At 41.1% G+C, this 69,755-nt stretch overlaps 5 protein-coding genes, 1 long non-coding RNA gene and 11 other non-coding genes across 17 annotated transcripts; 15 read left to right on the top strand and 2 right to left on the bottom strand.

Annotated features, from left to right (window-relative positions):
- Positions 1–32,399: 32,399 nt before the first annotated feature.
- snapc5 (small nuclear RNA activating complex, polypeptide 5) lies at positions 32,400–34,707 on the top strand. The gene is made up of 4 exons (XM_029433920.1): positions 32,400–32,566; positions 33,089–33,216; positions 33,311–33,391; positions 34,101–34,707. The coding sequence occupies exons 2-4, from the start codon at positions 33,127–33,129 to the stop codon at positions 34,287–34,289; spliced, it is 360 nt and encodes a 119-aa protein (XP_029289780.1). The 5' UTR covers positions 32,400–32,566; positions 33,089–33,126; the 3' UTR covers positions 34,290–34,707.
- A 1,380-nt stretch (positions 34,708–36,087) lies between these two features.
- On the top strand, positions 36,088–40,619 carry lctlb (lactase-like b). Its single transcript, XM_029433360.1, has 14 exons — positions 36,088–36,214; positions 36,319–36,479; positions 36,578–36,665; positions 36,765–36,874; positions 36,966–37,094; positions 37,244–37,339; positions 37,451–37,505; positions 37,604–37,765; positions 38,370–38,647; positions 38,787–38,913; positions 39,015–39,214; positions 39,350–39,413; positions 40,292–40,336; positions 40,504–40,619. Exons 1-14 carry the CDS (start codon positions 36,088–36,090, stop codon positions 40,617–40,619), a joined length of 1,758 nt encoding a protein of 585 aa, XP_029289220.1.
- Positions 40,620–40,682: 63 nt separating this feature from the next.
- On the bottom strand, positions 40,683–45,372 carry zwilch (zwilch kinetochore protein). Its single transcript, XM_029433919.1, has 18 exons — positions 45,205–45,372; positions 44,972–45,014; positions 44,801–44,893; positions 44,228–44,402; positions 43,915–44,105; positions 43,696–43,775; positions 43,464–43,619; positions 43,263–43,334; positions 43,080–43,173; positions 42,935–42,987; positions 42,745–42,841; positions 42,566–42,645; positions 42,321–42,477; positions 42,180–42,208; positions 41,969–42,105; positions 41,777–41,872; positions 41,310–41,425; positions 40,683–41,199 (listed from the first exon to the last, which is right to left on the bottom strand). Exons 4-18 carry the CDS (start codon positions 44,236–44,238, stop codon positions 41,111–41,113), a joined length of 1,458 nt encoding a protein of 485 aa, XP_029289779.1. The 5' UTR covers positions 44,239–44,402; positions 44,801–44,893; positions 44,972–45,014; positions 45,205–45,372; the 3' UTR covers positions 40,683–41,110.
- A 352-nt stretch (positions 45,373–45,724) lies between these two features.
- Positions 45,725–49,379, top strand: rpl4 (ribosomal protein L4). Its single transcript, XM_029434093.1, has 10 exons — positions 45,725–45,880; positions 46,608–46,779; positions 46,902–47,008; positions 47,238–47,376; positions 47,646–47,770; positions 48,056–48,185; positions 48,446–48,602; positions 48,770–48,853; positions 49,036–49,156; positions 49,249–49,379. The coding sequence occupies exons 1-10, from the start codon at positions 45,878–45,880 to the stop codon at positions 49,324–49,326; spliced, it is 1,116 nt and encodes a 371-aa protein (XP_029289953.1). The 5' UTR covers positions 45,725–45,877; the 3' UTR covers positions 49,327–49,379.
- On the top strand, positions 47,077–47,175 carry LOC115010340 (small nucleolar RNA SNORD16). Its single transcript, XR_003832454.1, has one exon. It is a non-coding gene; the product is annotated as a small nucleolar RNA SNORD16 (small nucleolar RNA).
- LOC115010342 (small nucleolar RNA SNORD16) lies at positions 47,445–47,545 on the top strand. The gene has a single exon (XR_003832456.1). It is a non-coding gene; the product is annotated as a small nucleolar RNA SNORD16 (small nucleolar RNA).
- Positions 48,896–48,963, top strand: LOC115010336 (small nucleolar RNA SNORD18). Its single transcript, XR_003832450.1, has one exon. It is a non-coding gene; the product is annotated as a small nucleolar RNA SNORD18 (small nucleolar RNA).
- A 931-nt stretch (positions 49,380–50,310) lies between the features above and the next one.
- LOC115010332 (small nucleolar RNA SNORD18) lies at positions 50,311–50,380 on the top strand. The gene has a single exon (XR_003832446.1). It is a non-coding gene; the product is annotated as a small nucleolar RNA SNORD18 (small nucleolar RNA).
- A 195-nt stretch (positions 50,381–50,575) lies between these two features.
- LOC115009832 (uncharacterized) lies at positions 50,576–53,004 on the top strand. Its single transcript, XR_003832393.1, has 7 exons — positions 50,576–50,856; positions 51,044–51,178; positions 51,626–51,759; positions 51,946–52,081; positions 52,264–52,385; positions 52,570–52,684; positions 52,891–53,004. It is a non-coding gene; the product is annotated as an uncharacterized LOC115009832 (long non-coding RNA).
- LOC115010339 (small nucleolar RNA SNORD18) lies at positions 50,586–50,653 on the top strand. The gene has a single exon (XR_003832453.1). It is a non-coding gene; the product is annotated as a small nucleolar RNA SNORD18 (small nucleolar RNA).
- Positions 50,904–50,971, top strand: LOC115010338 (small nucleolar RNA SNORD18). Its single transcript, XR_003832452.1, has one exon. It is a non-coding gene; the product is annotated as a small nucleolar RNA SNORD18 (small nucleolar RNA).
- On the top strand, positions 51,259–51,357 carry LOC115010341 (small nucleolar RNA SNORD16). Its single transcript, XR_003832455.1, has one exon. It is a non-coding gene; the product is annotated as a small nucleolar RNA SNORD16 (small nucleolar RNA).
- Positions 51,807–51,874, top strand: LOC115010337 (small nucleolar RNA SNORD18). The gene has a single exon (XR_003832451.1). It is a non-coding gene; the product is annotated as a small nucleolar RNA SNORD18 (small nucleolar RNA).
- LOC115010333 (small nucleolar RNA SNORD18) lies at positions 52,127–52,194 on the top strand. The gene has a single exon (XR_003832447.1). It is a non-coding gene; the product is annotated as a small nucleolar RNA SNORD18 (small nucleolar RNA).
- Positions 52,430–52,497, top strand: LOC115010335 (small nucleolar RNA SNORD18). Its single transcript, XR_003832449.1, has one exon. It is a non-coding gene; the product is annotated as a small nucleolar RNA SNORD18 (small nucleolar RNA).
- LOC115010334 (small nucleolar RNA SNORD18) lies at positions 52,730–52,797 on the top strand. Its single transcript, XR_003832448.1, has one exon. It is a non-coding gene; the product is annotated as a small nucleolar RNA SNORD18 (small nucleolar RNA).
- A 177-nt stretch (positions 53,005–53,181) lies between the features above and the next one.
- Positions 53,182–61,950, bottom strand: map2k1 (mitogen-activated protein kinase kinase 1). The gene is made up of 11 exons (XM_029434092.1): positions 61,690–61,950; positions 56,257–56,467; positions 55,688–55,834; positions 55,379–55,456; positions 55,183–55,234; positions 54,742–54,866; positions 54,151–54,358; positions 53,920–53,981; positions 53,724–53,782; positions 53,573–53,618; positions 53,182–53,489 (listed from the first exon to the last, which is right to left on the bottom strand). The coding sequence occupies exons 1-11, from the start codon at positions 61,770–61,772 to the stop codon at positions 53,376–53,378; spliced, it is 1,185 nt and encodes a 394-aa protein (XP_029289952.1). The 5' UTR covers positions 61,773–61,950; the 3' UTR covers positions 53,182–53,375.
- Positions 61,951–69,755: the final 7,805 nt, after the last annotated feature.

The following is a 69,755-nucleotide window of genomic DNA, read 5'->3' as shown; positions in this document are numbered from 1 at the left end:
CACTTGCAATCTAAATATGAACAGCTTTGCTGAAAGTTGAATGTTAAAATGATTAACCAAACTATCCATTGTAACTACCAATTACATGTTGCAGAGCTACCTCCTTTTTGAACTTTGATCTGCTGTATATACTGTGGTTGTGCGTGTACACAGTTTTACAATGTAATGAAAAGTTAACAAATGTTTCAGGTTCATTCATCTTGATTTTCACTTCTAAAGATAACAAAGTCAAACTAGACTTTAATAAAAACCAGTCTGATGTGTGATGGAAAAAAAGAGATCCGGGTTGTCAAAAAATGATACTTCCATTTCAAATGAATGGGGTATTATATGCATAGTTTGTCTTACTAAATAGTAATAAGCACTTCAAATATTCATGTCATGATTTAGGCTCTATGCAAAGTACTGTGTTTATGCTCTTTTTCCACAGTTGAGTAGATAACAGAGTGGATAACACATGCTTTTCATGGGAATAATTGTAGTTAATAATTTGTTTAAAAGCCTTAAACAGGCTAATTCTGTGTTGCTTATCAAATTTACGTAAATTCAAACCGACAATGATTCTGTCTCCTGTGTCGCCACAGTAACTCTATCTAATCTCTATTCAAAAGAACAAGACCACCAAAAACAACAGGACTGGCTGGGGCTGAGGCAAGAGTGAAGAGAAAATCAGCAGTAAAGATTTGAAACAGGAAGAGTGTGGCGTCAGTACAGGCGGGAGATAAGAGCACTGCGCTCCATACACAAACACAGGGTTTCTGTGGCTGAGTGACTCCCAGCTCTCCGGGCGCCCTCACAGTAGCTGTCCTCTCCCCCTGGCTGGCTCCAGACCACAGCCTGTCACCCAGCCCTGCACACAGCAGATCCAGGGGCCTGATACACCCTCAGTGACTCCAGGGGTTTTAAGGGGATTTGTGTGAGTGACTGACGGGCCCCTCAAACAGGCAACCCTGGGAAAAAACGAGGGGACTTTTATCCCATGCAGCATTTCAACCAGCCCCCTTAGTTAAATGTCATGGCAGCTCAACTCTTAGGTAACAAATAAAGAACAAAGCCTTCCTATTTATTTTGTTATGTTTCCTACTGTGTCCAGCTGAGAGAGAGATTTTACTAAATGAATACTACAAGTCAAAGAAGCAAAGCCCTGTTTCTCTGATAAAACCTGTGACTTGTGACAGAATGCAGCTGACCACTGCTCCTCCCAAATCCATACAAGTTGGTAAAAGAAGAATCAGAATCCTCTGGTTTTCACAAACGGCTTCTGTATTTACATACAGAAGCAGGATCTCATACTCCTTTCCTTCACCACAAAACCACTATCTGTTGCAAGCATGCTTCAAATCCTATTATCGGAAACTCCTGAGTCAAATATCCTCCCCAGTGAACCTCACAGCAGCCATCATTCAGCAGGCCTGTGTGTGTATTATGACAGAGAGGTAAAGAGAGAAAAGACAAACAGCAGAGCAGTCAGATGAGCTTCTGCATGAGACAGAAAGAGCCAAAAGTGTAATAGCACTAAACCCTATCTCGTGCAACAGTCCCATTATCAGTGACTTTGCTTGTGAAAAGAGCTCTACTAATTTTCTCACAGCCGGAGGAGACAGAGGACAGTCTCCAACACCATCAGAGTCACAACCACACTGCTATATGTTTCTAGGCTCAACATGACAAAGTTTTTACCAGACAGACAGTGTGTGTGTGTGTGGATGAGAAACGAGGAAGCCTTTTGGCACAGGGTTGAAGGCTGGGAATCCTAGCCGGGTTAATAAAAGTAGCCCGTGGGGCACTGTTTTTCCAGGCGCTCTCTGTGATGTTTGAATGTGAACTCAAACAAGCCTTCATTATGTGGCCACAGCCCTGGAGCCCCTGGTGCTGGGAGAGAGGCCCTGCCACTGACAGCCATGGCCTGGTGGCGGGCGCAGACGCCTTCCCCTCTGCTATGTCTCTTTCTCTCTTTTCACTCCCCCCGCCTCTGATCCCTTTCTCCACACTGCTCTTAGCCTCTAATCCTGCATTCCCCCTCTTTCCTCTCTGGGGCAATCCTTCCACCTCAATCCCTCTACCTCTCTCTCCCCTCCTCTCATTCCTCCTTCGTCTCTGCCTCTCTGATTTCTCTCTTTCCACGCATTTTTCCAATCATCCTCCATGAAGGACAGCTTTTAAACTGGCCCTAGGACCTGGAAGCCTCTAATCCACCATCTTTGTCTGTGGGTTTAGTTTGGTATGAATGTAACTTTTTACCATACAATGACAGCTGCCAGACATATGGGGGTATATGCCCCTGGAGCTACTTCATCATGTTTGGTGGTCCACACAATGCTGACCCTGCATAACAGAAAATAACAGCAACAGATATACACTCGTCCCTCATAGTTAGGAGCTGAACATCATCATTTCAAATTGACTTGTGAAAGCAGCCATTATCACTTAAACACAACATTATCATTGGCCTGGTGTGCTGCTGCAGATGTTTTTTTTCATTAGCGTGGAGCTGAATACTGCACAGAACCCTCTATCCTCTTTACTTCTTTCTGTGAGGTGATGCTTTGTGTCTTAACTAAAAATAAGCGACACAACAGTTCAAAGAAAAGCTTCAGCTTTCTGAGAGGGAGAGGAAGCTAAATGGACAGAATGGGAGGAGCAGAAAGAGAGAGACACACAGAGAGAAAGAGAGGGGAGAGATCTGTAATTAGAACCATCTTTTCTCCCAGTGTAGCAGACAGTGTTTCCCAAACCAGTGGTAAAAAAGAAAAAGCCCTCCTCCTCTCTCTAGCCTGTTCCAGAGACACCCGCTGTGTCACTCCACCAGACAGAAATGATTAAGAGCACTGGAGATATTAAACTTCTGGGAAGTCAAACAGGCTCAAGATACGAAAGGTCAAGTTTTGGAGAACACAGCAAAGCGCAGAGAAATATCACAAAATCTATCTATCTATCTATCTATTTATATTTCCCTGGTTGTATATGTTGAATGTATATCTTACAACATTTGATGATATTGTTTTGGGCTTGAACCATTGAATACAAACCGTAGTCCTTCAAATGAGGAAATAGTAGTGCTTAGCCTAATCATTTGATCATCTGAATGCTTTTAAATGGCTTTGGTGTGAAAAATATTAATTTGGCTCTGGGAGATCATTTGTTCTGGTGCAATGCTAACACTTTAGCATACAGCGTGTTGAGTTATCACTCCTGGTTTAAAGTAAGAGGCCCAACCTTTATTGATCAAAGTATTTCAGGTTTTATGACAGAATAATCCGTGGAAACATTGTGGCAGTGGGGTGTGATTTCTGGGTCTGGGATGGGAGATAGCTGTGGTTTGCATGGTGCTGTCGCTACATGCAACCAGGTAATCAGCATTAATGTGACTGATGATGACTATGCACACACTATAATCCATGTAGGATCATTACTGCAACATTTTGAAACTTGGTCTGGAAGCAGGTAAAGTAGTCCTGCATAAAGTCATTTACTAATACTACGCTTGTGTGCAAACACTATCAGCATGTTGCACTATATGATCTACCAAAGACAAGATGATAGCTTCACATTAACCAAAGCACCATTTTTCCAATTATGTCAGTCAGGCAACCTAATAGAGGGCATCTTGTCCGGCTGTCAGACAGCTCAGCCATCCTGTCACCAACATGAAACCATGGCCCATGGCGTCCTGTCCTCTACACAGGAGTCTGATTGAAGCTTGTGTGTGAAGGGCCTCTGTAGCATCTAGCCAGAGGCAGGGAACAGGCCCAGGCCTCATACTCTGCATAGCTCCACAAAGACAAAATGATTCATTACCATAGAAACCACTAATGTGAGTCATCTTTTGAATAATCATCAATTATTCATGGAGCAAGGCTCTCAGACTGTTTTGTCCGCTTTGTAAACACTAACTAACTTCCCCCTCATGGTTCCCAAAAGTGGATGGTTCTTATCCTGCCATATGTTTACTGACAGTTTGACTAAGTGCTTAACGAAAATATACTATCATGTGCTTTTTTATACATATTTACTTTACAGACCCTAAGCCATACTATTACTAAGTCTTTTTTATGGCATGCATATACATGACCGCAAAACTACTGGACATGATGTGTCCTTCCTCCATCCTGGTCACAAGGATAAACTACAGTGTTTAATTTGTAGCTATGCTGGAGCTGTGAGAGCTGTGAGAGCTGCGACACCTCCTGCAGTGATGAGGCTGACTGACATCGAAACACCAAACACTTTCCAGGAATCCAAAACATGTGTTTCATCAAGTGGTGTTGATAAATCAGCATATTCTGCCACTGAGGATCCTGAGGGTATCAGTGTCGAAGAACTCCAACAGTGTTGGGTCTCGCATCGGGCTACTAAGAGAAATCTTGCTGATCTCTCCTGTGGTGAGCACTTGGTACAGGTCAGCGAAAAACCGAGGGTGAGAACCGCGGCCAGACTCTGGCCAATGTTAAGTCAACACCACTAAACAGTTTGTCCTGTTGAGAGGTCAGCCATCCTCACTTCCCTATGACCTCTGACTCCTGACTTCTTGCCTCCAGCACTGTGCTGTCAGTCTGCCCGTCTCACTCTTTGAAACAGGACCACAACCTCAACACTGTCTCTGACGGAGAGGCAGATCCTTGCTAGGAACAAGAATACAAAAAAGGCTAAACCAGCTCATCTAGTGAAAAGTCTGAATGATATGCAACTGCTTGTGTCATGGCCTGGGTCAGAAGCCACAACAAAGACATTACCCTTGTGACGGCCTCAGAGGTGGCTGTCCTGTCCTTCCCAGGCTGTGTGCTTAACATGTGTTTCAGGAGGTTGATTGGGGGAGCTGAGACCTCGTCATCTACTCGTCAGTGATGCAGTACACCTGAGCAGGCTGGGCTCAGGCTATAAAGCAGACCTGCAAGATCTTCTCGGGTCTCTTCCCTCTGGCCTGCTGCCTGCTATTATTATGTTGCTTGTGCTTTGTGTATCATGTACTTAATTAAACCATAGCCCAAAGTTATTTGATTGTGTGGTCTCCCTCCTTGTCACCTCCTCTCGAGCCAGGTTGTGACACCCTTAGCATGCTCAGAGGAAGAAGAGGGATTTGTTCTCATACTTAGAGCCAAAAGTGTTTTCATGTTGTTTACTTTCAACAAGGGCTTGTGTGTGACTAGTCTCAAACTGAATTAGCCTTTCAAAATGTGTTTTTTCTCTTTTTTTCCCTCGATCAGGGCCAGGATGTCTGAAGCAGATTTCATTTCTTCATGAGGAGTGGGTGATTTCCTTGTGTATATAGAGACACGGCCCAGTTAGATAGCACTGTCTGCACAGGCTGGAGTCAGGGCTCCTCGTCCCACAGATAAGAATGGTCCATGTGTGTTTGTGTGAGTGAGAGAGTGCTTACAGATCCAGCATATCTGAGCAGCACACTGGGCAGGCCCCTAGACTCTGAGTTCTGTGAGACTAATGGTTACTGAAAATAAGGAATAGATCTTCAGCATGTCTGCCGAGTCCACCTGTTTATCTGTTGACTATACTGAGTGCTGGGCCGGGACAGCACCTCTGCTACTGGTACAGACGTTTCCATCAACACTTCTATGTCACAGTATAGCAAATAATGCTTAAGCCAGACATACTAATTGTTTAATTGAATTTCTTTCAAATCTAGGTTATTAATTCTACAACAAATCTTCAAATTAAGGGGTAGCCAGTGCAGAAAATCTGCCCCAGAAATGATACACATTCAATATGGGTCTAGGTAACAGGTGAAGAATGAAAAAAGAAAGTCATCACCTTAGGCCATGTTACACTATTTCCAAAGAAAACTACCTTGCTGGATAATTGTACACTACTCACATGACAGTTGACTTAAATTACTTTTGACTAAAGGTTGCAACATAATCTTCTCAGCTCTAGATCAACGGTAAGATGGCCATGTCTATTTAGCATTTTGCTGAATGAGTCAGTAGCAATGAATCAGCCACATTAATTTTAATTGAGGGTAAACCCAGCTCATTCTTAAGCAATACACTACCAGATAAATGTGCTTCTACATTTCTAACTAAGAGACACATACATGTACCATGCTGAACGTGGATGAGAGGGAGTTTGGGGCAGGCTGGGGCGGAGAGGTGGGGCTGTTGGGTCTGCAGTGTCGGACAGAGCTAGGACACTGTCGCCTATTGATCTGCACCCCTGGCACCTCTATGCAGACTGTTGTTGAGAGCAGGTCTGCCGGCCTTTTCTTTGCAGAGCCGGGCAGATTTGAGTGGTGCCGCAGCCCAGCAGCTGGGATGTGCAGTGAATACAGTCTGCACAGATAAACAGTGCCTTGTTTAGCCGTTTCTTTGCCGCTGCTGAGCCAGCTGATAACCGCGGCGGGAGGGCAGGCGGCCCTTGGCGGCAGTGGACAAGGCCTGGGGAGGCAGACACTCTGGCAGCAGCAAGCTCCCTTCCCACATCCCTCACTCCCCCCAGCCTGGCTAATCTCACCGCTTTCTTTTTTTTCCTGTTTTTTTTTCACAGAGGAGGGCTGTGCCAGTTAATTGCCAAGTGAGAGTGAAAACTATCAGTCAGCATGGTAAGCAAAAAGAACAGAGAGGGTTGATATCTAGGAGACAAGCAGTGCTGGAGCAGTTAATACATACTGACACATTCCCATGCACATGCACAACATCACACAAAGCACATACATGCACAATATTTCTCTCTGTCGCTCAACAAAAAACTGGATTTTATTGGGTTATGATGTTTTGAGTCCAACTGATGTGAATACCAGATGGAATTACATTCATTTTGGACACAGCAGGCCGCCATGTAGAGGTCTGAGAAACATAGTTAGTGTGTGGACAGGACTACTGCGGGTCCACGGTACATAGAGGAGAGATGGGAGTTGAACTGCTCTCCCCCTCAACACCACAAGCTGTCATCTCATTGTCTTGGCCCGGCACCAGGCGCTAGAGTAATTGCAGCAGTGTGGCATTGTGGGGAATACTTTGCATTCCTACTTTCACAAGGAAGTTTTTCTTCTTTCTCTGCCTCACATTGCAACCTGCCGCAGATAAAACATGTCTCAAACAGTGTTGTTTCCAGACAATGCAGGGCGAGTGTGTCGGGGGCAGAAGAGTAACAAAGTATCCTCCTACAATAATGAATACCATTCTAGTCTACAGTGTAGTGAAAGGTGAAGTGCGTGTGTGGCTGTCAGGAGTCACTAGCAATTTGTAGAGAAAAGACATAAAATGGTGGGGGGGGGGGGGGGGTGTTTGGATAGCCTGTTAATAGCATTGGCCTACAATTTCAATTCAGCTAGTTTAATATTAAATATCACAAAAAAGTAGGAAGTGAAAAACTAGCAGGATTAACTCTTAACTTCCCATATCTTGTTCTCTCTTTTACCCATCTAACCCCCCTACCCTTTCAATGTATCATCTTAGCCCTTGGAGCCCTGCTGATAGTCCAAACATACCAGAGGATCACTAATCAATAATGTGGGAATGTTTTGCCCAGAACTCACGCCCCCTTCCCCCTTTTCAAGACCACCCCCCCCATATTCTCGACTTAGGAGGCCACATCTGTTTTTAATATCTTTGCCTCCGTGCTGCAGAGTTACACAATCATGATCAAGTGTGCTTTCTGAGAGGCAGAAACGCTCACACATACAGACAAGGACTCATGCCAATACCAACACAAACATACACCCTTTTACGGCACACCAAAGGAATGAAGAACAAGATGTTACTGTGATCACTGGGCTTTGCGGACATGTTTAATAACATAATAACATGTAGCTGGGATGCATGCACATGCCTGGAGGACATTGTGAAATCAGTAATCAAGTTGAGATGAAATGTTTTTTTATTAGAAATGTACAGACATGTTTAAAATGTTACGGCACTACTGGATTACACACACCACTGTTTTTACGCTGGATATCCAGGACTTTTCTCTCTTTTGTCTTGTATGGTTGTAAAGAACAACAATGGACACTATTCTCTGACATAGATAAGTTAGTATTACAAACTACATCATGCAAAAAAACTAGTGGCTTGAATCTTATTTTATTCTGACTTACATTAAAGTGGGCGACAGTGAGCCGAGTGTCACCAAAATCAATTCTGACCAAAGTTAATTCTGTGTACGACATGCATAACATATCTAGTACTAGTACAACTTGGATGATTCAGTAGACGATGACTAAGGAAGGAGTTGCAGCCATTGAAACAGGGACATCCTGCCGACCTTTGCTCCATGTATTATTGTCGCCACTTTATCTTTGTTGTTTGCCACAGTGACCATATATTGAGAGAGCTACATAGGAATGAATCTCCTACTGAGAATTCCCCGATATGTTACAAAACTGGAAGGATGCCATTTGCTGGTTGGTCCCAGCTTTAAGCTCCTCATGCAGAGTATGACAGCCGTTATGAGTCCAGATCACCTTACACTGCACTTCCCAAGCGGCTCCGGGATTCCTGCAGTTACACTTAGATGTCAAGTTATGAGCTCCGCGGAGTGACAGTGGAATTTCTCAAGAACTTGTATACCTCACTGGGGGGTGATGGTATGCTTTGATTACCACCGTTGTAAAATTGTGAATGAACCTAGTTAAAGTTTATTATGAAAGCAACAATATAAAGCAAGTATAATGCAACATCCTTGAGTTTCAAATGAAAATTGGTAAGTTAACTAAAAAGGTAGACACCAAAACAAGTAGCCATACACTGAAAAAAATATTTTTAATCACCTTTTGGCCACCTCTTCTGACAAAGATAACCACAATTTATTTTCCTTTCTTCCATTGAGATCCCATGCTGGCATTCCTTTGGCTCTTTTTATGACTCCGCCAGCTCAGACTGGCTCGGCTCTGCCAAGTACTAACATGGCACTGTTGTTTATGGCATTTACCGATTCTGTACAGCAAGCCCTCCATTATAATTATCAGTGCAATTAGCTGATTCACAGCATTTTAACAGTGTGCCTGAACATAGTCAGACATCTCATCAGTCACGGTTAAAAGCCCTGTGTCTCAGTGAGAAGCTAGTCAGATGCTTGGGAAGACGCTCTCTTGTACGAGGCGGGTGCCAGTGAGACGGCATCATAATATAGAGCCTCTAATTCATATATTACACTGACTGATGGAATGCATCACACCTTTCCATATTTCTCATGGGTGTGTTTGCTGTGACATGCACATGCAGTGGCTTGTTTTGGTTCGCGACTAATAGAGGACGAGAATAGCACGTATAACATAGTCAAGTATGTTAGGCAATTTTGGGATTGGGGTACTTCAGAGAAAGCCAGCTGTACAAGAGCATGACACTGCACCTCCCTCATCACCTTGCCCCAACCCTATCATACAACATCCAACTATAATTACATGCTGACTGCACAGATGCTATATATCATTTTTTTTAAAGTTTCTTTTATGAGAAATTACTCACAATTATATATGAATGACTAATCTAAGAAGCACTCAAACTGGTTCTTGGCACTGACAGATGCTTAATGAATTACATGGTATGTGGACAGCTTCTGAAAAAAAATTATTAAAATAAAATTATTGCACCTCATAAATATTCTTTTCACACTGTATACCTTTGCCTGCAGGCTAGAGCTGATAGAAGCCATAAGCTTCATACTCCACCCAAACCTGCTTGTCCACTTCAAACAAGTAGGGGCGCTGGCCATGATTCAGCCCAGACAAAGAAAACAATAACCTGACCTTGATGATGGAGATATAGTTATAGCATGTCACCGGAGGCTGTGTGATAACATTTGTGACCTATGCCTCTGGCCAGCTTTGTGCCTGGCTGGCGCTCTGCTGGTGCCATTCTGTCTTCTGCACACCAGCTGATAGAATGTTTCTTGTCTGTTTCTTGCAGCAGATTGCAAACTGTCTAGCCATCCTTGAATACCCCGCACCCTTAACTCCACCCATATCGCCACACTCCACTGCACACTGCGAAGGAGTGAGCGCCCCCAGTGTTATCTGCTTCATCAGACCCTGATGATAGTGTGGAGACTGGCGTCTAAGCCGGACGATGGCCGGCAGCCTGTACAGAAATAGAGATGTGCAAGAATGGAAAAACATCAAGAACTCAGCTATTCTTCCCTCTCCATCTTTAATGCGGTTGATGATGCAACAACATCTTTTATGCTGTTGTTGTATCATCAGAGCTTGTGTTAGAACACACACTTTCATCAAGGTTTGACTCACAGATAATCTTTTTTGTTTTTTTTATAACATAAAAGTGGTACAATATATATTTCTAGCCTGCTGGACTTTATCCTACTTTAATGCTGAGTTCTATTTGAAAAAATTAAGTGTGCACAGGAGAACGTGCCTCACTACATGTCTCCTTCTTCCTGACTTTTCTCTTTAGTTGAAAGGTCGGGTGAATGTAGTTCAGAGGTTGAGTACTGGTCTGCTGTGCACGTGTGCTGCTGCTTCCCGCCGACTGTAAGTCTACTGGTAGTCTGGCAATGGGGTCACCACACAGGACTTTGTATTCAAAAAGGAGAACAAACAACGGAGACCTTGACCCTCCCCCACTCCCCAATCTCCTTCCAAATATCTGTGTCTAAAGACTCTAAGTGACAAAGCTCATGTTCACATCAGCGCCGTGTGTGGGCAGTGACTGGGGAGAGATTCTATGCTTAAAGATCAAAGTTTTATAGAATAACTCCATATTTCATTGTTTTCCCCATCAGTTCATGAATACAGAACCCAACATAATAGGAGTTTGTTTTTGAAATAAATCCACAGCAACACAGGGAATCCTTAGCTTTTCCAGCTGACTTGCTGCTCTGATTGTAGCCATGCACAGCGGGGTCAGTGGAGACTTGCAGTAAATGGCCATGTCGCCAGTTCTCTCTGCTGCTGAGTCGACTGACGAAATAATGAACCGCACAGGCCTGTTTGATTTCCTCTGGAGACAGCTGAGCGGGAGTCTGATCCACATACATCCCTGGCTCCCACTAACCCAATCTGCTTCACCTTGCTCTTTCACTCTGTCTCTGACTGAGAGACGGCGTCTACGCAGGACTTTTTAGGGTACATCTATTCACTGTGATTTATAGTAAATTAAAATGCTGGGAGCTCAGTTGCACAGCTAAAATGCCCTCTCTGACTGCCTCGCCGTGCTCCACGCTGTCTGAGCTGGAGGTCATTTCCTCTCATGTCCATTTTGTTGCTATTGTAGCAGACCAATAGTTCACATGGAATTGTGTGTTTCCAAGGAAAGATTCAGCCACGATTCATACTGATCGTGGCTGAAAATAGAGAGCTGGCATGTATAAATATTTTATGTACCACAATATTATGTAGCTGTACTACTACTGTAAAACAGTCAAAATAGTGATTATGGATCGACTGCACGGCACTATAACAGTAACATAATTATGGGTCCATACAGTTCAAAAGTCAGAAAGACTGGTAAAGGCACAGTCATGAAGGAGCACGCCGAATCCAGTATTTTTCTGGGAAATAAGGAGGTTGGCTAGCATGCAGACAGCCAGCGGTGATGTGTCTTGGCAGGCACAGATAGGGGCAGTGTAGTCATGGACCCAGTCATCATCATCTGCAGCACATTCCTACCCTATCTGTGCAGTAAACTGGATCTCCTTCTCCCTCTTATCAGCTGTCAGGAATTTTCTATCAGAGTCCCTCTCCCTCTCTCTCTCTCGCTCTCTCTCGCTCTCTCTCGCCCTCTCTCCCTCTCTCTCTCTCTCTCCTCTCTCCCTCGCCCTCTCTCTATCTCACCCTCTCTCTCTCTCTCTCTCTCTCTCTCTCTCTCTCTCTCTCTCTCTCTCTCCCTCTCTCTCTCTCTCTCGCCCCCTCTCTATCTCACCCTCTCTCTCTCTCTCCCTCCCTCTCCCTCTCCCTTGACACTGCAGAGCTGACACAGAGCAGAAACGGTTAATGGTCATTAAGATAAGGAAGTAAGGAGACGTCAGGCGGCTCCTAGGACAGGCTGGAACCCAAACAGCTCCGGTGCCCACTGCGTCACCACAGCAGGAGGCCCTCTTTCCCCGGGAAGCACCACTCACATAAACACATGAAAGAAAACCGACAAATATAACTGATAACTGACTGATAAATATAACAAACAAAACAAGCTGTTTTGGCCCATTTCTCTAGATTTGACAATTCTTACTTACTTTTATGGGCTGCAACTAACAATTATTTTCTATATTGATCAAATAATCATTTGGTCTCTAAAATATCCGAAAATAGTGAAAAATGTCCGTCCCAGTTTCTCAAAGTCAAAGGTGATGTCTGGTTTTGTCCAAAACCCAAAGATATTCAGTTTAATATGATATAAAACAAAGAAAAGCAGGACATCTCAATTTATGTCAAAATACTTTACTTTAAAAAAGATTTGAAATCTTTGATAGACATTGGTATTCATTCTAAACACTCCTAGTTCCACCTCAAAAGGTATAAGACTATATTGAACAGCTAAAGAAATTAGTAAATTACAATTAGTTTTATTGAAGCTCATGTTTATTTAATTATAGGTATTCTATTTGTGAATTAGCATTTTTCGATTTACACTTATATTTCATAATGTCAACATTTATGACAGTGGGTTGTTAGGCTGGGATCATTAAAAACAACAAACTTGAAATCCTACTATATAATAATTAAGTTATAGAGAATTATTCAATAATATTTCATAATGACATCAGTGATAATAGTCTAACAACAATAACTACTGAAGATATTCAAAGGTTTGAACAAGTAATTTCTACAATATTAACACAGTTTTGAAGTTATAATATGTACACTATATACACTACAGGTGTGGCATGGTGCCGTCTGTGCTACTAGTATAGACCATTATTAGTTTTTACAGTGGACACATAGTTTTCAGAGTTCAAGTATTTCTGAGTTTGATGACCCTAGTTCCATTTTTGCTTGAGGTCTTAACATGCACAGAGAAACCATGTTACCAAATATCTGCTTTGAAATACAGTATGTCCCTGTAGGAGGTTTATGGCATAGTTTGGGCTCACTGCGGAGATAAGAATTATGACGAGTACCACTTCACTCCAGTCCTGTCCTGCATGTCATCTTAACATCTGGTCTCCACATACTGCAAGCTAAAATATGGCTACAATACATGCCACTGCCCATAATCCTGTAGTATCAAAGCACAGGCAGAGGGGTCTCTCTTTCCTCTCGCTCCCTCGCGTTCACCCCCGTGTGATGACAGACCCCTGAGAGGAGCCCTTTGTTGGTAATTGAGCTTACCTCATTTTCAAAATACCAGGAGCCCTGCTGAATAATAAAAATGTGCCTATACCGGGGTACATATTTCTGGCAGAAGTCAAACAGAGCTATGCACAGAACACAGAGCTGTACTTGTTGAATTAGAGCAGACAGAAGGAAAAGGTTTGGTTTTTTCATTCCCTGAATTTTCTTTGGTCAAGATTTTTTTCCCCCCGCTTCCTTAACTACAGTAGGAGAGTGGCCTTTGCGTGGAGTCTGGATCGCTGGGACCTTAGTAATATCCACCAGGGAGCCTGTAATTACTCAGACAGCACTGCTGCCATCAGGCCACGCCTCCAGCAGGCTTGGCGGCCTGTAAACGTGTCAGTGGCAGGATGTCTCTCCTCTCTCTTATGCACTTTCTTACACACAAGAGGGAAGTCGAATAGACTCTCTAAATGTCTTTCTTAGTTTATCTTCGTATGACTTCTCTCCATGTAGTGTAATAATGCTGGGTTTGGAAGCTATAAGACAAAGCGACAACAGCTCCTGGGTCGTGTAAATCTAGCCAGTCTCGAACAATGCAAAATTTAATTTATTTGACTTCTATTGTACCAAAAGAGATAAAGCAGGAATGTTCAAGATGTACTTAGATAATGTGTGTACAATATCTTCTATACTATTGGTGGAGCAAGCTAGCGACTAGTTGCACGTGATCATAAATAGGCACACAGGAATGCTTTTCTCCTCCTAAGTTGCACACAATCCTGAGCCCTAACTATTGGCTATCTTACCATCAGTGTGGAGACTGGCAGACACGAGTCTTTGAAATGTGATGCTTGTCCCGGCCAGGTCCTGCCTCCCTCACCCCAATTGGATGATTATATCCAGAACAACATTATTTTAACTAAGAGTGAGACGGCGGAGTCCTTTAATGCTAAGTAAATTCCTTTTGACTTGCCATTTGTACCCGTGGCAAAAGAGTTACCCATTTCACGCCGTCAGGACTGGGAACAAAGCAGGGATTGGCCTCGTCAGCGCTTTAGCTATTTCAGTGGTCATCCGCGTATCAAAAAAAATCCTAAAAACAGACAAAGCCTCTTGAATATTTGCTTAAACTTTCAATGCCCCATAATCATTCCAGTAATGATAGTGTGTTTGCTTTGTCCAAACACCAGGGGCTCTGTTCTAAACACATAGAAACACACACATGGGCATACACACACAGCGAGCACTGGGACGATGATGGACGTGAAGCAATTACAGGCCAAAGGTACCGAGTCTCCTTCTAGTCATTTAAATACACAAAGTATATAAACATAGGAGGACTACACTGAAATCATATTCAATTTATATCGAAACAAATTATTAATTCAATTATAATGTTCAAAACATGGACAGCCAGTTGGCAGAAATTATACTCATTTTGAATCACTCAAAGTCAACCAGACTCTAAGACTAAAGCAGAACAACACAATAATGTCATCCTTGTTAGTGCTGGATATTACATTGGTTATGTTTTCCTACAAGTCATCAAATTACTTTATGCTAGCGTTTCATATTCTTAGTAATGAGAAACACTGTATGTTCTAGTCCAGGGATGAAAATGTATTTGAGTCATTGGCAATGTATTCCTTAGTGATTTTGTTGGGAGACATTAAAAGCTTGAATAAAAATAAGTTAAAATATCAAAGGCTTTGGTTATAAAAAAACAACATCTACCCGGAGGGGAAAATTGTACAATTACCTACAATGTGCCAGGCTACTTGCCAGTTAAAAACCAGGTCATGGAAAATGTACATATCCAGCACAGAGAAAAGGCAAAACTACACAGTTACATAAGTAGTCCAATAGCATTGTCATTCTTCATTTACAGAAATAATATTTGTTTTCTTTGTTTACAATACCAAGAAATTCTGCAGTCAGTGTGTGTGTGTGTGTGTGTGTGTGTGTGTGTGTATGTGTGTGTGTGTGTGTGTGTGTGTGTGTGTGTGTGTGTGTGTGACACACAAGCGAGCTTCAATTCATGCACGGTCATTTCCTCTCTGTTGACTGAAGCTAGTCAGAATAAATTACAGTAACACAAACACATATACTAAATCAAATCCTGGTGTATGCATCACCCCATCACCTCTGTCCTCTGGCCTCTGTATTGACAGTCTAAAGTGTGCCATATGCATTACTAAACCCATGCTATTACATGGGCATCCTGTCACGACACTGAGTGCATGTGAGGGAGAAAGTGCGAACATGTTTCCTGAATGCTTCACAGAGGGAATTAGCATTAGACCTGTCACAAGGTCAGGGTTCACATCAGGGGTATGGCAGCAAAAGAAAAGTCACATGACAGCCTCACGGGCAACTGATGTTTGAGGATTTTGGCTGCCAGGCCTTTAGCAGGTGAAGAAACACTTCACTCCATATTCTGAACAACATGCAGCAGCTTCTGGGTAGCAGATGCTGTCATCACTTGGCACAGAGCTGGAGGTAATGCTGCTCTCAGATGCTGTTTTCTCTCTCATCCAAAACTGTCTTAATGGGTCTGTGTCTAATTAAGATTTGTATCTCTGACCCCCTACATCATTCTGAAAGGCAAACTACAATATGCAAGATCCAATTAAAGTGTTACTATTAGCTCCAGTTTGTGCCTCTCGGGTATTTTCATTACATTTAAGTTTGAGCTAAACACCATTTTTTCAGAAAAATAAATACCAGACGATCTTTCAAAAAGCGATAAGGTTGTTTAAAAACACTTATCGCTGTTCTGAAGGCATTTCCAGAATCACGAACGACTCTTCTAATCAGGTGGATAAAAAAGTTGCAATTTACTGCTGTTTCCTAATCCAAATAAGCCTCAAGTTGTACAACACAAACCACATTTTAAAAGTTTAATTATAGGTTATATTTGTCTACATTGATGTTACTTTCAAAGATATTTGTTATTATATGGTCAAGAAACAAGAAACAAACATTCAGCGCAGCCCTAACGATGCTCTTTTCACTGCAGCATAACATGAACACACTCTCTGCATGTTAGTTGACTAAGAACATGTAACGTATGATACGAAATAACTTGCAACAAAAAGCTAACCCAAGAAACACATGATGCAGAACAAAAAATAAATTCATGAGTGAGGGCGTATATAGACTAAAGAAAGTGTCTGTCATCCAGGGCCGTGTTTGTTTGTACTCTTTCCCAGGATGCCTGGATTCATTAACACATAGCCCTTGGCAGCACCTACTTTGGCACAGGGTTGAACTGGAGGACGACCACGGCTGTGCAGCCTCCACACACCAGCAGATGAGGACATGTCTTCTCCACCCTTCCATACCAACCTTACCCCACCCTGCACAGCACCCTCCTCTGGCACATATCAATTCCCTCCACCCTTGCTCCAGTGTCATCTGGCACTGAACTGAAAAGTTTGCAGATTTTAGATTACAGAAACTGTGAGCATAGTGGATGCTGGGTGGAGTGAGAGGGTGGGAGCAGACAGCAATTTAGAGACCAAGAAGTCCTAAGATGTTGTGTTTCCAGTCATTACCTCCTTGCTTTGTCTAAACCCTTTCAGCTGGCCAGGTACACCCCCTCCACTCCTCCTGACTCTCACTCTCACTCTCACCCACAATGCACCTGGAGCAAGGCCAGGGCTGCTGTTAATTTGGCCTCATTATTAAGTTAAATGCAGCGCGGGCGGCAGTACTAGAGCTAATGAGCAGTGCAGAGCTGGCTGTGCTGCTCACAGCCTCCTGTCCCAGCCATTAGAAAAATTAGAGAGTGGAAAATTAGTCAAGGGTTGTGGAGGCCTTAATTGAAGTGAATGAAACTGTCTCTGATCTTAATAAACCCTGCGCAGGCTGGGAAGGTCTCAACCCTCACTTAGAAACAGAATAGCTCCTGTTGGGATCAGAATGTGCATTTGTGTCAACAAAATCAACATGGTGTCGGACAAGGTGTTTTAAGTAGGAACCGATACATGATAAACAAAGTGCCTAATGTCGACCAAGAAATGAACCATATCTTGCAGCCATAGTATCTGCGGATGTATGAATTTACATAAATATATATGTGTGTTAGAGAGACCCCTTTGGTTGTGTTTATGCACGAGATGGTATCTGAGCTGTGTGGGTGGCAGGGTCTCTGCCCAGGGGGAGCTGTGGCTTCAGAGGAGAAGCTCAGAACAGAGACACTACAAAAATACACATGTGAGAAGAAAACTGGGCTCTCAGCGTATCAAAAGACAAACTTACAATTAAGGCTTTTAAAGAGTGGAAAACATACTGATTGCATAAACTGTTCAAAGCTGTCCACTCCTCTGGAATAGTATCCGTCTTAAGTAATCTGAGGGACCGTCTATCATCTAGCCACTCAGTCAAGACCGTGAGAGACTGGGAGGTTTAGGAGTCTCTATGTTTAGACGACTTTGAAGGTTTTTCCTCTGCAGCCTTGCTAAATTGTCCAAACACGACCACACTGGCATTCATTCGCACTTCATCCCAACACTGCTTATCCTGACCACACATTGACAATGTTTTTCTGGGAGATACTGCGGAGATAGCTGGCCAAATCTTTGAAAACCAAATCAGGAGCTTACAGAGATCAGCAAGAGGCTCCATTTCAATATTAAAAGAGAGAGAGAGATCAGTCCTCTGTTTAGGTTTGGCTGAACTCTGCGAGGAGATAATAGCCTGAGGTTGGAGGAACATGGGAGGCAGATGATGACGATGATGTTGTGCATTTGTGCGTGTGTGTGTGTGTGTAAGAGAGAGAGTGTGTAGTTTGTGGGTGTTTTCCTAAAATCTGACAGACATCTCTGCTTAGATTTGTCTCAAGGGTCAAAGGTTGTAGTAACTGAGCTGTGTTCAAGTGGCCCATCCAGGCTCTTGTCTCCCTCTCCCTTTTACTCCGGTGTGTGGCTGGGGACAGTGAACAGCAAATTCCTGTCACAGTATTGTCCTCCTGCAAGCCCGCTTCTGATGGAGAGCACTTAGCCATGTTTATAGCTGTACAGGTTCAAAGAGAGGCCAGCAGCACAATGGATCAGGGCAAGTTGGCTGCAGCACCACTGTGTGGGAAACACACCATCACACACACCAAGGAATCAAAACAAAGACACAGAAGGGGAAAAACTCTGCAAGGATTAAGGAAATTGCCATTTTTTCCCTTTCTATTCTGCCACGTTGACTTTGACAGAAAACATTTCCTCAGCACAACAGTGATATTAGCCAAAACGTTCTCTGGCACAATAATGGCCGTTAAAGAAAATTGACAACAGACATAAAGGTCATTAGTGCAACAGTCAAAAACATTTTGTATTCAGGCCTTGAAAAGCCTGACTTTCCCCAAATACTGGCTTCTGATTGGAGTCTCTTTCTCAGTGAGCCATTGGCTGGGTGAATGGGTAGGGGCATAAGGCCATCTATAGGGCAGTGTTGTCAACATTATTACATCGATGTGCATGACACTGCTGACTGGATAGAACAGCTCCTACTTTATGTTGACTTCCCGTCATAAGAACAGAAATCTATGCATACTTGGCGTCAGTGTAGGGGAAGGGCAGACACAAATGCCACATTAAAAGGGATAAAACTGGAGTTTTGGTTTTGAGCAAATGTTTGGATAACTCAGCTTCATCACATGTCCGGCATTTAACTAAATAGTGTGCCGAGATTGACCATCACATACAATAAAGGCAGCCAGTCTTCTCGTGGTGGCCTTCTCACCCCAACCAGCCCCTGTGACCTGTCCTTCAGCCCCCCCCCCTCCAATGCTTTAATCCAGCTAACCTTGTCAAAACCACCAGACCTCATTCAGAACAAGCAGATGACTCTCTGCACGCCAGTGGCCTTTATAAATAGAAATTTCATTGAGGAGCAGCAGGCTGAATGGGAGGTATTGTAAACAGCGGGCCAGCCTAAAGCCTTACACAGGGCTAACCTGGGAAAGTGATGGAAAGTGACATGCTGCAACCATGAGGCATTCAGTACAATAACAAACTGACACCGATGTACCACTGTACTTCTCTTCACGTTTACTTCATGTAAAGGTTTCACATCACGCTGTTAGCGGCCCAAAATCTACTTACAAACAGCAAACAAGAACATTCCTTGGGTGAAGCAACAACACAATGTGGTTTATGTTTATTTCTGAAGTAAGAAGTCTGTCTCTGAGGGATTTAAACTTTCCTGTGACCCCCTTAAACAATAAGAAATTGGATGTTTGTGTAAAGACACACTGCTCACTCTGCATTAGGTATGAACAGTCAGCAATAGTCCATAACCGACCATGGAGCAGACAACTTTCTTTTACGGTATATACTTCTACAGAACATAGTACATCTGGTTCTTCTCCACAGATAATAAGAATACAAATTACAGTTGTTTTTAGCCACAGCTCTACATCAGCCTGTGTGTTGGCACAGATTGCCCGATTCACTAAATCATTATTCAGTGTGCTTTCATACACAAGGCAGTGTAACAAACTCACTCTGGCACGGGTTTAAAAGGTTAAAAATTATGTCTTCCTCAGTGGGGGGGGGGGGGGGGGGGGAGCAATATGTTGGATAAATGAAAGGATTATTTTGTGAACGAAACTGTGTCATTCAGTGACGAAACATCTCATTCAGTCGATTCAGCTATTTGCAGCATGATGGATGGATTTGATGGGCGAGACAATTTGATCAGCGAGGCTAAGCACACGCATCTAGTCTGTCAGTATGAGCCTTGCTGTTGGTGCAGCAGAACAGCAGGGGTCTGACTCCGACACACGTCTGGAGAAGCAACAGAGATTTTAAAAAGGGAGGAAGCCTTTCTAAATTATAAGAAGGTGCTTCTATCCACCTCTCGGCTCTTTTTGCTCAGAAAATCTGTAACACATGGACCAAATATAAAAGAGCCTCAACAGTCACCTACCAAACCGCACAAAGAGAGAGCGAGAACGAGTGGGTGAGAGCGAGAGAGAGGCTGAACCAATTTTAAGCCACTCATTTGATTCACAATTCACACGCAGATCCCAGCCAGGGGGCAGGGATTTTGAGGAGGAGAGATCGGTAGCCAGGCTTAACTTAAAATGTCAAATGCTTTACTTTGACTTCATGGAAAAAAAAAAGAAGACAGTTCAGAGAACCCGACAGACCACATGCTACCGAGCGTTTTTCCTTACTTACTTGAAAAAAATCTCAGGAGCAACAGGTACAGACTGGCTCTTTCACCAAGCCGTAGTAAAACAACAAGGTGCTTCAGCCCTGAAGGCCAGTGATACCTGATCATCAAACTGCCACCAATTAGAGCATTAGGAGAAGTCATTTATTTTGCCAATGTTTAAGAAGGTGCTAAACTCCATGAACCATTCCCTCATACCCCTGCTGAAATTTCATCCAGAGCAGCCCTGGCCCCACAGAGAGAAAGAGGGATATTGAGGGGCTAAATGAGACGAGGGCTCTGGAGACCAGGCTCACCAGAGTAGACCCTGCCAGTTTGGGGCCAGCCAGTGAAACGACCGCCCCCCTTCCATCATTCCTCCCCTCTCTCCCTCATCTCTCCACAGCCCCATTGGTGGACTTGGTACTACAAGTTCATAGTTCACAGCAGAAAAAAATCTGCATGCCCCGAATGATCAGTCATGGAGGGGCAACCAGAGCGTAGGGAGTTTGAGGTGGTGACTGACGCCCTTCCCCTTTTTCAGGCTATGACCTAATGCAGGTAAAGGGTGAGGCTTGGTGCTAGACCGCTCCCCTCTATTCAGCCCCACACCCAAATCTCCCCATTTAGGTATTTGTTGAACCTCCTGCCTTGAAACCACTGCCTGTACAGGAACAGATTGGGTGTTGGGCAGCACACAAGTTTCCATGCATGGTAGGCAATGAAAAGAGAGCTCAATAAGCTTTCAGCAAACCCAATTCCCAAACTTACTGAAAGTAACAACTGTCTTGAATAACTACAACAACAGGAATAAGCAGCCCTTCAGGTTATCAGTAGATAAAACTGTCAGCAAAAAGATAGATTTTGTATCCATAAATCAACATTTAGAAACTGACATCGGTGAACAAAAGGAGGAAAAAGACAAGATAGAGAGATGAACTCTGGAGCGCACGCAGGCTGTCTTGTTGCGTGAACAGGAAAGTGTGTTTGCATGCTGTCTTATCTGAGAGCTGTTTCCAGGTGCTGCTCAAGTGGTTTATCTGATTTAGCCCTCTGAAGATTGTCAGCTCACACCTGAGCTGACATGGGTTTACCCAGCTCAAATTAATACATCCCTGTGAACGCCTCAGGCTGAATGTCTAACACACCAGTATGAAGACGGATCCATTTTCAAATCTTGAATTACATTTTGTGAACATAAATATTGAGGAATACTGGATAAGGTAGTTACAAAATACCATACAACAATACCCAGACATTATTCTAGTGGTGAAAGTTCTTGAAAACATTTAAAAGAATAAAATATTGATCTTTAAAATATCATCACATGCTTGCAAGTTGTATCTATTGCAGTCTGTCTTTACAGGGCTCATCCCTTCTGACAAACAGCACCCTCTGCTGCTTAGCCTCTGAACTATCCATCCTTCTACTTCCTATACAACTAAAACTGTTCACAATCAACAGAGTTGAAGCATATCCCAACATGCACTGGGTGACAACAAGTCACCAGTTCACAGTGCTAACACTTAAAGACAGAAAAATAAATGTACATTGACACCCATTAGCTGAACTAGCTTTGGGGTAAGTCAAACCACAAGGAAAAAAAAAACATGTTTTTCAAAGCAACCGTGTAAAGAAATATTTTAGCAAATTTGCATATATATATATATACATATATATATATATATATATATATATATATATACACACATCTTGAGAAGGTTGTCTTTAAGTGCTGACTAAATGAACACAAACAATGCTTTTAAGCTTTTCATTACAAACAAAAAAACACTGTTCACACCAAACAGTGAACGCCATTATTCACATTTCTGGGAAAAGAACACCCAGAAAATAACGTCAGCCTATTCGTTTGATGTTTATCTAAAGTCTTATAAAATCAGTCAGTTAGAGTGCAATACTCTATTAAATCGCAACATCCAAATCCAACAGCAGAAATCTCTGGAAAAATGACCACTTATGACAGCCAACTTGTCTCTCCTTACAGGCCAGAAAAGACACGTTACAGGCATCATATGATCTATAGATGAAAAATAACATGCCATGTGAATGTCTTCAATAATCGTACAGATGACCTCTTCACTTAAATTTGTAATTTTATTGTAAATCAGTCTATTATTTTTTCCTGAATTGCTCAAGACACATGATTAGGTATAATTCCCTACAATCAAGAGTGGCGTTCCTGCATCAAGAGTCAATCCCAAACTGGGGGAGAGGATATTTCATCCAGCGGCTCCAACAATAACACCTCCCCACTGAAAGGAAATTCCTCCTCCTCCTCCGCCTCCTCTGCTCTCGGCTGGAACACACAGCTCTCTTAATCCGGCTCTGGTAATGAGGTCATTTCACAATATAATTTTCTCCCTTCTTTTTTTTTTTCATTTCAACTAATTGAAATCTGGCCAGTTACAGGAACAAAACTTTGTGATTGATCTATATCTTCAATAAGATACTTTCTTTACTAACCTATGAATGCTTGAACATAATATGATGAAAGGTTATATTTCCGTATGAGAATCTTTGATCCTTTTGATGTTCAGTATTTTTTCTGCAGCTAAGATCAGAGAGAGAGAGAGAGAGAGAGTAGGTGGTAAGGCAGTAATGGAACAGAAAGAGATGTTGTTGAGAGCTATGCCCTGCCAAAACCAACTCTGATCACTGCTCTGAAACCATCTGATCGCAGGAGCAGCCAGCCTGGCCTTAAGTGGAGGTGACAGTGTGTCTAGGAGACACATTACAAGTCAGAGGAAATTGGAGATAAACAGATAAAAGAGCGCAATATCTGCTGGAAGTAGCAAGGCACAGGGGGCAGGAAATAAACCTGTATTTAAGCTGATTACCCGAGCAGAGTACCAGCCCCTTTCAGCAGCTCTGTACAGCCGGGGCCTCACCACTACCAACGTTGTTAATTAGAGATTTGCTAAAGGGAAAAAAGGCAGCCTTGTCAGACTTGCAGGAGTGTTAGTGATGGCTGGCTGGAGGGGGACATGCAGGGCTCTTAATTGGGTCTGTATGCTGTATCGGTGGCTGGCTGGAGCGCTGGTGATGATTGCTGTGAGCAGGTGGCCGTGGTGGCAGCTCCATGCAGGCCGTCCCAGGCCAGCCTGTCTGTTCTTGTCAGGACCTGGAACACTGAGCAGACAGCTCCTGAGCCCCGCGCTCATTACGCCAAGTTGCCCACCCTGTTGCCTAGCAACGCCCTCACAGCCCCTCCACAACACTTCCTCCCTAGTCCCACAATGTAACCCGCAGTCGTGTAGGACTACTTCCACACAGTCAAGCTATGAAAAAAAAAAAAGATGAATACACTGCTAGGTCTCAGTGTCCTCTTTAGATACAACAGGTTGTACCTTAAGTCAGCGATAGTGCAGCATATTTTCCAACCAACAATGTACATCAAAAAGTATTATGTCAGTGCCAATCAATGAAAGCTTCAAAATCACTCTGATTCATCACTGCCTCGCCACAAGTGTGTTTAATATGAAATCTTTACTTTTATCATGTTAGCTGCTGCAATGGAAAAATGACATTGAGGACATAATCAGAGATTCAGTGTCCACTTTCGTCCAAAGTGTGATTTTAATCAGACAACGTCTCAGACACGCTACAGCTGTTCATACATGACATTTGTGATTACGATCTGCCTACTAACAGTTCATCAAACACGAATGCAGACATGAACATGTGCAAGCTTTCACACACACGCACAGGAGTAGTTAAGATCTTGGAAGCATTCTTGTTAAATCTACTGTCGACCTTTTCTGGCAGTAATCTCCATTTGCACCAGAGTGTAACAAAAGTAGGAGTGGGGAGGGGGCAACTTCATGCAAATACTGCTTGTGACTTCAACTGCAATCCAGTAACTGGACTAGCACATCTGGTACAAAATGAGAATCTTATACAGTTTTGAGGGGCACAACTGCCTGAGGCAAATCTTACAGGGAAATCTCAGAATTTAAGACGGCATGGGGGCAGAACATGCTGTATTTTTGTTCTCTTTGTATTACCAAATGTCATTAGTTCATTGGGGAAATCTATGTCCCAAGAGGACCTAGCGTTTCTTTTGCTGCGGTTAGATTACTTTGGACAGTAGTCAGCGAAAGTTTCATGATTGAATGGAATTTTGATGAATGCTACAAATGAAGTGTAAAAGAATCAATCATGTCAGAGTTTGACTGGACGGACTTTGGAGAAGGGCATGTGGAACAGGGCCTGAACTGGAAAATGACAGGAAACAGTAGAATGACATCAGTCATGGCACAGTGCAAGGCCTGTTTAATGAAAATGGAGAAGTCAATGGGCTTCTATAACGCCTTTTAAAACATGGAGCATACCTCGCGACTCCAGTTGTGAATTAAAAAAAGACATATTTCATGCAACCGCAGAAGAAATTGAAGCGGAGTTGGAATCCAATCAAAACCAACATTACCCCCTAATATGCAGTGACTAATCTGGCAGTAATAGATGTTATTTTCACTTCTCACTTCGCGAAGGGGTTATGGCTTGAAACTAAAACGAAACAAACTTATTTTGTGCTGTGTCTATGATCTGTATTATTCAAGTTCATCTAATCCAGTCAACATTCTACTAAACGATAACAAGTCCCCACAGTCCGTTCAGGCTGTCTGGTGTTGAAAAAGGTCAAAATTCAATCATAGCCCCACCCTGAAGGCTCTCTCTAACATAACAGTCCACACCAGGACTCGTCCACATTCTGTGGTGCCGCTCCAGTTACTAAAGTCGTAGAGAGGGGAAAACTCTGAGCCCGAGACCCACTTCAGCGTGCCAAGAAGCCCACAGCATGTCAAAGCTGAAAACCCAAAGGGTGATCATTTGTCATGGGCCGTTCACACGTCTGGAATGTCTCAGTTTGTGCACGCAGAATATCAGACAAGATGGGTGGTGTTCCTAGAGATCAGGGCCGCTCTCATGTCGGGCCGATCAAAGTGAGCTGGGCTTGCGCTACAACGTTCACACGCAGCTGTGTCTTCCCTGGGGTTGCACTTGGGCTGCGGGTGCTAGACCTCACCGTGGAAGTGCCTGTAAATAAATGGTTTTGTCACTGTGTTCACACATTCCTCCAACCAATGGGCCTGCTCTGCCTTATTAGCATAGGCTGCCATCCTCACAGCTGACTGCTGACATCAATTCATTACATACACATCGAATTCGCAGAGGAAATAAAACGATACTCGCAAAATGGCCTACAGTTATCAAGTAGGAATTTCACAATTTTACAATCATTGAAAGCCAGTTTTAAAAGGAACTATTTTGTATTTGGGTACAACACATATTTTCTTTCTTAGCTTGAGTTAGCTGAGAAGATTGATACCATTCTCTCTGTCCGTTAAATATGAAGCTACAGCTATAAAGTCATTGCTCCCGGCCAAAGTTGCCGTTTTTTACAGTTCGGTTTTTGTTCGGATTAAATAAACAAGATATAACATGTGAACGAGCGTTAGGGGAGCAAGTTGGTGGATTTTGTTACATTTGGTCAAGCTAGCATTTTCCCACAAGTTTTATATTTTAAGCTAAGATAAGTGTCCTCTGGCTGTAGCTTTATATTTAACAAACAGATGTGGGAGTGGTATCAATTATCATGTAACTCTTGGAAAGAAAGAGATATGTTTTTAAATATATGGCCTTTTATGGCCACTGGGGAATGTGATAGACCATGTATGCCTTTGTGAGGCGGTAAAATAGGAGCAGAGGGCTCAGTTAATGAGAGTATGGAAATCAGGAGGAAAGGCAGGAGTGCAGTACCTGTGCTATGCTCTTTCCATGAGGAATTTGAGGAATGCCCAAACCTCTGTAGTCATTATTTGCTTTAGATGAAATGATAAGAAAAGCTCAGTCTCTCACCAACTATAACCGGGATGCCAGCCAAAACATTTAGCCCAAATGAACACATTCTAACACGCAAATTAACCAGCCAAAGGTTTGACTTCACATTACATGTATGTAACATTTAGAACATGACACACAGTCCCACACAAACAAACATCGATTACCTAGCCGATGCTATATCACAATCACAGCCTGTGGGAGTAATCTGACCTTGTGTTGTCATTTGACCTTTGTCCTTGGCATCAGCACCTCAGACTTTCCTTGGCCCAGTGCTGTACTGAGCCTTATTTCACAACCCTGTCATTTTCCATTCTTTTGGGTTGTGGTGAATAGGGTCAAAAGGATTTGTTTATTTTCCCCTTTCACCAAAACACCTTTCACCACGTTTTGTAACCAGGCAGTTATTTGAGATTGAAAACGCTCACTAAAAGAGAAAAACGAGCCTGCAGACTTACTAATAATGAATCATTATGAAAAGAAAAAAAACGACAGCAGAAAAGGAAAACAGTGGATTTCCTTCTGGCTGGTCTGACATTACAAGGATGTTTAACTTAGGGTACCAGGGGATGTGAACTATGCAAACTAATACACCAGGCTCAGGAGAGTGAGAGTGAGAGAGAAAGAAAGAAAGACAGAGAGAGAGGGAGGGAAAGGGAAAATGTAATTAATCACACTACAGTCAGTGGGTCTGGTCTGGTGGAGGTGTTCTTGAGTTCTGGGTTTGTTTGTCGGTCTCAAGAGAGAAAGGCCAGTGGAACAGCAGAGCTGTGTATGGGTGGTCAATTAGTTTACAAACTTTAGCTGTGACAGAGACATTCTCCTCAGCCCCGGCCCCAAACTTCCTCTTGCCATCCCTGACCAAACCACATCATGCCAGGGCCAAAACCTCATGCCGTGATCTGGCGCATTCCCCGGGCTGCAACATGAAGAAGATCACTCGATGTAGCTCAACCTAAATCAACAGCCTTTTACTGTGGTTACATTGGATTGCCTTACATCCAGGATCTGCCCGCGCTTTTAGCCCCTTTTCAGTTTTCCATGCGTCGGACACAGGTCTGAGAACCAGACCTCCACCACCCTGTCATTCTGCTTTTTCACTTCCATGGGATCACAACATGTTGCACATCCTTTCCAATTTGACTGAATGTACTTAAACCTCTCTGGACAGATCAGTTTAACTGTAAAAGCCAAATAAAAAAACCACATAACCGGGCTGACATTCAATCTGAACATGGGATAAATAAGCTTTCCTGAGCTTGTCATGAATAGGGCACAGAACCAAGAGTGTCTCCTGGTACGTCAGTGCTTCGGATAATGAAATACTGACGGCAACAATGATCAGGTTTTTCATTGGACAAGGGAGTAATGCTTGGCTTTTACTACACTTGCTTGAGGAATAGCTGCCGTTGGCACCTAGCTATACACTTACACACACACACACACATACAAGTGCTGATAGACAAAAATGTGGATCATAACACACTGCTGTGGTTTGTCTGGTGATAAAAACTATTATTCATCATCTGTGATGCAGTGACAGCATACCCACTGGGATTAAGCGGCTGACTGATTTAGTGTGAAAAGTTTCAATGTGCAAAGAACTAAGGCAAACTGGACCATTATTCTACATCTTCACATACATGTAGAGGAAATACGAATATATGTGTCCTTCTTCTGGTACTGTAATGCAAGGGTGTGCGTGTTTGTAATCACATATTCATTTGTGCACACATGGATCTGTATCAGTACACCGACACATCCACGTATTCTCCACTAAAGTATGCATCCATAGCTTTCTACCTCCGTGTACGTGCAGAAGATTGTGCTGATTACAATGAATGCACTGAAATACATTTGTCCCGCTGCGTGTGCGTGCCAATTTGCATGAATATATGTGTGTGGGAGTTCAGGACAGGAAATGCAAAGGTTAAGGTAGCTCCTTGAAAACAAAGGCTCTTCCACATCTCCGCATCTCCACGAGTCCTTTCCTTTCATACAGTGTCGGCGCCTAAGGCGCCTGTCCACATCACTGTAACGTTTAAGAGGAAACATCCTGGAACTGCCACCCCCACATTTCCCTTCACCTCCTAAAGAGTGCTGCAGGGACCACGTATTCTTGTTGTCCGACCCCGGAAGTTAGCATCACACTAGTTCCCTTGACAAAAAGATATTTTGGATAATTTGCAGATAATCAGCTCTATGGCAAACAAACGTTTAGAATATTTACACGTTTTGTTCAGCAGGATAATCTCCACATATTAACACCACAAGTAAAAAGCTAATAGTGGGCAATGGACTCAATGATGACGTATAATGATCTCATTTAGCCACTTATTAGCAAACGCCATTTTTAAGACACATAGAAGCTTCAGAAATTCACATGTTTTGAAATGTTATGTCGTAGAACAAAAAGTAAAATCTCTTTAGCCTGTGTTAACAGCAGACCTTATTTCAGGCTTCTAACCAAAAAAAACATCAACTTTGAGAAAAAGGAACCGGAAGGACTCCCTCCTGCAGATCTCTATAGATGGTTTGACCCATAGTGTATCACAGTCATGTAAAACATTAGCTAAAATGTTCAACTTTGTTACACACGAGCACATTTCAGAGTAAAGCTCTGTTAGACTGGTGGCCTTGTTCCTGAACCGGAGACAAATGACAAGCAATGCTGGCCATGATCTGGTTTTCCTCAGCTGTGATTGCAAGAGAGCCGATGATTCCCCAGTGACTCACCGACCCCATTGACTTCACAAACGCTTCACTGCTGTTTTACAATCTTATCTCTCTGGGCTTCACCTTACAATCTGTATCATCATCTTCCCTCCCTCTCTCCTTATCCATCTTTCATCCCTCCTCTATTTCCATGCTCTTACTCTGTGTTTTACTGCCACGATTGAAAATTGAGTCATAACTTCCTGACGGCTCTGTTCAAAGGTCACCCCGCCTTTTCTCTCTCTTTCTCTCTGTGTTGCCTTCTTCCTCTCCCTTTTTGGGAGGCCCCTCATCCAACACGCCCAGCACTGCATTCCACAGACGGTGGGAGCACCTTCAAACGCTGCACAAGCACCACTCGCAGCAGCACGTAGGGCGACTGATCCCCAGCCTCAGCTGCCACCAGGCCTCAGCACTAGGCTCAAGCCCCTGCCAAGGAAAGCTTTGATTGGGGAGAAATTGCAAAGTAGCAGCAACAGAGTCTCCGTGATGACAAGGAAAAAGCAACTGTAGCTCTCAGGAGCATAGTGATAACTGTACAGTATTAGCCACCTTCAGGCTGCTGAAACCAGCTCCAAGATAAACTCTCATGCCAGAGTGGGGCCTCTCATGTCTGTCCTGGGAGGGTGGCAGCTGCGATGGTGGGGAGCAGGCCTCAGAGCACCTTTTCGCCTGACCCCCAAATCCTTAAGGTCTCTACTACACCGACACACAGCTCCGGTTTCACCCTCCCAAGGCTCACTATTTGCTTGGCTCTCAAAACAATAATGTTCTTGTACATGGTCACATACCACAACACGGAACATGTACAGCGCTGTAATGAACAGTCAATTAGTCCATTAGTCTAGCGACACAAATTTAATGGACTCCAATCAGGACTATTTTCCTCAGTAGCAGTTTGAACAGTTGAAGCAGAGACATCGGAGAGTTCACTGCTCGACTTATTTCATTGGAAAGATCATGACTCATTCTGTATTTTGGAAAAACCTGTTTTAAATGTTTCAATTCACCTCTGAACACGGTGCATGCAATGCATCATTTAGTTGAAAAGTAGCCAGAACCTTATTTCTTTTGCAACAAGTTTTAAAATTCAATGTTATGATTTTAATTAGTCTTGTAAGTCACCGATGTACTGTATGTTTTAATTACATTTTAATGATTCTGACATAGTATGTTACAGTATAGTGCAATTATTTTGCCAAAAATAATGACAAAGTACTATAAAATCTATATATCTATATATAGATATAGATCTATATATCTATATCGGCAGAGGCCTGCTTGCAGCTCAGAGAAGTGCAGTTCAGAGTAGTATTGACAGGTATACTTGATATCAAACCTGGAGCAGAGACACCCTCGTCTTCTCCCATAGTCTGCCCTGCTGCGTTTTATCTGGGAGCACTCCTGGGTCTTCAGTGGTGGCACTGCTGCTGCTTCTCACCTGAAGCTCAGACAACATACAGTATTTTCACAAAGGGAAAATATAGGCCCAAAGATCAAGATAGCAGTGCAGTTTACAAAATAAGAAGAATGCAGATTTACAGACAGGATGACCATTAAGATGTTCACACAAATGCAATGAGGGTAAGTGAGATACATCCCATCCCAAAAATAATGACATCTTATTAATAAAATAGAAATGTACACCAAGTCAATGTTTGTGAAAATAATTTAAGCATGTTGGTGCGGGGATATTTAGAGCAATAACATGACAAAAAAGTCTACACATTTTATAATATCACCACATAGTAATGACCTGGGTTCTTGAAATTGTTGTATAGTATTTGGTTAAGACATTTTAAAAGGAACATACATCACAGGCAGTCCTGTTTTCAAGTGTGTGTGTGTGTGTGTGTGTGTGTGTGTGTGTGTGTGTGTGTGTGTGTGTGTGTGTATGTGAGAACAGAGACAGGTAGGCTATGTCTCTCCTTTTGGCTTGGCTCCATTGTTAGTCTCCAGTCCTGCCTGCGTGCTGTGATTATCAACGCACACATCTGGATGGACTTAGCCAAGGAATCCTATAAAGAACCTAATGGGCTCTTCTAACATTTTTGAAGACTGATTAAGAGCCGTTTCAGATCTTGTTCACATCAATGAGTTCCATCTGTGATTTATTTAAGTTTTCACTGAATTCGTTATCTACACTTGCTTTCCCTTCACTGTAATGGGGGTTTGGGGGATATAGAGAAGACTTGCATACCTTCTAGGTAATATGCAAGACTGTTGAATATTTGCTTATGGCAATTCTGCTCAGATACTTAAATAAACATGGAGGGCTGCTCTATCACTGCCACACCCTACATGGAAATCATAAGTGTTTCTGTACCATAAAAACAATCCCAGCCTCTGCATGAAAATGCTTTAAAATTCACACAGATATGGTCATAAATCTGGGTTTCCAAATAATTTATCCTCAAAACATGTTGTAAACTTTTGTTGTTGAAGTGTAACTCACTTTTTGTCTTGATAATCATAAAGTAAAGACACCATTTGGAGTCAGGCCAGCATGGAAAGCAAATATACACCTTGCACATTAGCTCAGTTACAGCCAGCGAGCATACTCTGGTGAAGTAGCAAGCAGACCTCGCTTTTAAGGCCTATTTGCCTTCCAATAGTGTGACCCTTATGTTTTATGAGGGAGACTAACACCATGAACTACAGTTGTTACAAATTACGCTTCCTAGAGCCGTAAAGTTGACACCTGCCACTTCAAACCTTTCTAAGGAAAGGAGGACGGCCATTGATAACCGACTAGAAAGAAATAGCTGCATTTATATACGTTCATTAGCCTAGCTAGCTAACTAACGTTAATGTCCACCTGGTCAGACGACTACAGGGTACTTACAGGCAATCAAGCTGGGCCTGATAGTTAGGCTTCTGTGCTCCACGGACTCTGCTGGGAACAGCTATCATGGATTGTATTTTAATAAATCCATGTAACTGACGTATATTACAAAAACAATGCTAGGTTTCGTTTTTATTTTTCACCGTCTTACAACCACATTTTGTTCAAATAATTATCCAACAATCTCACTTTTCCCCCCCAGAGGGCAAGGCAGCCGTTATTGTCGTTTTACCACAAGATGTCGCCAGAATCAACGGTCCTCTACTATTCATGCTGCCTTTAGGTGCTTCTCGTTGGGTCGTATTTTTTAGTAGTGGAAACCATAGATATGTGAGTTGAGCTTTATTTTCCACAGCAATTAATTAACAAAATAAACGGCGTTGGGAACATTTTTATGATAAATAGATTTTCTATAAATAATATAATTATTTTTGTAAATATTCCTTCGGATTACAGGTTCGTAAATACGTTCATACCCCTTTCTAACAGCAAATTACCGTCACTGTCAGACGTTGTCATTAATGGTTGTTGTTGAACCATAGACCTTTCAAGTAAGTCACCGTAGAAAGTAAACCTGACAGTCCAAATCGTTCTTTCCTGAGACCAAAGTCTGAAATTTCCGACAGCATTTAAGGTTACAATAAGTCCGGATATGACCACATAACCACAGGAACCAAACTTCAGCTCGTAGCTGTATCTGTAGCATAACAGCTAAGTTATCAGTATTCAAAACAAAAGCTTTTGGAAGCACGTCGTCTTGTTTATCACCGATTTCCGCGTTAATATGGAGCTGTAGGCAGAAGTTATAAACAAAGGTAACAGTCTTACACTGGGTTTTATTCTTGCATGTGTGGAAAGAATCATTTTGGGGTACAGCTAACGTTATTTAGCCAAATTGTTTTTTCGTAGCTAGTAGTAACAATACAATCTATTTACCTTTTTTATTTTTATATTTGACACAATCTGTACTGCTAGTTACTGTTCGTAACTACATGTGCACTACTATATTGCACTAGTAAATACTTCATTTTAGCCGATTAACGTTACAGTGACTGGTAGCTGATGAGCAGAGTTGATGAATTGTTATACTGTTCAATGAAATCTAAAGAAATGGGACAGGAACAGCCTGAAACCACAAACTAGCTAAATTGTCCTGTCATATTCCACACAGTTTGGACTGTGTACTTGTAAGACTCCTCAAATATGTTTAGTGAACATACTTGCTGTCCAATACAAGTTATATAGCAGATATGTTGACAGGTTGAAAACGTTGCCACCCCCATCGACTTTGAAATCAACATACAATCTGACATGACTACTGATCTCTTCCCTTTCAGTGTTGAGGAATGGTCTGACTGCAGCAGTACCAGTAAAGATGCACAGCCGTCTGCAGGAGTTGAAGAAGGAAGAGGAGACACTCCTCAAAATCAAAGTCATGCTACAAGACCAGCTGAACAGGTTGAAGGTGAGTAGGGGAGTTCACATAGTGAGTGTATGGGTTTCTGCTCGTGTTTGTGGTACCTGCAGTTTATATATTAAGTGTTTGCTCTTTGTTTCAGTTTGAAGAAGGGGCCTTGAAATCTATCATTAGTGCTCAAACAGAAGAAGGAGCCTCTCAACGCTCTTCCCCAGAAGCTGAGGTAAATCACTGTTACATAAAAGACAACCCTGCACAATCTCTCATATTAAGATATTTTCAATAATATTTTTGCTTGTGTTTGCTGATTAAATCACACTTAAATTGGTTTAAATGTGTCAGCCTCTCTGGTTGGGGTGTTACAGTTTGCAGTTCTGCATAACTGCATAACACTAATTACATTTATATCCACACACAAAACATTAAAGGACTGTTTTTGCTTATTATTATTTACTTTTCCTCAGAAACATAATGTATGCTTTCTTATGAAGACTGTTTGTGTCATGTGTGAATAGGATCTATACTTTGAAAATGTTATAAATGGTTTTATTTGTCTTGTCTAGACAATTGTATTATTTATTTTTTATCCGAATCAGAAACGCCTCTTTTTTTATGCCACTAATGGATTATACACATAAACTGAGGGACATGATCATGATTGAACTGTACTGTGTCAATACTTTAAATGTGCACAGTCAGAAGCTACAACTACAACAGTCTTATAGGTGCTTATTGTATCCCTAAAATCAACTCATAGAGACATGCTACTTAAATAACTAACTATTAAAATCAGCAGCATAATAATATTATATAATATTCTTTCCTGTTCTCATAACATAGTTCTGTCTTGCACACTTAACTGTAAACCTTTTAAGATTTAATATTAAAGTGATCTACAGGTTTATAATTGTTATTTGTTTTCTCTGTTTCAGGTTCATATTAACCTCGATGATGAGAGCGAGATCAATCGAACCAAACTGCTACTGAATGCAGCTATAGATTTTGATATGGAGGAAGAGGAGGAAGATGAGGAGGAGGAAGATGAAGAGGATGATGATGAAGAAGATGACAATGAGATTGAGTTTGGGCCTGATGACGATGAGGAGGAGGATGATTACTGAGATTCTCAGTGTTTCATGGCGCTTGAATATTTGCACCACTGAAGAAGAACCACATGTAAATGGACATAAGTTCATTTGTTCACCTGTTTATCACTTATGAAGTTTAATTTATTTGGATGGAGTGAGTAACAGTTACAGTTTAATGATGTGTGGGGCTAACAGGACCCTCTTCTTTGCCTGGTTTAAGGCACGTCATCCACAACAAACCACGTTAGAATTCATGTGTCAAATGTTGTGAGAAATGTCTCACTGAAATGCAGTAAGACAGTGTTATTAGGTGCTTATAGCTTACTAGACATATTGTGCATTTTGAGGATTAGCATTAAAATGTATGGCTGGGCCATATAAGAAGATAGTGTGTATGCATTATGTAAGAGATGATAATTGTAAGCACAAAATAAAATGTTTTGCATAGTCATCTGACTGATTTTTACATTGTACGCTTCTAGTTTTCCACCCATCATGCTTCCCAACATATCAACAATCAGATGCAATGACTTACATATGTGCAATAAGTGAATAAATCTTATTTTCAATTGAGGTAACGCCTATGTAAAATTGTCCTAACCTGACCCAGGCGAATGGGTAATGCAGTGCAAACACTTTCTACTGGCAAACCATTCAGCATTTTCTAAACAGCTAAAACAATACAGTGAGCTTCACAATAAGGCTAGCTTTCACACTGACAGCAGGGACAGCTCTGGAGAAGGGTGGTGCTACAACAGGCAACGTACAATAGAGATTGCACCAATAGATATATACAGCTTTCTACGTGGTCTGCTGTTCCAGGAGAGCTGCCATTCACCCAGGGACTTGACCTCAGCACACACCTGCTGCAGATGAATTCTTCATAAGGTACGCAGGTAATCGGACATCTTCAGTACATTGTGACTCAAACAATATGTAGTGATGGTTATATTGATTTTTCACTAGTGATTTAAAATATTGTTTGCAGTAGAAATACTCACACAAAAATGCTTAAGTAAGAAATTGTATATTTTGGGGGAAATAAAGGCACAACAGTAATGTGTATTACAATTAGTATTTGTACTGTTTTAGATTATTTAGATTTTGTGTCGAAGATTTTAACATATTTCTGATTTCCCAACGTTATCATAATGTATTTGCATTATATGATAAAGCCTATGTATCACATTGATGGCTTATTAGACGGGAATGTGATGTGATTTTTCCTGAACACCTGGGATTGCATTATTTACAAAAGAGACTTAAATCTGGACATTAACCATGACAATGTAACAAATAGCATTCATTTCCTTATAGTGATGATGATGATAAATGATGAGATTATGAAAGTTTTTATATTCACATTTAGTCTGTTTTTGGAAAGGGTCATTGACTGTCATGTGATTGTGCACTGTAAATATATCAACCTCTCTAACATTAACTTTGCTTACAGAGGGGAATCCATGGTTTGTATGGGATCTGTCTGCCTCAGCAAGATGAGCCCACACTCCATTGAGTTTGAAAAGGGGTATTTGGCTCTGCGTTAGGGGTGCGGGACCCCCCTTAGTCCATCACATTGGATGCTTTCAGACTGTTTAAAGACAGTTTATCAGGATTATATTAAGATTTTTTCTGTTAATAATATAATGTTGTAACTTGTAAGCATGTGTGTACAGTATAGGTGTTTGGATATAACAATATGTTTGCTCCAGACCGAACTTTTAATATTGTGATTAAGAGGTGATGCTAAATGATTCTCCTCTGCATGTAGACGTCAGTGAGGGACTGGAGCAGAACCAGAAAGTGACTGTGCTGCAGGCTCAGGAGTACCATGCTGCCCCGCTGTGCATTCAGTGTGTGTCATGTGTTTGTGTTGGTGCTGTGTCTGTCTTCGGCTGAGGACTTCGACTGGACAAAGAACGACCACAGCTCCTTCTATTATGGCACTTTTCCAGCTGGTAAACACAACTTCTTTCTTCAGTGGGATAGGAGGAATGCATTGTAATGAATTAGTAATTGGTGATATTATCCCTCCTAAGAGCTGGTCATCTGTATTTATTAGGATTTTCGTGGGGTGCCGGCAGTTCAGCCTATCAAACAGAAGGAGCCTGGGACAAAGATGGAAAAGGACTGAGCATCTGGGACGTGTTCAGTCATAAGAAAGGCAAAATCCAACAAAATGACACCGGAGACTCGTCTTGTGAGGGCTACCACAAAGTCAAGGTGGGGGGATCAGGTGTGGTGTGTCAGAAATATGGAGAGACCAGAGGTGGGGAAAAGTCAACCTGAATATTTCAATCCATTGCGTGTGTGTTGTACAGGATGATGTTTCTCTGATGAAGGAGCTGAAGCTTAACCACTATCGCTTCTCCATATCCTGGCCTAGACTCATCCCCACTGGCATAAAGTGTGAGTAACTGCTGTTAATTCAAACCTAGCTGGCATGTATTATTTAATTTCTTAATTGCTTAAACTGAGGAATTATCTACAATTTAATACCATTTACAGCTGACCATATAAATGAAAAGGGAATACAGTACTATAACGAACTGATTGACCACCTGCTGGAGAGCAAGATCACTCCCATTGTAACTTTGTATCACTGGGATCTTCCACAGGTTGGTATACAAAACATTGATAATCCTTCAGCCTTTCTGCATTACAGCACTATTCTTCTTTACTGAGTTACTGCACTCTTTGCTTTTCTAGGTCTTACAAGAGAAATATGGTGGATGGCAGAATATAAGCATGGTCAATCATTTCAATGAATTTGCTAACCTGTGCTTTGAAAGATTTGGCAACCGAATCAAGTACTGGATGACTTTCAACAATCCATGGGTATGTTCAAAATACATGATTTGAAGGCTTCACATTCACACTTGCCTTGAAACATCTGTTTTTTGTTGATCACATAGCTTTGATTAATGTGTGTGTAACCTGTGACTGAATGTGCTGTTATCACACTAATACTCTATAATCTGCTTCAGTCTGTTGCAGTTGAAGGCTATGAGACCGGTGAACATGCTCCTGGACTGAGGCTGAGAGGAACAGGGGCATACAAAGCTGCCCATCACATAATCAAGGTAGGAGAATGCATATAGATTCAGACATTAAAAACATGGGGCAATTAATGTGCCACTATGAACTACAATGGAAATCACATTCATAATAATAAGAACCTTTTTTTTTTATAGGCACATGCTAAAGTATGGCACACTTATGATACCCAATGGAGGGCAAAACAAAAAGGTAAACAAGGTCAAACTCTTGAAAGTAACCTAATTCAATATTTGCCTCTCAACAGTGCTTTCTGTCTGAGTGTTGAGAGCTGCATTTCACATCTGCAGGTCTGGTTGGCGTCTCTCTGTCTGGAGATTGGGGAGAACCGGTGGATATCAGCAACCAGAAGGACATCGAAGCAGCTGAGAGATATGTCCAGTTCTACCTGGGCTGGTTTGCCACACCCATCTTTCATGGTGACTACCCTCAAGTGATGAAAGACTTCGTTGGTAAGTTACATTGTACATTTAATTAACTAATCACTAATTGTGTGTAGTGGTGGAAGATTTAGATCCTTTACTTAAGTAAAAGTTGCAATACCAGACTGTGAAAATACTCCTTTACAAGTAAAAGTCCTGCATTTCAAATAGTACTTAAGTACAAGTACATTCCAAGTATTATCCACAAAATGTACTTAAAGTCTCCAAAGTAAAATAAATTACCCCTGTGAGAGTTTTACTATTATATATGGTATTATTATTGCTGATGCGTTCATGTGTAATTAACATTTCAGTGTTGTAGTTGGCCGAGGTGGAGCTGATTTGAACAATTGTATATACTGTTAGTTTAATATATTTTATGAAAATAACATGATGAACATATAAAACATGATGCATTTTTGTCATAATTATAAATTCATGATATGTTATGAATGAAAAATCTTAGTCTCCAAAGTAACTAGTAACTTAAGTCAGATAAATGTAGTGGAGTAGAAGTATAAAGTTGTATAAAATGGAAATACTAAGGTAAAGTACAAGAAACTCAAATGTATACTTAAGTACAGTACTTGGGTAAATGTATTCAATTACATTCCACCACTGCTTGTGTGTGCAGGAAGGAAGAGTGTTCAGCAGGGCCTCGGGACGTCTCGCCTGCCCACATTTTCCCCCCAGGAGAAGAGCTACATCAAGGGGACATGTGACTTCCTCGGCATCGGTCATTTTACCACCCGCTACATCACCCAAAAGAACAACCCATCAGGTCGTAGTAGCAGCAGCTACTTCACTGACCGGGACCTGGCTGAGCTGGTTGACCCACGATGGCCTGACCCCGGGTCTGAGTGGCTGTACTCCGTGCCTTGGGGTTTCAGACGTCTGCTCAATTTTGTCAAGGTGACTTATGGTGTATATAAGAGAATGATGCAGAACAGGCTTGTTGACATTTGTGCAGAAGCTCATCTTTAATGATCTTGCAGCCCTAGTTTAATTCCATAAAGGCAACTTATTGCATATTGATTTGTTCCCCATCTAGTCTCAGTATGGAAACCCAATGATTTATGTGACCGAGAATGGAGTCTCTGAGAAGATGTTATGCACAGAGCTGTGTGATGAGTGGAGGATACAGTATTATAAAGACTACACCAATGAGATGCTGAAAGGTGAATGGGCTCATACTTGTATAAGCACCTTTGCATTTCTTTTGTTTGGTCATTTGGAGCAAATGTATTCAAAGTCCAATCCCATTTACATTCTCACTCAGCGATCAAAGATGGAGTCAATGTGAAGGGCTACACCGCGTGGTCCCTGCTGGACAAATTTGAGTGGGATGAAGGCTACTCCGAGAGGTTTGGCTTGTACTATGTGGACTTCAGGAACAAAAACAAGCCTCGCTATCCCAAAGCTTCAGTTCAGTTTTACAAACGCATCATCAGCTCCAATGGATTTCCCAATCAGAGAGAGGTAAGAGACACAACATGGTCTTTAAACCCTTTTAGATATTTATCTAAAAACATTAAGATTAATTGGATGATGCTCTATTGTGCCACACAAAACATTTCAGTGATGATACGCACATTGCATTGTACACCCCCACAGGTTGAGAACTGGAGGAGGAAGGCTGTTGAGACCTGTTCCTCTAGCAACCAGCTCCTAGCTGCAGGTCAGTCCGTCTAACATCTCTGACCATGTTTATCAAGGATCAGTGGTGAACAACTAGCTGGGGTAAACAAATAAAGATTCTGACCTAAACATCAAAAACTTAAATTAAAAAAATGCAAATAATATCAAGAATTATAATTTGAGTTTTATATGTGTGACTGCACCTCAGAAAACACATGGACAAATTATTAGATAAATAAAAAAAGAGGAAAGTATAAATCATAATTAACAAAATCTCTAACAGAATATCTGAGATATCTTTTTTGTTTGCCCCTCCAGCTAGAAGAAAATCCAAGGAACATGCAGAAATGCCAAAGGTTTGGCCAGTGCATGATGAAGTTTAGAACTTGAGGGTATATGTCGTCCATCAATGTCAGTTTTTGTGTTGTTGCTTTGTGATTGTGCCGTTTTAAATCCGACTAACAGAATTAAGCCTCTGCAGTTTAACGCTACGACAGGCCGCTGAAACAAGCTTGTACTCCTTGTATACAGTGTACAACTATGTCTTCATTCATCTGAAGTTTTACTAGTGTGCTTAAATCTCAGCTGCACTTTTGATTTCAGAGCAGCTTTGAAAAATAAACTCAGCTGTGGACTTGTGCCCTCGGGGTATTTCACAAAGCAGGATTATAAATTTACCCAGATAACATAAGAAATGTCAAATATAATGGAATTTAATTTAGAAAACAAAAGCTTCAACATGAGGTTAATGAACATGATTCAGCCATGCCAGTTGATGACTGGTAATTATAAATAACATTTACGTTCTGGCCATGGTGCAAATGCTGCTTTCTGAAATATCCCCCAGTATCTGCATGCAGTTCTCAAAGGGTTAAAGTGTTGTTAATCAACTCTGAGTACTTTCTCTTTTTTTATTAGAGGAACAGAGGAGTACTGCTGCCAATATTCTAAGACTAATACATGGTAAGGAATCACTTATGCTCACTATAAATCAGGATGATTTGATTTAAGAGGAAATATTAACCCTTTGAGTGCTGTGCTTGAGCATCATCACTGGCTTCATAAGCAATGTCTGAACTACACAATAATGCTAGTGGGTTGTTAATGAGTGTGTGTGTGTGCTTTTGCAGACCCTTTGACCAGCCACATGGAGATGGTAACTGAGATCGTTGTTCCCACTGTGTGCACGCTCTCCATTTTGCTCAGTGCCGTCTTCCTCATGTTCCTGCTGCGGAGGCGGAACTAGACAGTGCGCATGTTTACAATCACAAACATTACTACACACATACACACAAGCAATACACAACCACTCATATTTAAGTGTATATTTTCTTTAATGGATAATGTGTGGACATAATTACATTAATTTAGCTGAATTTCAAAATAATGACTGACTTCCTTACGGTCATTTGATGTGCATACAGTATTTGCTGTAAGAACTTTGGTTTAGCCTTTTATAATGAATTTAGAACCGGACACTCAAACAGTGTGGATAGCCCTGCTACATGTTGGATTTTCTTATTACAATATTGCTGTGGAATATTACCATCGCAAACAGCCCTTGTGATCTTTTGTACTTTGTGTTTGGAGTTGTCCAGCAAAACAAAATCTCGTTCAACTGCTATATTGAACATTTGAAAAGAAAATCTGCAAATGTGATAATAAAGACGCAATTAAAAAACCCATGAAAATAACAATAAACACCTCCTTTGTTGTTAAGTTGTGCTCTGTGTAAATTCACGCTAAGTTGACGAGACTGCAGCACACCATGGTGGAGAAGAAGGCAGGATCCTCACCGTCCCCATTCACTGTTTCATTTGGGTGATCTAAAGACAGAACAGTTCAAAAGGAGAACAACGTTATCTGTACTCTGCTGGGATTATAACTTCTAACTATGTGGCAACTGCTATATTTTGGAGTGGTGCATAAAGATCACCTGTTTCAAAGATGACATGATCAACCATTGGTCTGTCGCTCAGCTGTACGAATGTCCTGACCTCACGAGGACCATGGCCACTGGACACCTCGGCCCTCCACACTAACGGGTGCTCTCTGTGGAACACACACAAACACGAGCGATAAGACAATATCGCCTGTTAAAACTTAACAGTTGGCACTTAAGTGCATATTAAGTGATCTGATCAAAAAAACACTGCTTACAGTGGGTTGGAATCACTACAGCTGTATTTGGAGGCAGGCTTGTCATCATGTTAAAGATTGTGTGAAAGCAAACGTGTTTTTTCAAAAATACTAAGCACAACAAATTTCATAAATACATTGTGGGTGAAAAAAAAATCCTAGTTTGTGTTAAAACATGAATGAACATGAAACATCCCAATATCATTTACAATGTTCTTTGGATGTAATGAAGCAGTTGGTGTGCAAAAGGTTTGTATTCCTTACTTCTGGTAGAAGTGGCTGATCAGCGCAGGTTTGATTTGCAGTTTGAATTCATGCTCCTCATCATATGGGCATGTTTTGTAGTGCTGCAAACATAATCTATGGGGAAATTAAATGATCTACTTTAGTGTCATCTTTAGGAGAGAACATTTAGCACACACTCATACATCACTGGAAAAAGACAAATTGATTTACTGTGTGAGAAGGAAGAGCCGGTCGTAAGGCAAACACAGGAAAGTACTGCAGGTCACAATTATTTCCAGCAGGTGGTGCAGTTTTCTGAGTCGGATCACTTGCTCCTGCCGATCAACCTCTGTGCTCAGGTAATAACACTATGGAGTAAAATATTCAAACTTAAAATATTTTTGTTTTAAAATAATTGTCAGTAAAATAGTATTAAGCTTACCAAGTGGTTCAGAGTGGTCAATTCTTCACCTGAGGAAAAGAGAAACAAATAGCAGGTTACTGACTATAACTATTACTTTAAAACTTAGAATCACATGTAAAGGAGTTACACAGAGCTTTAGAGTGATAAGTAAAAGGTTACCAATGAGGTAGTTAATGTAATCTTTTCTCATCTTGTCCAGACCCATCTCTACCAGCATGTGGACAGGGGCGACACCTGTGAGAGTCACCTGATCGATCTGCTGGTGGTAAGACTGCAGGATGAGCTTGCTGAGGGAGCTGCTGCTGTCTCTGTGAATCTAGAGGAAACATTTATAAAAAAATTATACGAAACATTTTGTATTTTCTCAGTGATAAACAGTTTTCAGAAGCTGTATAATTTCATACCCAGGGTTTGATGTCACCGTATCTTAGAGCTTCCGTGACCAATTTCAGGCAGACTCCAATATCTTCATATGAAGTCACACCTGTTGTGAAAAACAAAATGGAGGGAAATAGTTGTGACTGTTTGTTAGTAATGCCAAATCAAGTGAATCCTAGTTTCTTTAATAGAGGAACTGGCTCACTCTTTCTCATCCGAACCCACAGCTGCTCCACAAAATCCAAATCGCCTCGTTCCAAGAAAGAGTTGAAAATGTTCAGCTCAGTCTTTGGCTTGTTGGTCTTTAAGAAAAGATGAAGAAGTAAGACAGCGATCTCATTTATTCTTAAATGAATGAATTTGTCTTAATAAAAGTTAATTTTAATATACCATACCTCAGCTGTATTTTCAGCCTGGTCCTGATGTGCCTTCGCAGTGCCCTGAAGCTCTGAAAGAAGAAAACAAAAAAATAAAACTCTTCTTAACTAACGGTTAGCATGAAATCATCACGAAGGTGCATTTATGTAACAAAGCAGATACCTTCTAGGAAGGCCTTGGTCAGATTTACTGCAGACGTGCTTTCGAAAGGCTCCATCCATTCAGTCTCACCAGTTCTCAAACCGTCAACAAGAGTCTGAAATAATAGGAATCTGATAGATTTCCATGTCTATTTGTGTATTGATACTCACAATCATTCACCTCAGATCACTGTGGGACACAAACCTGAAGAAACTCTAGCTCCCTGTACATCTCATACATTGGGCTCCTCACGTCCCCGATGGCAACTTTGATATTCTGCATGTGAACAAAGGTAAACGGGGCAAATACAAAAAATATATCAGTATATTCTGTATTTTAAATGGTATTACTAAATTAAAAGTCAACTTTATACATATAAAAAGTATTCATGGTATTACTGCTTACCAGTGTTGCTGTAGAGGACAGGGGTGGGGTCTCAAGGATACTCTCCACATGACTCCATTTCAAATCCACCGTCACACTACTCCGTGACTCGATCATGGTGTTTTCAACAACGGTGGAGCCAAACAAGCTGTACCTGGCGCTGCCTTTAATTACCACCTGGAAGCATTGACAGATTCACGTGAATAAACATTCATTGACACTGACTTACAAGAAATGATGCAAACTCACTTACCGAGGATGGGGGGTGCCTTTTCTTGTGCTCTTGTTTAAGCTCGTCCAAGGTTATAAGAGTTTTTTTGTCCACAGTTGAGCCTAACGAAATACAAGTTGAAATAAAACAAAGGCCAGAAACCACAAAATCCCACTGGAGTTAATGAAAACAAATATTCACTATACTGATATTGTTTCATGTATGGGTAATTCAAAGAGGTATAAAACATTTGAGCTATACCTTTGCAGGTAACGGAGTATAATTTGACACCAGACACTTTATTGCCTATGCAGACTGTTTCAGCTCCAAACCAGGCTGTTCTAGCTGGATCAGACATGTCACATCGCACCCACAGAGGGTGTAAGGCAGGGTGTTTGTCCCCAGCTGAGACATTAGCATTTTGAGATAATGTGTACCAAGACAACAACTGCCTATAAAAAAAAGAAAGAAAAAAACACATTTTGATTGTCATCAACAGTGTATTAGATACATGGGCTATGCAATCCTACTAGCCCTTGCTTCATTTATATGAAGTGTTCTTAGCATTGGTCACCTTGCTTTCATGATTGTGAGCGGCTGTGGTCCCAATTCTGTTAGGAGAGCATTGGCAGCAGCAGCATCATCATCATCATCGTCATCATCATCAGCATTATCATCATCATCCTCATCATCATCCTATCATCATCATCAGTCATTGGTCGATCATCAGGTTCATTTAAGTTTTGAACCTTGTGAAATCAGGAAATAAAAACATGCTCCAATGCTGAACGAAAAGTTTTTTAATACAATTGTATGATTAAAAAAAGGGTATCTGCAGGTATCTTCAGTTATATCCCTTGCTTTTACAAAGGTGCATGGTTGTAATACACAACACAATTATGGGTTGTGTTCTCAGTGATTTCCTATTTAAGATATTAAACTGAATGTTTACCATCCCATACCAACAACAACAATCCTGCAACTGATGATGTATCAGAAGAACCACGCACCAATAAACTAAGACTGATAAAATGCAAGACAATGTACACGTGTTCATTTATACAATTACCATATTATACAGTGATACTTGTCTAGGGCGTCACAGACATGAATATATTTAATAAGTCAGAACATTAGGATTACTCACAGCTTTTTCACAGATGTAGACTGGCTGGTTGCCACAGTATATATTTAGCACAGGGATTTTGTCTGCATTCATCTTTAATATTTGGATGTCCTCCTGAAACCAATCAGATACTGCATCAACAACATTACTAGATACACACGACATATTGTACTTTATGGAAACTGAAATTACCTCATATGTACATGAATTGCTGCTTTCCTCATCTTGAAGAGACCTTCAATCAAACGACAAACACAACACCTTACTTCGGCAAGATAAGTAGTTAATTGTAATTGAAGCGATCTAATAACGTTAGTGAATATAAAGGCTGACATTTCATCCACTTCCTAGTGTTCATTTGACGTTAGCTAAAAAAGCTAAACATTTAACGTTAGTAACGTTAAGCATCCAAAAGTAAAACTCACCGAAGAATATTATAAAACTCATTAGCCCTGGATATCCCCTTTGAGGCCATTGCACAATTATAAAACAGACCACCTGTTACAGAACGAATAATATGGAGAAAATACAAAAGAAGTTAACAGAGTGAAGTTTGGGCTGCTCCTGTTGTTATTTTTGAGTCGCGCGCTCACTTGGGCGGTGACGTCATGGGTTCACAGGTCATCCCTTTATCAAGTTAGTTTATTTTAAGTTTACACATCATAAATATATTAAATAAGTGACCGACGTGCATATATGACATTAAAACATATAAACTGGAAAATGTAAACGAAATAAATAATATTGTATTTAAAAAATGTGAACTAAGAAACTAGTTCGGGCTTTACGTTCATCCTACGCCAACATGGCGTAAAGAAATAGTCCCTGCTAAAGCAACCGACTTGAGAGTGGTTTTGTTTAGCCGTAAGAATTTAATTGAAAATGCTAATGTAATTGTTTGTTATATGTTTATGCTTTTTATCACGTGTGTTTCTTTGCGGTAAGCAAGACAATTGTGGAGAAAGAAAATCGGCGGAAGTGATATTCGTCGAGGCGGAGGCATAAATGATTTAGGGTGCCACGCAGACTTCCTTTTCACTGTGGCCGCCATAGCATAAGGAGCGTTGTTCCCGGCGAGCCGAAAACTAATTAACGAAAATGGTGAGAAATTACCCTCAAATTCGTATTAACATGTTATTTAATACGTATGCTGTATCCCTTTGCTTGTACTCGTCAAACAAACCTGTAGTCTTAGTCTGGAAAGCTTGAATTCGGTTTCAAAGTGGCAGTGAGTTGAAATGCTCCCGTCTAGCGAAGCTAACACGAGGAGCCATTTTGGACGAGCAGTTTCGATAGTTCAACCCAGTTACACGTGTAGTTGTCTCCTCAGTGATAGATCTGTAACAAGCAGCTAGCACATGGTGCTTGTTGAGATGGCATCTAATATGTTTTTGTAGATGTATTATCTTGCCATTCGTCTATATTTATGCTCTTAAAGTTAACGCCATCTATAATGATTGGACAATGTAACAACTGACATGCTAAATCACGTTAGCACAACTGGGCTAAGCTAAGACCCGTAGCCGCACATTTCTTGGTGAATTTGTCTAATTACGTAGTTTAAACCAACAGTACTCGCTGCTAATGTCAGGAAAGCGTGAAGTGCACTTTATTTAACACGTTACTAGTTGCACCGAGCTGCATCAGACTAGTTTTTAAAGTTAACGTTAGCAGTTTGGGCCCTGTACATGCTAAAATATGTGATGGCTTGTTCTCATGACGTTCCAATAATTAACATTATTCTCAAAATAGCTGTTGCATCTTATAAAGTATGCATTACTGTCTCAAATTCAACCTGATGCTCAATGTTGTTCAATTTGCTTCCTAGGCCTGTGCCCGACCACTGATCTCGGTTTATACCGAGAAAGGAGAACCTGCAGGCAAGAATGTTGTAATGCCTGCTGTGTTCAAGGCTCCAATTCGCCCTGATGTTGTGAATTTTGTGCACACCAACATGCGCAAGAACAGTCGCCAGCCTTATGCAGTTAGTGAACTGGCAGGTGAGTTTGTATGTCTGTCTTGAACTGGCATGTTGAAATGTACCATCATAGTTTAAAAGATTTTAAGATGGTGACAGATCATGAAATTTGATTTAGTGTGTGATTGTGTTTGTTAATTTCAGGCCACCAGACCAGTGCAGAGTCCTGGGGTACAGGAAGGGCTGTAGCCCGTATTCCTCGTGTGAGAGGTGGTGGTACACACCGCTCAGGCCAGGGTGCTTTTGGAAATGTATCCTTTTAACCAGAACTGAGGCTCCCTTATTTTAATGCTGTGAGAACTAAACCGGACACAAGACTTGCAATGATGGTGTAATTTGCGACTTACTCTGTGATCAGTGACGGTATGCCTGCTGTCATATGCTGGCACAGTTGGCTGACGAACATTGAGTCTGAGCAAGCATTAAGTACTACAGTAATTCTGTTACTTCAGTTGTGAAACCTCCTTGACTTTATTCTAGATGTGTCGTGGAGGACGCATGTTTGCCCCCACCAAAACTTGGCGTCGCTGGCACCGCAGAATCAACACAACCCAGAAGCGTTATGCCATCTGCTCTGCCGTGGCTGCCACTGCCATTCCTGCACTTGTGATGTCCAAAGGTAAGCTCCAAAAAAAGTATGAAGTATTTTTGGAATATCTTCTGTAGAGTTCAGTTTAACACGATTCTTGCCATGATGGTGTAATTTGCGTCTGAGCCTGTGAACAGTGACGGTTGCCTGCTGTCATTAAGCTGTCATAAGGTATTGATGTGTAAAATAATTCTGAGCAAGCTCTAGCAACACTGTAGTCAAACAACACTAAACCACCACAAGAAGTTTGTTTGTGTGGATATATTTGGTTGACTTGATATTATGACATTGTCTGTTAGGACACCGCATTGAGGAAATCCCTGAGGTCCCACTGGTGGTTGAAGACAAAGTTGAGGGCTACAAGAAGACCAAGGATGCTGTGCTCCTGCTGAAGAAGCTCAAGGCCTGGAATGACATCAAGAAGGTAATCTGGAAAAAAATCTTGCTTTACTCGCCAACAAATTATTTTTTAAATTTACCACATTGATGAGGTTAAAGTGCTGATTTCAGCGTGAAGGATGAAAGTGCTGTTCGGATTGTATGACTGTACGAGTCATGGCCCTTTTTTGTACATTAGTCTCCTCAATTTAGGAGGAATCCATTGAGCAAGTTTTACTCTCCTGAAGTAAAGAACAAAAGCAAAATGTAAAGCATGATGCTGTTGTCTGACTCGGATGTATAATATGGATTGTTAACTTTATATTCTCAGGTCTACGCATCTCAGCGCATGCGTGCTGGTAAGGGTAAAATGAGGAATCGCAGACGGATCCAACGCAGAGGACCATGCATCATCTACAACCAAGACGGCGGTGTAACCAAAGCCTTCAGAAATATCCCAGGTGTGTTTTATGTAAAATTGTCGGATTTATAACTTTTGGAAATCATGACATTATCTTGATAGTCTTTACATTTAAAACCTAACTGTGTATAGGTCATATGCAGTAGGGAAACGTAATAACATGGCTAGAAACAGTGCTATCTTTTAATTTTCTAAATCTTGTGGCATCAGTAATCAAAGTTATGAAAGGGTAAACTTTAAATGAGTATTGAAAAATAAAACAAGATGATTAAACATGAGTTATTATTGTGCTATGTTAAGGCATCACCCTGCAGAACGTGAACAAACTGAACCTCCTGAGGCTTGCCCCTGGTGGTCATGTTGGCCGCTTCTGCATCTGGACCGAGAGTGCTTTCCGCAAGCTGGATGAGCTGTACGGAACCTGGCGTAAACCTTCTTCCCTGAAGATCGGCTACAAGTACGTATTCAAGGAGCAATTGCACTGTAGCACAAGTGTTGATCGCATCAGTGAAACTCTGATATTAAAAGAAGTTCTGAGTTTAAGCATCAAGATGTGTCTGTTTACTTTACGTGTCATCATTTCCAACATATGGAAATACATTTGTATTGCCTTGTTTATTTCAGCCTGCCCATGCACAAGATGACCAACACAGACCTGAGCAGGATTCTGAAGAGTGACGTGATCCAGAAAGCACTTCGTACACCTGTGTAAGCACTGCTCACAATTCTAAAATTCTGTTTTTAGCTTGTCTACTATGATGATGTTCCTACTTCAGGTCCGTGTTTCTGAACCCTGATTATATGGAAGTTCTGAGCAACTCAGTTTATCACAAACTTGTAGTTTTTCATAAGTTCACGTTCCTAAGATTGATTTTATATTGTCATTACAGCAAGACCATCAACCGCAGAGTGCTGAAGAAGAATCCTCTGAAGAACTTGAGGATAATGCTCAAACTGAACCCTTACGCCAAGACGGCAAGACGTCATGCCATCCTGAAGCATGACCCTAAGGTAAGAACCTGAACATTCGAAGGCTGGAAAAATAAGTTTTAGATTTTTATTGTGTTTGTAACTTTTCGATCTTGATTCTGTTTGCTCTATAGATCAAGGCCAAGATGCTGAAACCCAAGAAGAAGCCTGGAAAGAAGGGAGCCCCTGCCAAGCCTAAACCCACGGCATAAATTTATAAACTTGCAGACAAGGTTCAGTAAGAAATAAATCGGTTTGTTTCAAATGCACGAGTCGGACCAGTCATTTTAAAATGGATTCAGACTATTTATTTCACATGCTAACAACAAAAGACTAATCAGTTTGTGCCGTAAAGGACACAAGGCAAAGAGGAATATCAAGCACACAGGTTGAGCAATGTTTGTCAAGTTGATCATTAGAAAAATGTCTTTAAAGCCGGCCTGCAATGTAACCCAAACACTTGTTCAATAAATAGTTAATTTAGCTTAAGCAAGTTTGCAAACGAATTACACAACTCTTGCTACGACAACTTTTAACTAATTTATTCAGTATAAACATTAATTTTACCCATAATAAAAACTCAACCATCAGAGGACCTTGGGATATGGTGTTTGTTGTAGACCCAATGGGGGCCTCACATTGCTGTACCGTGGGTGGCTGTCACAGGCCGATGCAGTCAAATTGTACCGCACAACCAGCCAACAAAGTCGACCTGCTCTGCCTGAAGGTTGTTGGGTAAGAGGATGCACCTGAAGGAAAGGTGTATGAGGTGAGAAAATTGCATGCGGGTAAGGGTAAGATGAAAAATCTCAAGACGGATCCAACGCAGAGGACCATTCATCATTTACAACCAAGACACTGATGTCACTAAAGTCTTCAGAAATACCACAGGTGTGTTGAACTGCATTTAAAACTAAGGTAATTGATATCTGAACACTATCTGAATAGTCTTATATTTATTAAACTAAAAATGAAATGTGCAGTGGTTAAGTTAAATGACATGAGCAATAACACTGCTATTCAAACAGCCTCCTGAGACTTGCCCCTGGTGGTCACCTTGGCTGCTTCTGAATCTGGACCGTGAGTGCTTTCCACAAGCCTGATGAGCTGTACGGAACCTGGCGTAAACCTTCCCTGAAGATCGGCTAAAAGTACGTATTCAAGGAGCAATCTCACTGTAGCACAACTGTTGTTCCCATCAGTGATGAGCTGCCACTTCATGGTCCGTGTTTTTGAAACTCTGATATTAAAAGAAGTTCTGAGTTTAAGCATCAAGACGTGTCTGTTCTATTTTCATAATTTACAACATGATGAAATAATCATTTGTATTGCCTTGTTTGTTTCAGCCTGCCAATGCGCAAGATGATAACAGACCTGAGCAGGATTCTGAAGAGTGAGGAGATTCAGAAAGCACTTCATACACCTGTGTAAGCACGGCTCACTTAAGTTCTAGAAATGTGTTTTAGCTTGTAAACTATGATGATGTTCCTACTTCAGGTCCGTGTTTCTGAACCCTGATTATATGGAAGTTCTGAGCAACACAATGTTTATTACAAGCTTAATGTTTCTGAAGTTCATGTTATGACTGGATCATATTTTCATTTACAGCAAGAACATCAACCGCAGAGGGCTGAAGAAGAATCCTCTGAAGAACCTGCGGATGATGCTCAAACTGAACCCTTACGCCAAGATGTCATGCCATCCTGAAGCGTGACCCTTCGTTAAGCACGTCGTACACTTACGTAAGCACTGCTCACTTAAAAGTTCTACAATTCTGTTTTTAGCTTGTAAACTATGATGATGTTCCTACTTCAGGTCCGTGTTTCTGAACCCTGATTATATGGAAGTTCTGAGCAACTCAGTTTATTACAAACTTGTAGTTTTGCATAAGTTCATGTTCTTAAGATTTATTTTATATTGTCATTACAGCAAGAGCATCAACCGCAGAGTGCTGAAGAAGAATCCTCTGAAGAACTTGAGGAATAATGCTCAAACTGAACCCTTACGCCAAGACGTCATGCCATCCTGAAGCATGACCCTTCATTAAGCACGTCATACACCTGTGTAAGCACGGCTCACTTAAGTTCTAAAATTCTGTTTTTCTCTTATTTTAATACTGTGAGAACTAAACCGGACACAAGACTTGCAATGATGGTGTAATTTGCGACTTACTCTGTGACCAGTGACGGTATGCCTGCTGTCATATGCTGGCACAGTTGGCTGACGAACATTGAGTCTGAGCAAGCATTAAGTACTACAGTAATTCTGTTCAGTTGTGAAACCTCCTTGACTTCAGCTTTCAGAAATATCCCAGGTGTGTTTTATGTAAAATTGTTGAATTTATAACTTTTTGGAAATCATGACATTATCTTGATAGTCTTTACATTTAAAACCTAACTGTGTATAAGTCATATGCAGTAGGGAAACTTAAATAACATGGCTAGAAACGGCTATCTTTTAATTTTCTAAATCTTGTGGCATCAGTATTCAAAGTTATATTCTCATTTGCAGTAAGAACATCAACCGCAGATGGCTGAAGAAGAATCCTCTGAAGAACCTGCGGATGATGCTCAAACTGAACCCTTACGCCAAGATGTCATGCCATCCTGAAGCATGACCCTTCGTTAAGTACGTCGTACACTTACGTAAGCACTGCTCACTTAAAAGTTTTTAAATTCTGTTTTTAGCTTGTAAACTATGATGATGTTCCTACTTCAGGTCCGTGTTTCTGAACCCTGATTATATGGAAGTTCTGAGCAACTCAGTTTATCACAATCTTGTAGTTTTGTATAAGTTCACGTTCCTAAGATTGATTTATATTGTCATTACAGCAAGACCATCAACCGCAGAGTGCTGAAGAAGAATCCTCTGAAGAACTTGAGGATAATGCTCAAACTGAACCCATTACGCCAAGACAGTCATGCCATCCTCAAGCATGACCCTTCATTAAGCACGTCATACACCTGTGTAAGCACGGCTCACTTAAAAGTTCTAGAAATGTGTTTTAGCTTGTAACTATGATGATGTTCCTACTTCAGGTCCGTGTTTCTGAACCCTGATTATATGGAAGTTCTGAGCAACACAATGTTTATTACAAGCTTAATGTTTCTGAAGTTCATGTTATGACTGGATCATATTCTCATTTACAGAAAGAACATCAACCGCAGAGGGCTGAAGAAGAACTTGAGAATAATGCTCAAACTGAACCCTTACGCCAAGACGTCATGCCAGCCTCAAGCATGACCCTTCGTTAAGCACTTCGTACACCTGTGTAAGCACGGCTCACTTAAGTTCTAGAAATGTGTTTTAGCTTATCTACTATGATGATGTTCCTACTTCAGGTCCGTGTTTCTGAACCCTGATTATATGGAAGTTCTGAGCAACTCAGTTTATTACAAACTTGTAGTTTTGCTTAAGTTCACGTTCTTAAGATTGATTTTATATTGTCATTACAGCAAGAGCATCAACCGCAGAGTGCTGAAGAAGAATCCTCTGAAGAACTTGAGGATGATGCTCAAACTGAACCCTTACGCCAAGACAGCAAGACGTCATGCCATCCTCAAGCAAGCGGTAAGCACTGCTCACTTAAAGTTCTAGAAATGTGTTTAGCTTATTCTACTATGATGATGTTCCTACTTCAGGTCCGTGTTTCTGAACCCTGATTATATGGAAGTTCTGAGCAACTCTGTTTATTATAAACTTGTGCTTCAAGCTGGAAGCAAAAATTTTAGACTTAATTCATTGTGAGTTTGAAATCTTCTTTGTTCGCTCCATAGATCGAGGCCAAGATGCTGCAATCCAAGATGAAGCCTGGAAAGAAGGGAACATCTGCCAAGGCATAAATGTCTTTGTGATAAATAAATGGTTTCAAATAAACAAGTCAGACCAGTCATTTTAAAATTTTGATTCAGACTATTTATTTCACATAAGCTAACAAAGACTTTAATCTGTTGGCGCTTTAAGGACACAAGGCAAAGAGGAATATCAAGCACACAGGTTGAGCAGCATTTGTCATGATTAAATAAGTTGGTCAATTAGAAAAAGATGGCTTTCAAGCAGGCCTGCAATGTAGCCCAAACACTTGTTCAACACATAATTTCACTTGGCATGTAGGTTTTTTTTACACTTAATATACAACTATTGATAGCACAACTTTTAAACCTATTTAGTTCTTGGTATAAACGGATACATTTTACCCATAATAAAAACTCAGCCATCTGAGCACCTTGGGATATGGGGTTTGTTGTAGACTCGACGTGCCTCACATTGCTGTACCGTGGGTAGGTGTCACCGGCTGATTCAGTCCAATTGTACTGCACAACCAGCCAGCAAAGTCAACCTGCTCTGCTTCAGACTGCTTGATGAAAGAATGCACCTGAAGGGGGGGAAAATGTAACATTGCTAAACTGGGTAAAGAAGCATTTAGGGAATGAGAGAAATGGTAAATAAAAAACTCACTGTCAACTGTTTAAGGTCAGCTCTCTCTGCAGGATTCTTGATCAAACTGTAAAAGACACAAACACTCTTACACCACTAGATGGCAGAAGGTCTGATGGGCTGTTAGATATTCCATTGGTGTTTAATGCCTGTAAATATTTCTCCTACGTACCACTTGTTCACAAATTCTTGAAATTCAGAGCTAAATATCCCGGGCAGCTTTGGAGGAGGCTGAAATGTTAAAAGGGCCAGTCAGAACTGGATGTATTTCATTGCTGGCAAAGGTATCACAGCATAAACTAGTATACAGGGGCATTAGTATACTATACTATTAGTATTGGTTGTGGTCCAATAATGGGCACACTCACCTCATTTACTATGTAATCAAGCAGCTCAAATATAGCCATTGGTGGTCTGTCAGGTCCGTATGCTGCGGGGTAAAAGCAAAAGCTGTCAGTCTGTCATGCTTCAGTGTCCTCGAGGTCAATTGATTTCTTGTGGTAAACCATTTCAACAGACTTTGAAATATTTTCAGTCAAAGCTGTCATTTATTATTTATAATCCACTGCAGAATCACAATCATGCCATGTCAGACTTACAGCTGCCTGGTCGCCCGGGGGGCTGTGGCTTTGGGGAGGACTCGCTGCAGGCTGCCTCTCCTTCCACTGGGAAGCCAAAAATCTGTTCCAGTTCCTTAGCATCAGGTGGTGGGATAGGGAAGCGTCCAATGGCCATTTCAACCAGGGACAGACCCATACTCCAGATGTCCGACTGAACCGAGTAATGTGTGCCCTGTAAACGCTCGGGCTGCACAGCACACATGCAATTATGTCACTACTACGGCTTAGTGAATTGTGTAATTAGAAATTGACACGCAAAAGACAACAAACCAAACTGAAATTCATTACATAAAGTGACATGCATTCAAAATATAAGTGGTTAACAGTGTTCTATTCTCACATGTCCCAGGGCCTAGCTGATGCTGAAAATATGTTTGGCCCCCTTGATCATGCAGTCTGTATAAAGACAGTCCCAGCTGATTTGTGAGTCATCGAAATTGGGGATCGAGTCTGAACCGGGCACTCTAGTTGCCACGCATATAAATCTGAGACTTACTTCAACAGTAACAGGAATTGTTAAAGTGTGAAAGAGAGCAGCAGGAAAGGACAAGTGTGTCCATTTGAACTCACAGACATGTAAGAGCGAGTGCCCACGAAGGAGTTGGCCATGGAGTCTATGAGCTGTCCGCTCACTCCAAAGTCACACAGCTTGATCTCACCACGGGAATTCACGAGGATGTTAGAAGGCTTGACATCTGAAAGAGGGACATGCTCAATATTTAGGAGAACATGGTGGGCAAGTGTTCAACAGGGAACAGAAAGCACCACAGATCAAACTGCTGCAAAGCCTCAGTTCATGTTGTGCACTGTGTCTGTTACAACATTTCCTTTCATCATTCATACAACACTTGAGTGCAACCGAGATCTAGTCTATGCATCTGACAGAGAATTACTGTAAGGTGAAGATCAATACTCTGACTCAAGCACACAGTCTCCATGCATACATTTAAAAGTTCTTAGAAAATGGGGCAACATTGATGACATCTTTTAGTAAATAAGATAGTGATTGACCTCTGTGCATGATCTTGTGTTTCTCCCTCAGGTAGGCGAGCCCTTTAATGACCTGTAAAGACAAATATTGCTTTTTTAGATGATTTAGTAGAGCAAAAAACATAGTACTAGCACGTATGCATCAAAACCAAAACTAATTTAGCTGTAGCGTGGCGAGCAAAGAACAAAAGTGGTAGGAGGTGTTGGAGCTACCCACAGCGATGCTGACTTTGCCAAGGATCTGCTCTGGGATCTTGCCTGCAGTCTTCAGCGACTGGTCCAGGGAGCCACCGTCCTACAGCCAGCAGGGAATTCAATTATGAACAGCATCTACTGAAAGGACTCTTTAAAATTCTAAATATCATTTATGAATTGCAACACATTTAAACAAAAATCTTTCAATACTAATGAGGTTGTACGTGCAAGGAAACACATGCCAGACACTCTCAGCACAGTCTGTAAAGCAGCACTCGAAGTCAATGCTGTATAAAAACACTGGCAGCCAGAACTTATTAAAGATAAGTACCATATGCTCCATGCAGATGCTGATTTCTCCATCGCTGTAGAAAGCTCCGTAGAAGCCCACAATGTAGGGGGAGTTACACTCATGTAGCACCTGCAGCTCCCTAATGATCTGGTTCCTAATGGCTGGTTTGATTTCCAGGTGGATCAGCTGGAACACAGCAGACACACACGCATTACATAATACATGTTTTGGTCAACAAAATGATCATAAGGAAAGATGTTTTAACATGGACCCATGTTTTGGTTGGCATTTCAATTTTTTTCAGCCACATGTGTATATCATGCAGAGGCTCTTGTGGTGTTGTGACAGTTGTGTCAGACTGTTGTCCCACTAACCCACATTTCATGTTCACAAAATACTGGGAGAGGAGAGTATTTGACTGCACACTCTTGGAAAACAGCGATGATGCCTGTAAAAATCAATGCCTGTCTGACAAACTGAAGAAGAAAACCATGTTTGTTACACATTATGTATGTGATTCCAATGTGCACATGTGTACGAGATACAGTTTTGTTTTAGTGTATCCACTAAAGCCCTATCTACAAACAGCCATCAGTGCCAAAGCTTACCTTCCTCGCCATAATCAGGCCAGAGGGTCGGTGGGAGACCTTGAAGACGACTCCTCCGTTGCCGGCGCCCAGCTCACAGATCTTCTCAAAGTCATCGTCCTTCAGCTCTCCCACCTTCTGCTTCTGTGTCAGAAAGGCCTCCAGGCGTTTCCGCTGCTGCTCATCCAACTCAAGCTCCTCTAGTTTCTTCTGCAGTGCCTCCAAGTTTGTCCTTAGAAAGAAGAGAAAGAAAGACAGAGAGAAAGAGGAGTAATTCATATATTATTAATTCATTCTTCCCTAAATGAAAAGGTCATTGAGTTCATTCAGATGGATTTTTTTTGCAGATGTTCTTTCCCGGAAGTATCAGCTGTCCCCGTCGTGAGGCAATCCAAGATGCAGATCTACTGTATTTATTATGATATTGAAACCTTGGGAGAAAAGACACAGCTTGGTGTTTGACTGCTGCACGTGCCTCTGGGAATAATAGCAGAAAGACAGAAAGGGTCGCTGGGTGTTTTTTCAGTGTTTCTTCCGAGATCCCAGAGTGAGGAAGCTCGGAGTTCCTCTGAGCGCTGACGCCGCTCTCCTCGCGCTGTTGTCATGGCGATGCATTTTCTTGAGAAATCTACTGTGGAGCAAACTCTTATGGCGTGCAGCTCTTTGACATCTCCTTCCCTCTCACTGCACTGTCTCATAACAATGTGATTAATCTCATTTCACTCTATAAAACAGTAATGTATAGACCAACGATTTGTCATTTTATTTGAACTGATTAGATGTAAACTGATTTTTAAAATAAAAAAAGAGTGTAGATGTCTGCTCTTGTCTGCACAAATGGGCACTTTTGAGTAGAATAAGACATGTCATTGGACTGAAAGTGTCCAAGTTACTGCATCTTTATCTCTTAACAAAATATTCCCCTTCAGTTTAAGCGCTAGTCTTTCATATTTACATGCATAACTGATGACAATAAGATGGTTGTCTTCAAGCTCAGTGGTAATTATGCGTTTTCACAACTCAGTGGAGAGCAGCTCGAGCAGGGCAGTACGCTTTTCTCTCCGCTGCTCACCACCACACAGCAAAGAGAGGGTTAAGTGGTTTTATTTTTGACAGTAGGCCTGCATATCCATGGAGACAAGGTGCTGAGTTAGAGTTGGTTGTGGGTAACGTGGGCGTTTTGTCGACAAGAGCTGGAGGTGGAGGAGGCTGAAACACACTCCACACAATACATATGAGGGACTACAGTAGATACCCACCGCAGCCCCCCCCCCCAACCCTCCCACTAGAAATTGAGCACGATGCTGGCCTTTTATGCTCCATCCACACAATGTCCAAGGCCATCTATTTGAATGCAAAAGACACAATATTGCTACAGCTTACCACAGAGCGCCAAAAAGATGTTGGCATCCCTGTTCTGCTTTTTGACTTGGATTACAAAAGTATTCGCCTACTTTACAGTGATATGACATGACAGTATTCTGTAGCACCTTGAGATTGCTTTTAGCCATGAAAGGTGCTTTACAAATACAATTTATTATTATTATTATTATTACAGTTATTCATTTGAAATAAATTAAACCGGATACATTTAAGAGGCTGTAGTTGTGAGGCCTAAACAGTTGTTGCTGTACATTTGCTGTTTTCCCACCAAACCTATAACATGGACCACCGTGGACTGAACAGGGCTCCTGGAGAAATAGATCATCATGACGTCCTTGCAGTTTTTTTTGTTTTTTTTAAATATAGAGGTTGAAGTTTTGCCAATACTAACTTACATTAAAGTTAAAGTTGCACATAAATAGTATAGTTTGATCATATATCACAAGGAAAGCATGATTGTATTTTCAAAAGATTTTATTCTGCAAGAAAACACAACAGTGTTTAAAGTGAAGGGGAAATGAGTGACTTTGTAACCAAGCGTGCATATCTCAGAGTATAGGAAATAAGTATCAATTCCTTTGTGGTAAAACAGGATATGGTACGTGGTATCTAATCAATGAAGAATCAGCACCACAAACTATGGTCAGCTGCTGTATGGGTTAATCATTCATTTTCTTTTTGCACGTTCTCTAGCACACTGTCTGTGAAAAAAGGTTATAAAGTTCTCTTAACTCAACAAGCCAATAAAGAAGAATAAACAGCTACACTTTTCTGAATGATAAAGCTATAAAGATTGATGTACATAAAGATGTACGTGATAGTATGATCTTATCCAAGATTTTTAGCAAATTGCCTGAACAGGTCTATCCAGAACAGGTTGTTTTTTATTTGTTCTCAGATCTCCTCTGATAATATTACATGCTTGGCTGGCATTATGCAGGCCACTCAGTACACTTCTCCCATGGCTGCCAGCCATTTCACGCTGAGAAAGCATTTTGCTGGCTGTAATGGCAATTCCCTTTCACCAGAGTGGAATGGTCTGGTTTCATTAAGAGGCTCATCGATTGCAATAAGCTCATCCGCACCTGATATATGCAACACCTGTGCCGCTGGTATGAGCATCAGATCCTACTGTGTGCTTGACCAAACTAATGTGCTAATGTATGCGTCTGTTCTTGAAACATGAACACTTTTCTCCTCTCTCTATTCAAAACAACTGCAAGGTTTTCTTTACTTTCAGCTATAATATTAATATTGCATTACAAAATTCATCCGAAATTATTGCTAGCTAACACCCTATAGCCTACAGTACAGACTATTTTGACGTTTGTTAAAATATTAAAATGTATGATGGTTGAACTCCCTTTCAATGCTTCATACTCAGGGTCCTGTGCATGCTGGTGTCACAATTGAACAGAACAAAGCATCGTTAATGTTATTAGTAACACCTGTGCTTTTTCTACTATGACAAATCAACATGTCTGCTGTGAAAGAGGCACATTGGTTGGAAGTGCACTGAGCCTTACACCAGGTCGCTAGTACACCAATAAGAATGACAGAGGTGTAAACTGAGAAGAAATACAATTAGCCAAAATACAAAACACCTGTGAGGATGAACCATGGCTTTGTAATGTTTTTGCTACATGGTCTACTATTTTATGCATTTAGTATTTTTCGATTTGTATCTTATTTATAGATTAACAGCGTCCTCGACTGAGTCCTGACAAACACCTGTGGACAGCTGAAGCCTAAGGAAGCCTGATTTGTTGACGTTGTTACCATTAAAAGTCTAGCTCCCAGAATAGGATACCCCACTAGTTCAACCTTGTAAGAAACAACATGCTTCTTCATCATGGCAGCCCCAAACACACCCATCCTGTCAAACCACATGTGGAGCAAAGAAGCCTGGTTCTATAAATCCAGTCCTCCACTTCACTGGTCTGAAAATGTTTGGCAGAGCTCTAACTTTAAAAAAATTAAATCACTCTTACACCTTTCGGTTCCTTAAGGGCCGTGCAGAGCTAAAATTAGGAAATATTACAATTTTGGTAGAGATATTTGTCCTGGTTGACACCTGCATTACTTCTCTATAATACTCATATAATACTAAGTTGAGATGCCCACTTTCCTTTGGCATCTGACATACAACATACAGTTTCATCATTAGATAAATAAAATTCAACTTGTAATGTAAATACCACAAATCTTACGCCCATTCATTACAGGATGGATTACGATGGGTGTGCAGGAGTTAAGTTTTATGCAGTGTGAAGTAAACATGTGTGAGGAATGAACTTTTCCTCAGAGTCTCAGACAGCTGAACATGTGGACGCAGATAAAACTGTTGTTTTTCTATAAAAAGAGGTCTGAGGGACACCAAGCTCCGTGTGTCACAGTGCACAACACAGCAGTATTACTGGACACCCATACACACAGACATTGTGAGTTCCCTCCCACAGCAGATACTTCTACATATCTGAGTTCCTTGCTTTATCCCAACGTGCTGCTCCTCGGCCAGTTACAGTTCAGCTCCAGCGAAACATTATGTCATCATCAACAAACATCTCTCCCCTGTGATAGTTCCCGCTTCCTAAATGTGAGAATGTGCTGCTTTTCTTTGTCTTAAACAATAATAAACTGCATGTCTTTGTGTTTTGGACTGTTGGTCAGATAAAAAAAACAATTTGAAGATGTCACCTTGCCAAACGATGACAGATAAATTAGCCCTATGCATTTTAACTAAAATGCTGAGCTGTGGAAATTGACTTCTAAAAGTTTAATGCAGAATTATATTCAGAATTAATGCCGGATTTCATTTCAGTGATTCATTGTAAAAGATCATTAATAAAAAAAAAAGGTGGATACATCTGAGGGCCCTGAGGGATGTATGATCTAATAATGAAACAATGAAATATTCAAGACATTAGAAAACCAGCCATAGTGAGGGATGACATGTTATGCAATTGTCATCTCAGCTGATGCAGCTTGATGCTGGACTGACTGGATGCTTTTCTCTGTGAACTGAGAACTAGAGCATGGTGTCACAACAATTTAATATCTCCATTACTGTGTTTTGTTGAACGGTGGTGGGAACAGGCCTTACGCAAAACTTATTCAACACACAGAGGTATTATTCTAAACGCTGCCTCCCTGCAAAGGTCAATCTCTGACTAATCATTGTCCACAAAAAGTGGGCAGTTAGAGTGATGGAGCGGCCATGAGAAGATGACCCGAGAGCTGCACATTATAGACCTTGATCATGGCAGACACACAAAGTGATACACATTTTGCTAGTGTCCCTGAAAGCAAAGCCAGTGAGCCAACATGCACAATACCCAAAACCTGGAACTAGCTCACCTAAAGGGAATGCACTACAGTCATATCCCATGTTAATAATTACAGGTTTGCTTTTCCTGCTACGACATGCCAAAATGTCTTGTGTGAAAGGTACTCTGCTGAGATGCAATGTGATGTGATTATTTCACAAAAGCAAGTAACAAAATAGCTTGTTAAAGTGACGTTTTAGCAGTTATTTGGTGTAAACTAGTGCATGAAACGATTTAGTTGATGCATGAACCACATATTTGATACTTGATTAATTAAAGGCATTTATTGAATCTAAATTAATCAGTACCTTTTATAAGTAATTAATAATTTCAATTATTTATCAAGCATAAATGCTTTGTGTGTGTTTTTTTTTTTTTACAATTAATCTGTCTGAAAATACTGTTTGAAGATATTAACTTGAGTTCGTTTATACTATTTTCTTAAATTATGTGGTTTAAATGATTAAGGAAAAAAACTTATCGACTGATTAATCAATAATGAAAATGACACACGCACACACACACACACACACACCTCATGTGTCTCATATTAGAGACCTAAGACAGAAGTTAACATACACTGTGAAGGAGGTATTCAGTTATCTACATGTCACTGCAGATGTCACGAGCCTTCATAGCATATTGAACATGAACCTGACATAAACGATCAATCAGAAAGCCCTTATCCATGTTGCTCATTCACCTGTCTGCACATCCGTAGTAGTAGATGAATATTAACACTCACTCTGTGGCTCCGGTGCCGTTGATAGTGTTTCCATCGGGGATTGGGTTGAGTTGGATCGGCTCTGGCTTCCTTCTCTTCTGCATGTTACAAACAAGAAACAAGCTGGTGTAGAAACACACGAGCTGCAGGAAATAAGAATGGAAACCCCGAGGAAAAAGAGCTCTGGTATCAAAAAGACACAGTCAGGATGATGGACAGAGACTGGCAGAATAAGACACACAGCTGTGCAGGAGGGGCTGATGTTCTTCTTAATGGGTGGATGTGAATGATCCGGGAGATGAAACGTCACAAAAATATTTACATTCGTCTTCCGGACAGCATGGCTGGGCTTGGGACAGCACCCCCTCTGCTGGTGATGGGTGGTATTATCATCAGTGGTGGAAGAAGTACTCAGCAGTACCACAGTGTAGAAATAATACTATTAAGTAAAACATTTGAAATAAGTAAAAGTACAAAACCATGTGTATCAAAATAAAAACTTCAAATGCAAAGAGTACTCATTATGCAGAACAATGCACATTATATTATTGAATTCCTACATTAATATTAACATTGCTTTAATGTTGCAGCTGGTAAAAGTGTTTCTTTATCGATGTTTTTTATTACTATATATACTGCCGAGTAGCTTGTGGATTTCCCAAGGGATTAATAAAGTCTTAACATTTACATTGATGGCCAATAGAAATGAAACAGTTACCACCTATAAAACAATAACAACAAATCTGAAAACTTAATATTAGGAGCTATTCCTAATTTTATCTTAACCTCCAGCATTGTCTATACACATTATACTTACAACAACTTGTGACATACTTATTCAACTGTGCAATCTCATGTATTCTGGCATTTTAAACACTTAATCATAGATCCCATTTTCAGCATTAATATTATTCACACTATTGTATATATTGTAATATACATATTTTGACATATTTATTGTTGTTATATATTGTAGTACAATGCCTACATTGTTACATACTTAATTCTTATTAATTTCTTTCTTATAACTTCTCTATGTTTAATGTTTTTATTCTAAAAAGGAGCAACTGTAACGCAGCCCAATTTCTCCCTCAGGGATCAATAAAGTATTTTGATCCTGACTTCCTCTCTAACAGACTGTTCGGTCACTAACTAGTACTTTTATTTTAAAACAGCCCTTTAAAAGAATTTCACCATCTTTTTTCTTCCATCAGCCCTTCACAGATCTAGTGACACTTTCTGTACATCCCTGAGGATTCTGATTTCACCCACAGCAATACCCCTTGCTTCTTTAATACCTCCCTTTACACATATGAAATCTTTTATTTTGTTGACACTCCCTGTGGCTGTTGAAAAGGATTAAAAGAAGCTGCTGATGATCCTTTTTATATTTTACACGAGGTTGGACTTTTGCTGGAACTCAGACCTATGTTCAACCGCCCAGAGCTTTCTTCGCATTTCAAAAATATAAAAGGCAGTTGCATATCACAAAGACGTTTTATCAGGATTAATCTCTGAACATTAAAATGATTTTCAAACTTTCTCATGTATTCTCTCAGAACTTGTTGATCTATTCTCTCTTTAATTTAGGGTACATACTGTATCAGTCAGACTTTTTGACCTCTGTGGAAAAATATAAATCAGAACCACCAATGAATGCTTCCACCTGTTAGACAGGAGCCCATCACCTTCTGTAGTGAATGATGCGTCAGCTGTCAGCCTATGTAGATTAGACATCAAGCACAACTTGAAACTGGTTGCCATTTCACAATCTGTTCTGAAGTCTCTACACATTGTCCTGACTGACACAAGGCCACTGAGGCGTGCCTGGTTTACCAAAAGCATCTTACTGCCAAAATCATCTTTTTCTCCATAAACCAAGACTGACACAGAGGAAAGATTGGTCATGTCCTATCTTCAGCCCATAGACATGAACCGTGTGAATTCTAAGTTGCTTTTGACAAATTGGGTCGTGGAGACTCAAGCATATCAGACCTGACTACAATCTCAGTTTCCCACATGGAGCATAAAACATCTACACCAGTGGCTTTCCTTTCTGCGGGTCAAGGAGTTACAAGTACAGTATAATGCTTTGTATGCAGGGTTCAAAAGCTGACATCGATGGGAACCACTGAATTATACTCTCAAAAAGATCTGTGGGAATACCAGGCTTTTTTATTTCCATTTCATACTTTATTTTTAACGCATTCTTAAGGGACATCGTATTTGGGTTTTAATAAAAGAAATCAAAAATGATCCTTGCCACAGATCTTAACAGAACTTAGTTATCAATACATCTAAATACGCACCACATCGTTAATATAGCAAACGTGAATATGGAGGTTTTAATTTAGTTGCTAGCATCTTTTTTTGCTGCTGAGTGGATCCAGAAGGCCATAATGTTTGAGGCATGTTTAAGTTTAAGTTAGAGTAACCATTTAATAACTTTAATTGTGGTAAAAGGGTAAAAGCAATCTAATCAAGAAATGATTATATTTGAATCATACAGATCAGTTTTATTTACCAAGGCTTCGAGATACTTCTGTCTCTATTATTTATCCCCCAAAAGAGAATGTAATTTAATTTGTGATTATCTAAACATTGGAAAATTACACTTAAAGTTCTCCTCAAATTAAATATTTGTTTTGCTTGTTATTGCTTTAGTTTAGAGTTCCACTGCACTTCAACCTGAACTTATCTAATCAACCACAATAAATTAAAACACCAGTGTAGGTGTTTTGGGCTAAATTAATTTGATTCTGGTATAAAATTAATTTAATACCAGAATGAATTCTGGCCCCCTCCACTCAAAGATGTGTTTAGCTTATTGTTACTTTCCACACTCATCTTCTGAAAGAGAGACAGTTTCTCTGCGCTCACCTGTAATATTAGTTAAGAGGCGTTTGTGAAGCAAATGATGGTCCAGACCTACGCAAGTGTGATGTGGAAACTTGAAACCTAAAGTGCTGAGAATGGATTTTTCAGTGAAGTAGGATATACAGTATCTTGTGTCCATCATTTAACCTTTTCATATGAATAATAGAGATTCTGGATTTTTCAATGAGGGAGAAGGATCAGATGTGAACAAAGTAATTGAATCTTTTTTGTGGAAAAACCCTATCAGACTCAAATTATTATTCAAAGCAGAGTATCTTTTCTTTATATCTTAACATGTCTGGAGGGGTCTTTAAAAAATTCAGCAGCAACATTTCCTTGCAGAGTCAGTGTCCCTGATTCAGTGGATAATCCACAGCCCTCACTGTCAACAGATTTAATGCTGTTTCTTTGTAGAAAGTAGTCAAAATTAAGTCTGTTGACAGCGAGGTCTGTGGATTATTCTGGAGATGTCTCTCCAGCATGTCATTTTTCAAAGTTGTGAACACCACAAATTAAATTACAATTACAATTACAAAAGAATACTGTAGTGGCAGCAGAAAGAGAGACAGGTGTCACAAAACCTGGGCAATGTAAAATAAACCCATTTATTCTACTATATTTATTTAAATGATGTTCTCTGTGCATCCAACTCAATTGGCGAGCAATCACACTTTTCACTTCACTACCAATCAAATTTTGCCAGATAAGCAAACACCACACAGCCGTGCACTCTGCTGTTTTAGTTTCCTGCTTTTTTTTTTTTTGGTTCTGCTTTTTAGTTTTTAGCTGGTGACAGATGTATCCATATCAATGGCTGCATACATAACACACATTTACTTTTTTTTTTATCAAATTAGCGTTTAATATGTGTTTTCCTATTGTGCACATGATATCAAATAGATTAATGTATTAATTAATTAATTATTTCTTCGTTAAGCCATTCTTTCAATTATTGTCTCCTGATTGAAATAATGTGTCTTCTATAATTTAGGTGGACTGACCCTTTACTTGTCAGAAGAGGAAAAGCAAAATGCAAAAACGTTTCTAAAAGTCCCAGCAGAACAAACACACATTAGAGAAGATGCTAACTGAGAATTATAACAGACGTCACACAGGCAGCCAATTTACAGCTGCAGAATTTCAGCCCAACACTATTTCAACAGACATTGCTGCGCCATGAGGGGACATAAAAGGCATAAACTCAGATGCACTGATTGAGGACAAGCAGCAGTGGTAGAAAACTAGAATATGCTATGTCTTGTTTGATTCTGTGGATTTGTTGCCTCATCCACCACTACTTTGTTTGGGGAGCCAGGGATTTGCGGTCAGGGATTACAGCAGGCCACAAAGGCAGCTTCTGAAGCAGCCGATAACAGCAGCCAGTTGCGCTGGCTGAGAAGAGGGGCCAGCAGTTGGGGTCCCAAACATGCAAATCTGGGCAATGACTAAGACTGAAATGTAGCCACAGGATGGGACAGCTATTGTAGGACAAGTGGGTACTCTGTTGCAATGTTTTCGGTTCTTGTATTAATAATCATACTATTTCCTTTTTATGCAGTGGTTAAATCTGATTTGGAGTATTTGAGATTCCCTCATTCGATCCACACTTAAGGTAATCATGCAAAACAAAACATCTCATTTTTAATTTTCACAAAATGAAATTCACCTCATTGTTTCCATCACCTTGAGTGTCCTCTCCTTGGTCAGGATGGAGACTATCAGGTGCAGACTAAAGCAGACTTCTTAAATTAATTTCCCTCAAATTCTGTGCTATTTAAATTTAACGAAATGGGCTGTAAGTAAGTGTTTTTGTGACTAATGTTTTCGCATAGATGGAGGCAAATCTTAAAAAAAAAGATAACAGTAATAAACCCTGCATGAAAGTAATCATAAGAAAACAAAGGAGTAATCAAGGAGGAGGAATACAAATAACTTCAGGATAATATTTTTCCAATCAAAGAACTTGTTTGCAGAACCTTGAGGTGTTCACTGGATTGTCATGTTTCATACAACACAATGTCCCTTAGTCAGTGGTAATGGGAAGGTGGAGCTGTGCTCTTCTGTTTTGGTAAGATAACTCAGCGAGCTAATACAGAAGCAAAGGCAGCTGTGTCTTCTTTTACTTTTGGGCAGATGTAGTTCATCTGGAGCCGTGCCAAACACGGATCACAGAGGACTCGCATGGGGCGAATGTGGCCGCAAACACATTTCTGATAAAGTGCGAAAAACAAACGTCCAACACTCAGCTGTACACAGACAGAACTAGAAGTATTTGTAAATGATTAAGACATAAATACACACACACAAATGGGGAACACCGCCGGGAATAGTGCATGTTTGGTTTAGGGGGACTATGTTGAACTTGCCCAAATCAAACAAACACAGACAGCATCCTCCTGAGAGCTACTCGTGTGGTTTAAAGTTACTAAATAAAGAGACTGTAGCTGCTACTAACTACTGTACTTAAGCACACATTTGACCTGTACTTCCCTTTTCATGCTACTGCATACTTCTAAATCATTACATTTCAGTGTACATGTCACAGGTATAGTTAGGCTACTGGTTACTCTACAATTTAAGATTTTACACACAGAACATGGACAGCTTATAAAATGATGCATCGTGAGAGATTAAACTACCCAACAATATGCAGAATTAGAGCTAAAAACAATTCTGCGATTAGTGGATCAACAGATGTGAGGACAGACATCATGACGTTGGACCTCCAGCAAATCCCCTCTGCAAACTTCCCAACAGTCAGTGAATCAGTGTATTTCTACAATAGAACACTGAGCAATATCCTGGATCTCCACGCTCTGGTGAAAACTCGGACAGTCACCTTCTCACGCTCAGCCCCCTGGTTCACTTCAGAGCTACGGAACATGAAGGCAGCTGGGCGTGTACTGGAGAGACGTTTCACAAAATCTGGACTCAGTGTTCATAGATTAGCCTTTCAAGAACACCAAAAGGCCTACCCATAGTCACTCAGAAACGCACGGACACAGTTCTACTCCAATATCATCAATAAAAACCCTGGAAACTCCAAGCAGTTGTTCTCCACCATAAGTCATCTCCTCAGGCTACAAACTCTTTCACACACCGACACCACAGAAGAGCAGTGCAATAGCTTTATTACTTTCTTCAAGACTAAAGCCGACACCATCCGCTCTTTTCTCTCCAGCTCCTCCACTCAGTCTGTCCCTGCTGTCAACCCACAGCCTGGGATTTTCTCTTCGCGTCTTCTTGGAGATCTCTCAGCAAGAGGTTGAGGACGTCATCCGCAGGATGAAACCTTCCACCTGCGCACTGGACCCTTTTCCCACAGCCCTGGTAAAATCCAACATTTGTGCTCTAAGCCCCCTGATCACCAAAGTCATTAACCTCTCGCTCCAGACTGGTCATGTCCCATCTTCTCTAAAAACTGCCGTCATCAGACCTCTTCTCAAAAAACCCACCTTAGACCCAGATGTCCTCACCAACTACAGGCCCATCTCCAACCTGCCATTTTTATCAAAGGTATTGGAAAAAGTAGTTGCAGCCCAGCTTCAGGACCATCTCAAAGCCAACTGCCTCTTTGAGAAATTCCAGTCTGGTTTCCGTTCCGCCCACAGCACCGAAACAGCTCTGGTCAGGGTCACAAACGACGCTGGCTCCCCATCTCTCCTCATCCTCCTGGATCTGACCTGCAGCGTTCGACACGGTCGACCATCAGATCCTCCTTCAGTGCCTCCACTACACCATCGGACTCTCTGACTCCACCCTGAGTTGGTTCCAGTCCTACCTCTCTGGAAGAACAGAATATGTATCCTTGGGAGGTGCAAGTTCGCAGATACACCCAGTAACCTGTGGTGTCCCTCAAGGGTCGGTTCTCGGCCCCACTCTGTTCACCCTCTACACTCTGCCCCTTGGCCGTGTCATCAGCCAGCATGGAATACCATTCCATTGCTACGCTGATGACACACAGCTATATATAAAAACCGACCCGATGCCACATGCAGCCCCACTGTCGACATCATCACTATCATCATTGAACACCTGCCTTGAGGAGATAAAGGCTTGGATGAAAGACAATTTTCTTCAATTAAATAGCTCAACAGAGGCTATTTTAGTTGGCACACCACACCAGGTCCAGTCTTCCCCCATAACCCACATCACCTTTTCTGGTCAAGACATCCCCCTATCACCATCAGTCACCAACCTAGGTGTAAGATTTGACCCTCATCTGACCTTTGACACCCACATCAAACATCTGTGCAAGACCTCCTTCTATCACCTCAGGAACATTGCAAAACTCCACCCCACACTCTCCCTGTCAGATGCTGAACAACTCGTCCACGCCTTTGTCTCCTCAAGGTTGGACTACTGCAACGCTCTCCTCATCGGGATTCCAAGCGCGAGCCTTCAAAAGCTCCAATATATCCAGAACAGCGCCGCTAGGATCCTGATGAGGGTGCGAAAATATAATCACATCACACCCATTCTCCACTCGCTCCACTGGCTTCCTGTCGCATTCAGGATCGAATACAAAATCTCCCTACTCACCCATCAGTGCATACATGGAAATGCTCCTCCGTACCTCAAGGAACTCCTCGCCCAACAAACCTCCACACGCAACCTCCGCTCCTCTAAAAAAACTTTGCTCCACCCACCCAGGACCAAGCTCCGCACCACTGGGCGATCGGGCCTTCTGCTCAGCCGCTCCTCACCTGTGGAATTCCCTCCCAGAACACCTGAGGGCTCCACAGGCCACCGACTCCTTAAGAAGAGCCTAAAAACCTTTCTTTTCACAAAAGCCTTTCCGTAAAATCTTATGTCTGTTGTTGTTTTTGTTGTTGTCCTGCATTTTAGCGCCTTGAGATTGCTTTTAGCTTTGAAAGGCGCTTTATAAATACAATTTATTATTTTTATTATTATTATTATTATTATTATTATTATTATTATTATTATTATTATTATTATTATTATTATTATTATTATTATTATTATTATTAGGAGTTGCAGGTTTCCTTCTTATAAATCACAGTAAACAGAATAATGTGTGAGTTTGAAACAACACAATCAATTTCCACATGTTTTTTTGAGCTGTGGGAAAGTGTGGTGGGCCTTTCTGACATGTTACAGACCAAACAACAAGTTGATATAGAAAATAATCACCATGAAAATCAATAATTAAAACAAGTTAAGAGCCCCATATGAACAGTTAGCTTCAC

This window comes from Cottoperca gobio, chromosome 6, assembly GCF_900634415.1.
Source record: "Cottoperca gobio chromosome 6, fCotGob3.1, whole genome shotgun sequence".
Taxonomy (NCBI): domain Eukaryota; kingdom Metazoa; phylum Chordata; class Actinopteri; order Perciformes; family Bovichtidae; genus Cottoperca; species Cottoperca gobio.
Note: the sequence above shows the minus strand (reverse complement) of the source record. Positions and strands in the feature narration are given on the sequence as shown.

Excerpts from the sequence above, each read along its gene's own strand:
- snapc5 (XM_029433920.1), top strand. The coding sequence starts at position 33,127 with ATGCACAGCCGTCTGCAGGAGTTGAAGAAGGAAGAGGAGACACTCCTC. Across the intron at positions 33,217-33,310 it reads ACCAGCTGAACAGGTTGAAG|TTTGAAGAAGGGGCCTTGAA; the intron begins GTGAGTAGGGGA and ends TCTTTGTTTCAG. Across the intron at positions 33,392-34,100 it reads GCTCTTCCCCAGAAGCTGAG|GTTCATATTAACCTCGATGA; the intron begins GTAAATCACTGT and ends TCTCTGTTTCAG.
- map2k1 (XM_029434092.1), bottom strand. The coding sequence starts at position 61,772 with ATGCAGAAGAGAAGGAAGCCAGAGCCGATCCAACTCAACCCAATCCCC. Across the intron at positions 53,619-53,723 it reads CAAGAATTTGTGAACAAGTG|TTTGATCAAGAATCCTGCAG; the intron begins GTACGTAGGAGA and ends TGTCTTTTACAG. Across the intron at positions 53,490-53,572 it reads CTGACCTTAAACAGTTGACA|GTGCATTCTTTCATCAAGCA; the intron begins GTGAGTTTTTTA and ends CCCCCCCTTCAG.
- zwilch (XM_029433919.1), bottom strand. Across the intron at positions 43,335-43,463 it reads TGTCCTCTACAGCAACACTG|AATATCAAAGTTGCCATCGG; the intron begins GTAAGCAGTAAT and ends GTTCACATGCAG. Across the intron at positions 42,988-43,079 it reads GACCAAGGCCTTCCTAGAAG|AGCTTCAGGGCACTGCGAAG; the intron begins GTATCTGCTTTG and ends TTCTTCTTTCAG.
- rpl4 (XM_029434093.1), top strand. Across the intron at positions 46,780-46,901 it reads TGCAGTTAGTGAACTGGCAG|GCCACCAGACCAGTGCAGAG; the intron begins GTGAGTTTGTAT and ends TGTTAATTTCAG. Across the intron at positions 47,771-48,055 it reads CCTGGAATGACATCAAGAAG|GTCTACGCATCTCAGCGCAT; the intron begins GTAATCTGGAAA and ends TTATATTCTCAG.
- lctlb (XM_029433360.1), top strand. The coding sequence starts at position 36,088 with ATGCTGCCCCGCTGTGCATTCAGTGTGTGTCATGTGTTTGTGTTGGTG. Across the intron at positions 36,666-36,764 it reads CATCCCCACTGGCATAAAGT|CTGACCATATAAATGAAAAG; the intron begins GTGAGTAACTGC and ends TACCATTTACAG. Across the intron at positions 37,340-37,450 it reads CTGCCCATCACATAATCAAG|GCACATGCTAAAGTATGGCA; the intron begins GTAGGAGAATGC and ends TTTTTTTTATAG.